The sequence below is a fragment of the Garra rufa genome, chromosome 5, assembly GCF_049309525.1.
Source record: "Garra rufa chromosome 5, GarRuf1.0, whole genome shotgun sequence".
Classification (NCBI taxonomy): Eukaryota; Metazoa; Chordata; class Actinopteri; order Cypriniformes; family Cyprinidae; genus Garra; species Garra rufa.
Genome location: NC_133365.1, coordinates 48,521,589 through 48,586,862, shown reverse-complemented (window position 1 = coordinate 48,586,862; position 65,274 = coordinate 48,521,589). Strand labels below are relative to the sequence as shown.

At 34.8% G+C, this 65,274-nt stretch overlaps 3 protein-coding genes across 5 annotated transcripts in view; 1 reads left to right on the top strand and 2 right to left on the bottom strand.

The window, feature by feature from the left end:
- Window positions 1-4,543: 4,543 nt before the first annotated feature.
- rnft2 (ring finger protein, transmembrane 2) lies at window positions 4,544-25,008 on the bottom strand. 3 transcript variants are annotated; one of them, XM_073840685.1, is made up of 11 exons: window positions 24,889-25,008; window positions 22,577-22,654; window positions 20,913-21,283; window positions 19,658-19,780; window positions 19,435-19,511; window positions 18,940-19,040; window positions 17,958-18,111; window positions 8,120-8,269; window positions 7,843-7,908; window positions 6,595-6,696; window positions 4,544-6,350 (listed from the first exon to the last, which is right to left on the bottom strand). In XM_073840685.1, exons 1-11 carry the CDS (start codon window positions 24,984-24,986, stop codon window positions 6,216-6,218), a joined length of 1,455 nt encoding a protein of 484 aa, XP_073696786.1. In that variant the 5' UTR covers window positions 24,987-25,008; the 3' UTR covers window positions 4,544-6,215. The 3 variants fall into 3 exon arrangements, with proteins under 3 accessions (XP_073696786.1, XP_073696789.1, XP_073696787.1); XM_073840688.1 differs by having other exon boundaries at window positions 24,689-24,913; XM_073840686.1 differs by lacking the exon at window positions 24,889-25,008 and adding an exon at window positions 24,239-24,390.
- A 1,627-nt stretch (window positions 25,009-26,635) lies between these two features.
- On the top strand, window positions 26,636-31,526 carry spring1 (SREBF pathway regulator in golgi 1). Its single transcript, XM_073840112.1, has 4 exons — window positions 26,636-26,807; window positions 27,873-28,024; window positions 31,249-31,362; window positions 31,443-31,526. Exons 1-4 carry the CDS (start codon window positions 26,636-26,638, stop codon window positions 31,524-31,526), a joined length of 522 nt encoding a protein of 173 aa, XP_073696213.1.
- Window positions 31,527-54,993: 23,467 nt separating this feature from the next.
- The window catches only part of castor1 (cytosolic arginine sensor for mTORC1 subunit 1), a 30,027-nt gene continuing 19,746 nt past the window's right edge, over window positions 54,994-65,274 (bottom strand). The window contains exons 8-9 of the mRNA XM_073839870.1: window positions 62,255-62,349; window positions 54,994-57,984 (exon numbers count right to left, since the gene is read on the bottom strand). Of these exons, the coding sequence (XP_073695971.1) occupies window positions 57,916-57,984; window positions 62,255-62,349 (164 nt within the window). The 3' untranslated portion in view covers window positions 54,994-57,915. The remainder of the gene's footprint in view (window positions 57,985-62,254; window positions 62,350-65,274) is intronic.

Sequence of the window (65,274 nt, the reverse complement as noted above, 5' to 3'; positions counted from 1 at the left end):
GAATGTAATTTATTTCTTGCCCATTTTGGCACGTAATGCAATCTCAGCCTAATTCCCATTTTTCCCTTCCACTAGATGAATCTTCAGATTCTCCTGGGACGATCCGCTCCAGATTTACCGGAGAGGAGAAGGTACCAGTGACGTCTGCACTCTGTAGAAACTTGCCATGCAAACAGTGGGTCAATGTTTTCTCATCCATGTATATCACACAACATTTGCAGTAGTGTTGTAATGGAAACACGCACACACCAGACGCATCCGTGCTGTACATTACGAGCGAGCTGATCACTTTTCATAACAACCAATGCTTCATCCCGAAGCCTTCTCGATTACCGAAGCACCACGAGCCGACGTCATTTGGTACACGTTTGTTTGGTTCGAAGTCTTAAGGTCAGTGCAGTCAAACCCAGCAGTCAGTGTGTCTCCTGGGGAACCTTTCAAAATAAAAGGCTGATGTCATTGTCCCTTGGCGTTTGCAAGGAAATTTTTCTACCACTATGGCAATAGGAGCCTTGCCTCAACTTGGATGAGCTTGGAAGTTTTTCTTGTTGGGGGTAAAAGCTGAGAGGGTGCTTTGGATATGCAAAAGCTGTAAATGATTCAAACACGATCAATCAAGGTGAATCTTCAGAGGAGAGCTACCAAAAACACTGCTACCAAAACCTCTCCTCTGCATAATGCACTGTTAACATTTAGTTATAAGCTACTGTAAGTGACTATGCCATTCAATATCTGAGCTGTGATTTGGTTTCTTTGTTGTTTTTATGAGATATTTATGCCTTTTCTTTGTCCTTTACACTGTACTCTACTCAATGGAAAGCATATTTATACTGTAGAATGATTTTAAGTGTATTTGAACTTGATGTTTACATAAATGAAGACAAATCTTTTTTTAGACTTTTTATAAAGGGCTTCTGGCTTGATTGTTTGTGTCAGTGAAATATAGAAATGTGAAATGAATGAGATCTTATGCGAAATGTGAATCAAAGGGCATGCTACTGATGTTTACATAAGCTACAATCTTTTATAGTTTACGTTACTACCACGTGTTTTAAACATGTTTTACCTCTGCTATTTTGATATTGTGAATTTTGTCATTTATGAAAATAAAAAGGCTTTAAATATATACAGAAAAGTCTTTTAAATGTCATTATGAAACAAATAGCCCTACAAATGGGATTGAAAAAAACTTATTTTGTGTTGTGTAATCATTTATTCAGCAATGTTTTGAACATATTACTTGTCATGATTTTATAAAAGCAATAATCCAAAGAGACGATTGTAGTGATTTTACCACAGTTAACTGGGCTTACCTTATCCATAGTAAATTTGCCGTAAAGCTCGTCTCATCTGGTTATGTCTTTTTACATCAGATTAAAGGAATAGTTCATCCAAAAATGACAATTTGCTCAAAATGTACTCACCCTCAGGCCATTCAAGATCTAAAGGAGTTTGTTTCTTCCTCAGAACAGATTTGGAGAAATTTAGCATTACATCACTTGCTCACCAATGGATCCTCTGGAGTGAATGGGTGCCGTCAGAATTAGAGTACAAACAGCTGATAAAAACATTACAATAATCCATACAAAGCTAAAACATTCTCTTTTTTTTGAACATTCAGCTTTTTACTTCACAAGATGTTAATTAATGGACTGGAATGGTGTGGATTATAGTGAAGGGGATCCTACACATTTTTTTATGTCAAAATTCCATACCTTTCCAGACCCAAACCTCTTTCCAAAGCTCTCAGTAGATTTACAGACCATATTTAACACAACTGGTTCATCAAGCATTATTTTTAACTTTATATTTGGTATACAGCACAGTCATCTGTAAATATTTTTTCCAAGGTTTTTCCATTGATTTTATCAAAGTGACAACATATATATCCCCTAAAATAAAAATAAATAAATAAATAAATAGAGATTTTACATGCACACAAGAAACTTTTTTTCTGCCCTCGAGAAACTATTCACATGCGCATGGGATTTTTTTTTTTTTTTTTGCATGCCTAATAGAGCTTAATATAGATATGCTTGCTCAAAATTTAGCTTTTAGCTTTTAATCAAACCAATATTAAGGCATAATGTCCAATGTAGCACATCCTCCGTGGCGGTGGAGAAACCATGACACAAAATGGGCTGATGGCATAAAATAAGCCAAGTTCAAGGGTCTATTAAAAAAAAAAAGTGTTTAAAACTTGGCTTTCGTTAGGGCTGTACATCATTTTCCAAGGATTTAGGTCTCCTTAATCTTAATGCAAACTTTGTGGTGGCCAAGAAACCACTCCACAAAATGGGCTGATGATACAATGGCTCAGTGTCTTGCATGCCTATATGCTAAGTTTAATGTTTTTTTGTGTGTATGCACATAAAAGTATGTTGTTTATTTTTGCAAAGATCCTGGAGGCTATGTAATACGGTGCTAAGCACAGAATGAGAAGAGACCCAAAGCACTTATAACTTGCATTTTGCATAATGAAAAAGTGCACCTTAAGTTAACTAAGTCAAATCACTAAAGAATCAGAAAACTCACTTCTTGTGTGATAAATTTAATTCCATTAAATTCCTAATTTTCTTTTTTCTTTTTTTTTTTTACTAAATAGGGCACAAATATTTTTTCATACTCTTCTTTCTTTTTTCCATACCTGGAAAATACTATCAGATGCCCATTCCACAAGTTGATATGATTCTTTAGGGTATTTATTTTTACCTTGTCAAAATCAGCCCTTTTTAGAGTGAGCTATTCTATTGCATGTTCCTTTAAATGCTAATGAGCTCTGCTCGCCCCGCCCCTCTCTGCCGTGGGATGATGAGTCATAATGTTTACTTTAGCTGCATTTAGCGGCAAAACTTGGCAATAAGCACATTATTTGGAAAGGCCATTTGCAAAGATGCAAAGAAAAAACTTATCCTCACTTCTGCTGTGGGTGAAGCTGCATCACAAATAATTCGCACAAACATAGACACGTGTAGATCGGGATCGGCACTTTCCTTTTAAAAACGAAAGTAATGTAAATCCTCTGCATCTTCAGTGGTTTAGATGTCGGGAGTAAATGACGACTGCTATATTCGTTATTACATTCAACAACAGAACACCTCAATCGTTCAGTCGGACACATTCTTGTCTTCTCCTGCACCTGAGTCACACAATGGCGATCGGAGTCGGACTGTTTCAGTTCGGTGAGGGCGGGTCTAAGGTAAGGCGCTCATGTCAATCAAATATTGTGGGAGCAGCCTCTGTCTATGTGCTGTCACACCGACAAGAAGCTGAGAATGACCTGATTTTAAAAGGGGATATTACTTTTAAAGATTAAAAAAATACCACTGAGTGGATTTTTATCATTTTAGGGTGGTTGTGTACACAAACTGCCAACACACATTAATGTTCAAACAAACAATGTAAAAGTGAGTTTTGCATCGACCCCTTTAAAGCAACACTAAGTAGTTTCTTTTACCTTAAAATAATGTTTCCGAACTCATGTCAGTGGTTCATCAACTCATAACAGGGTGAAACGGCACTTTCGTATTCGCTTTGCGACCCTCTATCAGCCATAACAGCACTATGTAAGTTTGGGTCGTCGGGTCGCGGTTTTGTAATTCAAATGAGACTACAAATGCGACTTGCTTTACGGCAGGCTTCACAAAAGCCGGTAGGTATAGCATCCTGCAAGGCTCTCTGGGTGGAGCATACTCGGCAGGTACATGTAAATGGAAGATACCTAGCAGCAGGTAGCTTGAACAATTTTAGTCATGACGGAGCCTGCAAAGAAAAGGAAGAGTGTGTCGGAGGAGGCGAAGAAAAGAAAACGGGAGCATGATAGAGAAAGAGCTCGAACTAGAATCAACATTGTACCGGCTTTCACTCGTTGGCGAGAGTTGAAGGAGGCTACAAGATGCGACACTGATGCTCACTTGGCATTGTTGCTGCTGGACTTAAGTAATAATCTTTTTTCACCCCAACAGTGTGCATAGATCTGTGTACAATGCATTGTAGATTGTTTTATATCGATTGGCTCATGTTAGCTAAGGCGTTAGGTATTGTGCTAATATTTTGCTAAACATGTAAGTTTGTGTTTATACGGCATTTTCTACCACTGATGTTCTGAGTTGAATGCAGTGAAGGATGAGAATAACTGCCAAAATCACCCCAAATGTTCGATCGTTTCCAAAGTTGTTCATTCTTAGTTTGTGTTTAGCGTTTTTGATTGCTAGCATGCTTGAGTTAGTGAAGTTGATTTTTGGTGATGGAGGACATTTGACTGGGAAGCTAAATTACGAACGTATTACGGTAACTGTATGAAGGTCAAATACTTGTAGGCATGAATCGTAATTTAGAACTTTAGTCGTGCAAAAAACAAGACAATAACATTCTACAATAACATTTTACAATAACATTCTCAAGATTTTCCCAGACAATGCAAATGGCTATTACATACTAAACTGTTAGGCAATACTTTTTTTCCTTGTGTAAACCTATCTGGCTATTGCTAGACCGTTTCAAAATTATGTCAGTTTCACACAAAAATAAATAGCAAACAATGTCATTATTATGTTTTATTTCGTTTTTATACTTTCATAAAGCCATACAACATATCTACCTTGTCACTGGACATCGTTATTTCCAAAGCCGGTCCTGGATAGCCTCCAAACAAATAACGTGCATGTGACACTACGGTAGGCTAAATTATTTAAGACAGCGGTAATGGACAATTCCGCTTCCAACCTGTAGAGGGAGCGTTGAGGGAAAAGTTACTTAGTGTTGCTTTAAAACAAATTCCACACTTTTCCAAACCGCTTAGGAACTCCGTTGTGATGTTTATCAGCTATTTAGACTCTTATTGTGACGGCACCCATTCACTTCAGAGGATCTATTGATGAGCAAGTACTGTAATGCTAAATTCCAAATCTGTTCTGATGAAGAAACAAACTCATCAACACCTTGTACGTCCTTAAGTTGAGTATTTTCAGCAAATTTTTATTTTTAGGTGAACTACTTCTTTAAGTTTAGCTTAAATGACAAAAAAAGTGTTACAAAACAGTTGATTATCATGCCTAATGATAATAATATTAAAGGGTTGATGAAATGAGAAACCAAAATTGCCTTGATATTTTGGCATATAAAGTTTCATTACTCAAGACTTTGTCGTTAGTCTAAAACAGCTTTTATTGAAGGCAGTCTGCCAGAACGACATCTGTTGGAATGTTCTACTCTATGATGTAATAGTGTAGATAAGCACCGCTTCAACAGAAGAAGATTGACATTGCTGCCTGTTTAGCCCCGCCTACTGATTTACACTTATAATTTACCAGAGGGGCAACGCAAAAAACAACTGATAAAGACGGCTCTGAATACAACAGGATGCTCTGCACTGCCAATTTATGGGAAAAAGTCTTTGCATTGCCTTCCTTCTGATCCCAACGTTTGGAAACAGTGGATGAACTTTATTTTTAATGAAGTTCCAGACCTCGTCAGTAAGAACTCAGTCCTCTGTTACTTCACTTTTAACACAAATTAATTTGCAATTACCCATAGCGTCAGCGATGCAATACTCGCTCCCTTATCACAGGAAACGAGGTTACGTCAGTAACCAGAGCGACACAATTCAACGTTGGATTTTCAAAAGGATTGAAACTAAAAGACGATGCTGTACAACAAAAGTGTTAGTAACTGTTTTCATTATGTGGTCACTATTGCTTTGTCTGTTACATAGGTTATTTGATGTGTATTGAGTTATTTATGTCTTTAAATCTAAATAACAGAGGCGTCAATCTATGAGGAATGATTGTACGCTGTTAGCCAATCATAGCAGTGGGCGTTTACTTTTGAGTCAACAATCTGCCACGCCCATTCAAACAGAGCGTTCTGCTGAGGGGGATAAAAACATGACAGAAAATAGCCTATTACTTATAAATTATGTTTTTTGATGTAAAAATTTTGACGACATTCTAAGTGGACCAAAATAAAAAACCAAAGGTAGTTCATGACCCCTTTAAAAACCTAAGCTTTACATGTTGAAAAGCAGGTATACGAAGACAACCCCCCCCCCCACTTATCTCTGTTATCAGACATAATGCAATGGTGCAATATTACATTACATTCAACGACTTAACAAATTGTCAAACTTCCCATTATGCAACATTACTAACAGGAATGGTTTACGCATTGGTAAACATGTTTTATCTGATTCAAGTGGATCTAAAAACCTTCATCATTCAGTAGATTTGAAAGTGTGCTGATGTTGTGCCATCCTTCCAGTTGCGTGGAGTTTCAACCACCGATGACCGACACAACGGACACGTTCTCTCACGGTCAAACCACAGGCATAAACACTCCTCACAGAACACATGCTGCAGAAAGACAACACAATAAGACAACGCATGGGCACAACTTCAATACTGTTTAAATAGCATCCCAGGATGCCACTTCTGAAATTGGGAGTGTTCTTAATAGTTTTGAATGACTTTCTACTTTCAGTGGAATCGAATTAAAAGTGTCAGCTAAATGACTACTGTCATCATTAAAATCTGGGTCACTGTGGTCTGGTGTGGTGAATCACGTCCTGTTTTATTTTAAAGTTTAAATGTGTTTTACCTGACAGAGCAGTGCGATTGGCTCTCTGAACTCAGCCTGGCAGATTGCGCACACATCCCCGGCCTCACTGCACTGCTGAGCACTGGCTCTCGTACCGTAACTCTGTGAAACACATGCATATATCATCAAGGATCCATTTATTTGCTCAAAAATACAGTTAAAACGGTAATATTGTGAATATTTTTACTATTTAAAATAACTTCTATTTAAATATACTTTAAAATATAATTCTGTGCATTACGCCAGTCTTTAGTGTCACATGATCCTTCACAAATCATTTTTCAAAATTATTTTTTTCTGGATATTTTAACAGTTAAACTACCTGCTGTTCTTCAGAAAAATCCTTTAGGTCCCACAAATTCAGTTTTTTAGCTTTTTTATGTGTATTTGAAACCTTTCCAACAATGACTGTATGATTTTGAGATCCATCTTTTCACACCGAGGACAACTGACTTGTATGCAACTATTACAGAAGGTTCAAACACTCACTGATGTGTCAGAAGGAAACCCAATTTTAAATTGTAAAATTTGAAGAACAGGGTAAATTTAACTTATGTTGCCTTCGGGGAAACATGTAAGTATCTTTAGTAGTGTCTGAAAGGAAGTGCTAAATGAAAAAATATGATATTTAGGCAAAATAAGAAAAAATGTACACATCTTCATTCTGTTCAAAAGTTTACACCCCCAGCTCTTAATGCATTGTTTTTTCTTCTGAAGCATTGGTGGGCATTTGAACCTTCTGTAATAGTTGCGTATGAGTCCCTCATTTGTTTTCTCAGTGTGACAAGATGGATCTCAAAATCATGCAGTCATTGTTGGAAAGGGTTCAAATGCACAATAATGCTAAAAAACCAAATAATCTGTGGGACCTGAAGGATTTTTCTGAAGAACAGCAGGCAGTTAAATGTTCAGGACAAGGGACTCATGAACAACTATCACTAAACAAAAAAACAGCTGTGGATAATTCAGGTAACAACAACTCAGTATTAAGAATCAAGTGTATGTAAACTTTTGAACAGGGTCATTTTTTATAAATTCAACTTTTTTTTTTTTCTTGTGGAATATATGTAAACGTCCTTTTTGTGAAATAATTAATTCAAATAAAAAATAACATGCATTTTGTATGATCCCTCTTATTTTGCTAAAATAATTCACATTTTGCAGATTCTGCAAGGTGTTTGTAAACTTTTGACTGTAATAATGCCTAGGCAGTGAACATACTTCATACATACATACATACATACTTACCTGTGAGCTACAGAGAATGACGAATGCTTTCCGAATGCCAGAAATTCTTCCACACAAATCAAATGACTGGAAGAGAACAAAATAGCAAATTGAACAGCACACAAACACAGACAACACAACAGAAAAGATTACCTGAATAATCAGCTCTAAAAAGACATTTTGACAGCCTCTGAAGTGAAACGCCACATGAAATTTCTCTCATGCTCATAAAGGCCAATTTTGAAAAAGTGTGAGAAAAACTCATCATTAATAGATAAGGTACAATCAGATAGACTACCTTACAAAGGCTGTAGATGATAATCAGCGTTGCCCCAAGGAAGTAGCTGCTGGATGGATCTTCACCCATGATGTACTTGTACCACAACTGGATGGGAACCAAAGCTCTGAAGAGTTGACTCAGCTCCTCTATGAGCAGATAAAATTTCCCCTGCAAAGTCAAACACAGATACAGATCAACATCCAAACCTCTCAACTGTTGATCAAGGCTCATAGTCTCCAGTCTGATATAGAAGAATTCTTCTGCAGCAAAGAGCAGCTCAGATATCAAACATTCTCCACAAAGGTTAAAAAGATTCAAATCAACCATAAGACATCTCTAATCATTATGCTGTGAGATGCTATACTGTGCATTTTAGCAAACCGGAAACATTGTTTTAAACAACCAACATGCAGAACAAGAACTATCTGTTCAATAATTAAAATTATTTTCATGCTAGCTGTGTTATCTGATAAACAATAAAAAATAATAAAAAGAACAAGAAGAAAACATCAATTATTATTATCATTATTGTTGTCAGTAGTAGTAGTAGTATTAAGTCCACTGAATGTTTATCAGATAAAACAGCTAGCATTATCATAATGTTTTATATATATTAAATCTAGGGATGTCCCGATCAGGTTTTTTTGCCCTTGAGTCCGAGTCATTTGATTTTGAGTATCTCCCGATACCGAGTCCCGATCCGATACTTCTATAATACATTAAAAAAAAAAGAATAAAGAAGAGCGAAGAAACAGATCCAGGATGTTCCTTATTTTTTATTTATTTTTAACATTCAATAACTCTGTTAACAAAGGGAGGTAGCTTGAACAGTCAAGTAATAAATTACATAAATGTTTCACTTCTGGACATTAGTGCCACAGCAAATATAAAAAAGTCTAATATTAAAACAATAGCACCTCAACTTAAAATACCCGGCAGGCATGTAAACAAAAATAAAAAAATAAATAAAAGTGCCAGAGTGCTTGCTGTGTTTCTGTGTGGAGTCAAGAGGTCTAACTCTGTGCCACCGCAAAACTATAGATGTGTTAAAAAATAATGAGAATATATATACATATATATCCGAGTCCTGATCGAGAGGTAACGTCCGATTCCAAACGAGTCTGAAACCACGCGATCGGATCGGGACATCCCTAATTAAATCTATATTTTACAGAACATTTTAAATCATACAGTCTCATCATAATTAAAAATGAATGATCTGAAACAAAATACCTGTTATAAAACACCATATTCATGAAGATGAATAAATTCATGGGATAAATTTATGTTTTGACCATTGGATAAAACAGCTAGCATAATATAATAAAAATAATACTAATTATAATATTCATTATTATTATTATTATTTTTATTATATTCCAGAAAATGTTTATTAAATCATACAGACTAATCATTATTAAGAATCAATCATCTGAAACAATACACTTGTTATAAAATCAATCATATTCATAAACTTGTGGGATGAATACGTATTCTGACCACTGGATAAAACAGCTAGCATAATAATACAATACAAATGATAACAATTATAATTATAATATTCATTATTATTATTATTATTATTATCCAGAAAATGTTTATTATAATATGGTAAACATTTTTACTAATAGTTATTACCTTACTTACCCAGTTGATTGATTACTTTGATAATTGCAAACATTTTTTGTATTACAACTTTTCTAAAATGTTAGGTTTAAATATGCAAATGAGCCATTATTTAATGAAATATGCATTAATTTGCATACATTTCTAAAACAAAAATGTTAACACTGGTTGAAGTCCGTTTCAAAATTCTTGTTAAATTTTTTCGACATATTAAGAGTCAAAAGTTGTTACATAGGGGATTTTGGGTATCTCATTTCGTCATGCCATAATTCAGAAAAAAATTTGAACAGGCAGTAAACACTATATCTTTTACCATTTGGGGAATAAAATCAAGCAAATCATATATGAAATCCATGTAAAAACCTTCATAAGATAGACAGGAATAAAATGTAAAGTTTGGTGTGTGTAAGTGTTGCTGAAGTGGAGATTTATGGCTCAGTGTAGGAAAAAAAAACTCATTTCGAGAAAACGGCCTTTAGAAATATGTATTGTAATTGAAATCTATCATGACACAAATAGATAAAGTGCTATAAAAGAAACACCTAAACACCTGTTTTATTTCCACTAGTCTGAAAAAACACTATGAAAAACCAAAAAGGCCAAAATCTCAAACTTGATAGGTTCATGAAAAACTGCGTTTTTGCCTGCAGTGTTTCCCCTTAATATAAGTAAGGGATAATGTACAGGCAGCCGGTGGTTATCGCAGAAATAAGCCCCGACAGTGTGATCAGGACCCGACGCGAAGCGGTTATTACACGGCTACTTGCCACATAAGGAAAAAAACTGGACATGAATATGAATTTGAAACCTTTTATTGGCATATTTGTTTTAAATTAACATTTTTATCCTTCCGCGAAACGATATAGTACCACGTGACTAACATTCAAACTATGTACGTTAGTAAGACAATTTAAATAGATTAATGTCGAAATTTTCCATTGTTAATTGTGGTTGTCCAGTGTTTGTCACAAGATGGCGCCAAACGGTAATCTTTGTTGGCTCGTAGGGATTTTAAACATACAAGTAGTACTGGCTATGCGTTATTACTTTGGAGCGGTGATTATTTGAAAAGAACGAACCTGCAAATGTCTCAACTGACCAATCAGAATCAAGCATTCCAAAGAGCCGTGTAATAATAAGAAATAACACTAATTATAATTGTAATATTATTATTATTATTAACTACATGTTTATAAAATCAACTCAAATCTGCTCATTTCACTATGATGCTTGAAAGACTTCCAGCTATGGCGGCCAACTGTTTAACAATATCTTTACAAACTGAGCGACACTCGAGCAGCGGCATGAGATGACAGCATTGAAACAATCCACACATCCTTCCTCTAGCTGAATTTGAACAAGATCCCAGTCTCATCTCATCTGTTCGTTCATTAACTGTGAACATCTTACCCTCAAGCTTTAAAGATGCTGTGACATGGAGGGGGGTGTTCTTCTACCGAAATATGGCCACAGTCCAGCGCTCTGCGCTCTCCTGGCAATTTCACCACGTAGCAAACAAAACTGGCAGAAACGCAGTACACCTGCTACCCACATAAAATGCAACAAGCCCACCCTTCCCAAACCCTAATCAGAACATTAGAAAAGTAGCGGGATAAATGTAAAACTCATCTAATTTCAGTGTCAAAGGGCAACGCTCAACGCTTCCAAGCTTAGCGGCCTCTGCAACAACACAACAAAACTAGAATGCTTCAAATACAACCAACAAAGCTTTTATTCTTAAAGCATAGACAAAACAGCCCTGAAAATGTACCAGATATTTAAAATGCATGCTCCTTTTATTTTCCTTTTTATCAGTTGTCTAAAATTCATTATATTTCATTCTATTCTATTCTATTCTATTCTATTCTATTCTATTCTATTCTATTCTATTCTAGGCTTTTTAGTTGGGTTTAACTCCTCTGTAGACCCCACAGTGACCTGTAGCTGTCAGATTATGTTTTTGCTGTCTCCGAGTCGAGTGTGGATAAATGTGTGGCTCTTATAAAGTGGCTTTTGATCAAAAAGCTTCAATTCAGCTCTGAAAACACTGAACAGGAAAGAACCAACAACTTTGAAATGTGAAATAGTGATTACACCAAAATCTGCTGTGATGGTAGACAGTAAAGCGCGATATTTATAGCTATTTTTCTAATAGACTGGAAATAAAAACAATAAGGGATGTTAAATATTAAATTAAAATCAAATCATGGATGTTAATTATAAATTATTATTTATAAGAATATTAGCAGGGTTAAAGCGCTTTAAGGCATTTAAGTTAATTTTGAGTTTTTCTTTAGGCCTTACAGGATTTGGGGTAAATTTGGACAGGCCCCTTTTCTAAACGACCCCATTATAGCCTCCCAAAGGGTCATTTTTTATTTCTTTTTTTTATCATTACAGAGCTAGAGAGTGCAGAGAATTGTAATCCAGTGTTTGTTTGGTTTTCAAACGGAGCAAAAAATCTATATGGCTGGTCTGCAAAAGTAGGTTTTTGACATCTTCTCAAACATTTAACAAATGATTTGATTGACAGCTCTGGTTCTAGAGTAGTGAGGAGTTCTATTGTGTGATACAAATATTGTGTTCTATTGTATGATATGAATATGTGCAGAAAAAAAACTAAACAAAACACAAAACATACAAACGTTTATGCCCTTGAAAAATGTGGCATTGCCCCCAGTGCCCGATTTCTTTAAAAGTTCTCTTACATATGTGCTCTGTGTTTGGCAAAGATATCTCATTCCATTCAAGAGTAATAGGCATTTTACTAAAGGTGGCCCTACCCCTTTTGAACGTTCTGGCGTCGCTTTGCAACAGTGAGTGAAACTTTTTTTGATAATTATTGATATTCAGCCTCTAGAGAATCTTTCAGCACTGGTTTGGTACCGATTGGTTGAAAAACCTAGGACTAGTTCGCAAAAATAAAAAATAAAAAATAAAACGAAATACCCAAAAAATTGAGAGTTGAAGTGCTTTCAGGCATTTAAGCACATATAAAAAAGACATTATTTGACAAGCCTGTAACGACCTAAATCAATAATTTAAAAAAAAAAAGCTTTTTTTTATTTTGGAAAATACAAGTAATTTACCACAGAAATATTATGATTTTTTTAACGTTTATGCCTGTTACATACTGGTCCGATCTCCTTAATCGTTGCACGCTTGTTTAGAATTACCTTTCGCATGTGCTCACCAGGTTTTGTGAAGTTTTGAGTTTTCCTTTAGGCTTTATAGAATTTTGGGTAAATTTGGACAGGCCTCTTTTCTTAACGAGGGTACATTTATCAATCTTTTTGATAATTATAGAGATAGAGAGTCCAAAGAATTGTAATCCAGAGGGGAGGGGTTCAGACTAGTTCACACTTTTTTTTTTTTACATAAGTGTTCTGAATTTTAGGATTTTGGGTAAATTTGGACATGCCCCTTTTCTTAATGATGGGGGGGGGCACCTTTCGAACGTTTTGGTATCCCTTTGCGACAGTAAGTCTAAAGTGCAACTTTTTTTTGCGAATTATTAATATTTACTCTCCAGAGAATCTTTCTGCACTGGTTTGATTCCGATTGGGAGAAAAACGTAGGACTAGTTCACAAAAGTAGGTTTTTCAAAAAAATGCAAAATACCTGAAAATTTTGCTAGGCTTATGATCGTTTTGTCCGCCATGAGCCTAGGATTCTAACGACATCAGACACTTGAGTCTGCGCTGACTGTTTATGATGAGCGATTTCATACATTTGTTCGCTGTTGGATCGGGGTGATCCTTAGTCACATACTGTGTGAGTACTACCATATTCTAACAATTACAATTGGGTGTCACCTAATTATAAAATTAAATCAAGATCTATTATTGTTTACATTTATAGCTTTTTTGACACTCAGCTTTGCATCACAGGAATAAATTACATTTTAAAATATTAAAATATAAAACAGTTATTTAACATTGTAATAGATTTTTACAATATTTCTATTATTACTGTATTTTTGTCAAATCACTGCAGCCTTAATGAGCATAAGAGTCTTATTTTTAAAAACATTGCAAAATCTTGCAAAAGCTCAAACTATCAAACGGAAGTATGAATAATAAACACAATGCATGGTTATTATTATTCACAAAGGTCTGAGTATCTCAATCCTAGATCCACAATCATCTTGCTAAATAATTCCAGATGAATGTCTGAAGTCGTAATCACCCACATCAAGTGCTGACGGCCTGACACCAGTCAGTGCACAGGATGCGTAATGACTTGTTGGACTCCACCTGACAGCGATTAATCACCCTGTTGGGGAGCTTGCTAGCTGACTGACGGGGATCTGTAACCTCCGAACGCAAGCAATTCATCTTAGCCAGAGTCCCTGCAGCCCTGTACTCGCTCACACTTAGCGATTAGACAAACTGGAGCTGGAATCCATCCAACTACTGAAAAGTTGAGCCAAATGCATCATGGGGGAGTAGCACATTTCCTCTTAGTCTTAACAGCCATGTCTGTGATTTCAAAACAACAATGAAGAAAACAATTATCGAACACATGAGGAGGTCCTCAGGGTGGGAAACGGTTTAATTTATCAAAGGGCAACAGATTTTTTTTTTCTCAAAACTTTTTTGCATCTGTTACTCATATGGGAGAATTGGGTTTAAATTTGACCCACATTCCCTAGCTCTTATCTTCATCAGTTTCAATATGCAAAATGCTATCTAAAATTTTCTTTCAGTTTAGAATTTAAACATTAAACAGAATGGAGATGTGTACATGTTTCTTTAGTTGGCTAAATATCATATTTTTTAATTTACTACTGCCTTTCAGAGGCTAGAGAAGATAGTTACATGTTTCCCAGAAGACAAAATTAGTTCAATTTACCTTGATCTTCAAATTTGAAAAGTTTTCACACCCCAACTCTTAATGCATGGGTTTTCCTTCTGAAGCATCAGTGAGTGTTTGAACCTTCTGTAATAGTTGTATATGAGTCCCTCAGTTGTCCTCAGTGTGAAAAGATTGATCTCAAAATCATACAGTCATTGTCGGAAAGGGTTCAACTACACAAAAATGCTGGAAAAACGAAAGAATTTGTGGGACCTGAAGGATTTTTCTGAAAAACAGCAGGCACCTTAACTATCACAAAACAAAACAAACACACAAAAAAAAAAAACAGCTGTGAATCATTCAGGTAAGAACAAAAATTAAAAGGAATGCAAAGTTTTGAACAGGGTCATTTTTATAAATTCAGCTATTATTTTCTCTTGTGGATAATATGTAAACATTTTTGTGTAACATGTCTACACTTTTATGTAAAATTTTATGTCTACACTTTTATGTAAAATATCTCATTCAGGTCAGTACTAAATAAACAACAGCATTCTTTTTTTTGTGACCCCTCTTATTTTGGCAAAATAATTAACATTTTGCAGATTCTGAAAGGGGGATTTCAAATGTTGACCTCAACTGTAATATCCTAATGATTTTGGCATAAAAGAAAAATTTGTTGTCCAGGGTCACATATTTCTCTGGATAAGCTACAGAAATAAAGCACCACTTAATTTGCAAAATATAACTGAATAATTCTAATTCAACTTAATAAAAAAAGTTTAAATTAACATTATTAAAACTTAAAAAGATGCACGGACTACGAAAAAGAAAGGAAAAAAGTGATAAGTGATTTTTAAAAAAAGACAAAAAATGTGAATTGGTCTATTTGAATGTTTTACATCATCATGTATGACTTTTTAAATGATTTTTAACACTAACAAAAAAGTCTGTGTTTATTGATTAAAAAATACAGTAAAACAGCAATATTTTGAAATATAATTACAATTTAAAAAGAACTGTTTTCTACTATAATATATTTTAAAATGTAATTTATTCCTGTGATGGAAAGTTAAATTTTGAGCATCATTACTCTAGTCTTCAGTGTCACATTAACCTTCGGAAATCATTGTAATATGCAGATTTAATGCTTAAAAAACAAATACAAATCTTACCATTATCAATGTTGAAAACAGTTGGGTTGCTTAACAGTTTTGTGAAAACCATAATACTCTTTTTTCAGGATTGATTTTTATTTGTAAAAAAATTTCAAATTTTGTAATTTGATACATTTTAATTAATATTTTTTATTTAATATTTTAAATTATTTTTTATTTGTAAATTTTGATCAATTTAATGAATAAAGGCATTCATTTCTTACTAACCCTAAACATTTGAATGACAGTATATCAACAAATATTCTCGAATATCAAGTATAAGCATCACTTTAATAAAACTAGATTTACAGATGGACTATTTTGCAAATAGCAAGTTAAATAAAATATCCAAATTGGTAGACAAAAGGGCAGCTCACTAGGCTTCTTGGTCCTCATCTCCAAGTGCACTGAAGTGTTATGGACAGTGTGAGTTCATACTGACATGCGCTGGCTTGCTGCTGCGATTATGCAAGAGCTTATACCGACATGTATGGATGCACGTGTATGTGTTGTGTCTTTGTAGCTGTGGTGATGCTGGGCATGGAAAGTCAGCGGAAAGCCTGACACATTGACCATGACATCATTGCCTGAAAGTGTGCCACCTGGGCATGATACAGGAGGTGGAAAGTGTGTGTTTGGTTTCAGGGGGTGGGTATGGAGATGACTGGGGGTAAGTTCCTGGAACAGAGCTTCAACGGAACAGAAACTGTGCGCAAGTCAGATTATCCTGGCAGATGCGGACACAAAGTGTGTGTCTTAGTCAAACAAATGGTTTGGAGCGGGTTGCATATGTTTGATTCTTTGATTTTACACAGCGTGATGTGTTTACAGAGCAGCTCCTGCTGTAATAGACCCATACTGTCACTCCAATGAATGTGTGATTGTGTAAGAGCGTGTGTGTGTGTGTGTGTGTGTGTGTGTGTGTGTGTGTGTGTTCCTCAGAGAGGTGACCTCATCCTAGCCCCAGTGGGCCAATGAGCTCACATACTGCCTTCCAAGCAGCCAACCACGCAAGGCAGGGTGACATGACACACTATTTTGTTTATTTTTTTCCCCCTTATTAGGTTTAACTTGCCAGTTGCACCCAGTTTGAACTGGTGCTTTGGAACTGACTGAAACTACCCGAGATTTCCTTGCTAATCCAAATCGCGCATCATGCTAAAACAGCGGGGATTCAATATAGTTAGATTGAACCTGCATGTTTTAGGTAGTTTTATTTGCTTCAGGATTGATTTAAAGCATATTAGACTATAAAATATAATGCATTACAAATACACAGAAGAATCAAACAATTATCAAACAGAACTGACATGAATATGTTCCACAAAACCAAAGGTTTTCTTTTTTGAAGTAGTCTATCTGTCTATACTATACTTATTTATGCATTTTACCGTAAGACTATTGTGGAAAAAAATTATATGAGCCATTTTCTATGGAAATATCGTTATGAGCATCAGATATTACAATTGTACAATATTGTCTCTTTTGCTAAAGTCTCACCAAGCCTGCATTTATTTGATCTCGAGTACAGCAACAACAGTACAATTCTGAAATATTTTTACTATTTTAAACAGCTGATTTCTATTTAAATATATTTTAAAATGCAATTTATTCCTGTGATTTTAAAGCTTTATTTTTAGCATCATTACTGACATGATCCTTCAGAAATCAATCTAATATTTTGATTTGCTGCTCAAAAAACATGCATCATTATTATTATTATGTTGAAAACAGCCGAGTAGAATTTTTCAGGTTTCTTCTTTGATGAATAGAATGTTCAGAAGAACAGCATTTATCAGTAATAAAAATCTTTTGTAACATTAAAAATGACTTGATCATCACCTTTGATCAATTTAAAGCATCCTCACTAAATAAAATTATTAATTTTTATCATTTCTTTCCAAAAAATTGTCTTACTGACTTTTAAATGGTGCAATGTAATTTAATGCTTTTTTAATATAAAAAAAAAAAAGCTTATTTTGGATAAATGCTGATCTTTGGATCTTTCTTTTCATCAAATATTCCTGAAAAAATTACTTAACTGTTTTAAATATTGATAATTTATTAATAAAATATATTTTTACCAATTTCTGAGTGAAATTTATTTCACGGAAAATCCTACAGAATTTAAATTCCTTTTTATTCCTATACAGTATAAAAATAACATCTCATTTGACCAATATGCAAGTGATATTTACTGTAGGACTGTACTTTCAGACATGGACATGGTACACTGAAGCAGTAGTAATGTAAAACATGCAAATTTGTTGTCTTACCCTGGACTTGAAAGCGAGGATCATTTTAGGCAGGAACAGTATGAGGCATTTGAGCTCGATGGTGAAATATTTCAGCACAAAATCTGTTATTCCAACAGCCCAGATCAGGTCAAAGAAATCAAAACTGTTGATGTTTGGCTTTGCAAACATAAGGCTGGAAGAAAAATATCCATGTTTTTTAAATAATAGAAATGATAGAATTTTATAAAATACATTTAGAATATTTACTTAGGATGCATTACTGTTTAAATGATTCTTTTAAAAGAAATTAATACACTTATTAATCAAGGATGCATTAAATTGATCAAAAGTGACAGTAAAGACATTTGTAATGTTACAAAGGATTTCTATTTTAAATAAGTGCTGTTCTTTTGAACCTTCTATTCATGAAAGTAAAAAAAGTCAAATTACAGTTTCTACAAAAATGTTTCTTTTGTTCAAAATGTTCAAAACAAATCACCAACTGTTTACAACATTGATAATCCTTTTGAAATATTTCCTAAGCAAAAAATCAGCATATTAGAATGATTTCTGAAGGCTCATGTGACACTGAAGACTGGAGTAACAATGCTTAAATTCAGCTTTTTTAAATGGCATTTTAAAGCATATTGAAATAAAAAAAACAGTTATTTTTAATTGTAATAATATTCCACAATGTTACTGTTTTACTGTATATTGATCAAATAAATGCAGCCTTGTTGAGCATGTTGAAATGTGTTTCTACTAAAATGAAAACCAGTGAATGCTTCCATTTGAGAGATGATTCAAATATGAATAATGAAAAATGATGGGGAACTAAATACTCACAAATGCTGATAAATGCAAACATAAAATGAGAGATCACTCTGCAAAATGACAACATGGAGTAAAGGAAATTTTTTAAATGAATAAAGGAAAAAAGATTCAAGATAACAAAAACAGATGAATGTTTGAAACATGTAATCAGTTATGATGGAGACTCAAACAAATGAATAGACTGTACCTGTTCTGAAGTTTCTCTGCACTGAACGTATAAAACACATACACAATGTTGCCAGCGAGAAAGATCATAATCCAGATTGTGGTAAACACAGACCTCTTCTCCTAAAAATGTACATCCATGCACATTGAGACACATACAGCATGTACTAAAAAGAGCAATCACTACTTATGAATTTATACCTCAGTATCAGGTCAGTAAGTAAAAAAAAAAAAAAAAAAAGGAAAGAAATTAATACTTTTATTCAGCAAGGAACAAATTACATTTACAAAAGAAAACAATTGCATTAAATTGTAAAGGTATTTCACAATATTAAAGTTTTTACTATATTTTTATATAAAAGAAACATACGCTCTGAATCGTTCAAACGGTAATATGCATGTCTTGCTTGAAGTCAATTTCAAATGTCCCCTTGTGCTTAAGAGTAAATGCAGGAATCAAAAGAGTCTATAATTTAAATAACTATAGTATAAAACAATTCACTGAACAGAGTCTCACCCGTAATGCCACCTGATGCTTCAACGTTGAGTTAGCAAAGGCAAATGTGCTGATCATTCCAATGCAAACAGCAATTCCTGAGAAATACAAAGAGAATCTGCACTGGCTATTAAGATTAATATTTGTATAATACCTATCACTGAGACAGGAAAAAGCATAATTTCAGTGTCAACAGCTGTGATTTTGACAACAACAAAAGCAACTCATAATATATTGAACCTACCAAGCTTGTGCTGAAAGCAGACTTTAGCAAGGAGAATGAGGATAAAAGGGAATCCTCTCTGAAGCCATGTGACCATGGCCTTGAGCTCAGAGAGTGCAGGAGCTGGTGTAGAGGCATCATCACCTGGAAACAAGCAGTTATTAGGAGGGTTTCAGGCTTTGTCAAACTACTGAGATATATCGCTGCATTTAGGACAAATTTAACTGTCAACATAAAGTCTGATCCACATTGTAGCTTATTAACACTTTTTATTTTATTTAAACATTTTTCTGACAGTATAGCGGTGTTACTATAGTTGACTAAAACTAAAATTATAACAAACCAACATAAAAAAAGTTAGTTCAAATAAATATACATTAACTGAAATCAAATCAATTTTAAACACTTTTTAATTTTTACTAGTTGCCTGTGAAACATTTTTTAATTTTAATTTAGTTTAACAAGAATGACTAAAATAACTAAAAGTAAAAACGAAATAAAAAAGCTATAAAATCAATAGACACAAATAAAAATTAAAACTACCAAAAGTTTTTTTTAAATAAAATACTGAAGGAGTGCAAATAAGTGCTGGACATAAATAAAATATAAATAAACAAATATAAAAATATTGTAAAATATAAAAATATATATATGCTTTTATATACAGAATATATACTATGTGTTAAAAAAATATATATAAAAGAACAATATATATTTATTAACTTTTAACTTTTTTTTAATAATATTTTATTTAGCAAGAATGCCTTAAATCTATCAAAAGTGACAGTAAAGACATTTATAACATTACGAAAGACACAAAAGGTCTATTTCAAATTACTGATGTACTTTCAAAATTTTGAAAAAAGAAAAAACTGAAAAATATTTATCACGGTGTCCACCAAAAAAATTAAACAGCACAATATTTTTTTTTAAGACTGATAATAAAAAGCAGCAAATCATCATATTAGAATGATTTCTATAGGATCATGTGACACTGAAGACTAGAGTAATGGTGCTAAAAATTCAGCTATGTATCACAGGAATAAATTACATTTTAAAACATATTCAATAGAATACAGCTATTTTAAATTGTAATAATATTTCAAAATATTACTGTTTTACTTTTTTTTAATAAAATAAAAGCAGCCCCAGTTAGCTTAAGAGAGTTCTTTCAAAAACATTAAAAACCACTAATGTTTCAATGGTAGTGTATGTTTCATACTATATTTGATCATGTGGGTCACTGGTTTTGTAAACACAGAAATTCTTACTGTACCTCCATCATCTCTGCTCCCGTGTCTCTCAGAAGAGGTGGCCGCATGCAGAAGAGAAGAGCGGTGCTGGCCGGAGTGATGATGATGGTGGTGATGATGATGGTGCTGAGGAGGCCGAGGAAGATAAGGTGGGTTCTCTGTCCGGTGAGAGCCTTCGTCTCTCGATGAGGATGCCATCTGGATGAAGACGTCCGGTGGAGAACCCAGAACCAGCCCCGCGGCCTGGAAGGGAGCCGAGGACACGTTCCCAGCTGAGACGCCCACCAGACCAGAGAAAAGCTGCTGGGGCGATGTTGGAGAGTCTGGCTTCAGACAGTCAAACACTCCTCCTTCATCAAGACTGCTCTCTGAACCGAGAGTTTGACTCCTGTTCCTGCAAAATGAACACTGATCTGATATTCTGACACATTTGATGGAACAGCAGCACAGTTTTTTTTAGTGCTGGGCTTCCAATACAACTCGTAACTACACTACCAGTCAAAAGTTTTTGGACAGTAAATTTTTTTTATGTTTTTTATGAAGTCTCTTCTGCTCACAAAGCCTGCATTTATTTGATCCAAAAATAGAGCAAATATGGTGAAATACAGTTATATTGTGAAATATTTTGAACATATTAATATTTTATTGTAAAATAACTGTTTTCTATTTGAATCTATTTTAAAATGCTAAATTCTCAGCATCATTACTCAAGGCTTCAGTGTCACATGATCCTTCATAAATCATTCTAATATGCTGATTTGCTGTACAAGAAACTTATTTTCTTCTTATTATTATTACCATCAATATTTAAAACAGTTGAGTACATTTTTTCAGGATTCTTTGATTAATAGGAATTAATCCAAAGATCAGCATTTATCTGAAATAAAGCGTTTTTGTAACATTATACACAAAAATTAACACTTTTATTCGGCAAGGATGCTTTAAATTGACAAGTATAATGTCAAAAAAGATTTCTATTTAAGATAAATGCTGTTCTTCTGAACTTTATTATGTTCTTCAACATTATAATAACAATAAATGTTTTTTGAGTAGCAAATCATGTGACTCGAGTAATGATGCTAAAAAATTTAGCTTTGAAATCACAGGAACAAATTACATTTTAAAATACATTTAAACAGAAAACAGCTATTTTAAATAGTAAAAATATTTAAAAATGTTACTGTTTTTGCTGTACTCTGGATTAAATAAATGCAGGCTTGGTGAGCAGAGGAGACTTAACATGGAGTAAAAAAACAGTTCCTTTAAAGTGTAATATTATTTCACGGTATTAATGTTTTAACTCTTTTTTTCGATCAAACAAATGCAGCTTTGTTTAGCATGAAATATGCCTTTCAAAAATATTGCCAAATCATAATTATTTCGAATGCTTAAGTAACTAAGTTAACATAACATTAATCACTCTCAATCTAATTTTTAACTTGCCATGTTTACTTGCTTAGTGATTGAAATGCAGGTATTCCCATACATTCAATAACTTTACTCAAGTCTGTTTGTCATGTTCCAGTGACTTAACTGGTGAAGCTGGTTAACTAAAGATAGAAAGCCTGGTGGGGCCATCAACATCAAAACGATGCTGGAGATCAAACAAATCATTCTTTTCAGTAGGATAAGACTAAATTAGTCTTGAAAAGGTAAACGTGTTTAGACTAGATGAGTAAAATCTAACCTTTCTGGCGGCATGCCCTCAGTGTTGCTGCTGTGGCGTCTCTGCATGGCACCCACTTTATCACCAGGAGCTCCAAAACTGCAGAGAAAGAAAAAGAAACAGATTTATGAAAACTGTTGTAAAGCATCAGTAAGTATATGCATGAAACAATTTAAATTAAAGTGTGTGAAAAAACACTGTATGGAATTACACAGCACAACAGGCTACTGTGACACATTGTTTGTTTAGATTATGAAATTGTAGGAGAGATAAATAAGGGATAATTCATACGACTTCATCTCTTCTGTGGAACACAAAAAAAAAGAAGTCTACCAGCAGCCACAATAATTTGTTACTTTCTTTCATATAATGAAACTGTGACAAGGGGCTTTCATACTCCATAAACAATATTTATAAAAAGGATCATACTGCTTTGTGGGTGTATTCCTAGTCTTCTGACGCCACGTTATATCTTGCTTGATAGTCAAAGTGACCTTTCTCTTTCACTTAAGCAGCTTAGACATACAACTATGAATGACTTCTATTATGTCCCACAGAAGAAAGTAAGTCATAAGTGAAAGAAAGATAACTCATGACATGGACAAAGTTATCTATGTATGAACGCAAGTATACATTTTTACTACCAGTCAAAAGTTTTCGGTTTTTCAGAATTCTGCTCACTAAGTCTGCATTTATTTGATCCAAAATACAGCAAAAGCGGTAATATTGTGAAATATTTTTACTATTTAAAATAACGTCTTCCTATTGTAATATATTTTAGGATGTAATTTATTGCTGTGATTGAAGCTACATTTTCAGCATTATTACTCCAGTCTTCAGTGTCACATAAAATGCTGATTTGCAGCTCAAGAAACATTTTTATTTTTTAATCAATATTTAAGTTTTTTTTTTTTTTGTAACATTATATACTATACCTACTATATCTTTTTTTTTTTTTTTTGAGGAAGGAATTATAGAAATGAATACTTTTATTAGGCGAGGATGCTTTAAATTGATCAAGTGATAATAACGACTTACAGATTTATGTTACAAAAGATTTCTATTTTCCAGGTCCAAGAAACTTGAAAAAAATTCTACTTAGCCATTATTTAACATCATAAATAATAAATGTTTTTGAGCAGCAAATCAGAATATTAGAATGATTTCTGAGGGATCATGTGACTAGAGCTTCAAATTTAGCTTTGAAATCACAGAAATAAATTACATTTTAAAATATATTACAATAGAAATCAGTTCTTATAAATATAAAAAAAACATTTCACAATATTACTGTGTTTGGATCAATTAAATGCAGGACTGTTGAGCAGAAGAGACTTCTTTAAATAAAAAACATTAAAAATCTTACTGTTTAAAAACTTCTGACTGGTAGATATTTAGACAGACAGACAGACAGACAGACAGACAGACAGATAGACAGATAGATAGATAGATAGATAGATAGATAGATAGATAGATAGATAGATAGATTTTCTATGGTGGTAATTGCTTATGACAGTGATGTAGCAATAATAGCTACAGTAACTATATTATTTTTGATTAAAAAAATAACATTTCTACATTGTTGGAAGTCATGAATGAACATGAGCCTTTGAATGTTGAATAGTGCTTTTTAACGATTTAAATGGCCATCTAAAATCTTAAAAACGATCAGAATTATCTTACCTTCATCTTAGCTTACGGTAGTCACGCACAAATGAATCTGTAACCGCTGTTTTCGTGTTATTGTTTAACATAAACCTCAGAAATATGAAAGCATCACTCAAAGATGCAGGTTGTAGAGAGGATGTGAATCGGTTTGTTTCCGGAAGTACACACGGTGGGCAGCCAATCACGACGCGTCGTTGCTCCGCATTTCCGCATGGAGAGAGCTGTTGTTGTGCAGCTAGATTTTGGCAACTCTTGTTTTTTAAACGATTTACGATTAATCTAATAATACACATGTGATCGCGAACTTTAGAAACGATTATTTAGATTAACGCCGCGCACGTTTGAATCGAATTGATAACAGTCTGGTTTTCTTTGTTTTTGCAGCTCCATCTGTCAGTATGAGACATGTCAAAGTGTAATCTGAATATTTCATGCATAAAATGGGTTAAATGTTTATAAACTCACTGTTTGACAACTAACGACGGCAATCGATCTCTGTTGGCGGCCTGTGTCGGATAACGGTGTCATATAACACGGATTCTCCAGCCGATCGCTGCCAGTGACAGTGAGTGTTGGTGATGCAAGAGATGCTGTGTTAAGTGAATCAGCTGGATCTCTCTGTCTGAGATCCACCAGTGGTGTTTATTTCGCTCCATCGCATCTACCTGGACCTGGTGCACATCCAGAAGAACGCCTCCATGGTGTTCCGCCGGCTCTTGCGCAAGCGTTGGGTCCTGGGGGTCGTGTTCGGATTGTCGCTCATCTACTTTCTCACCAGCACCCTCAAACAGGTATGCATGTAGTGGTGTTGACGCTGTTGTGTCCCCCCTAGGGAGGAACCAAGATTAAAAAAAAAAAATTACAATTTCTTATGAACACCAAGGCTGCATTTATTTAATAAAATGCATTAAATTTGTGAAATATTATTACAATTGAAAACGGCTGTTTTCTATTGCTATATCTTGTACAATGTAATTTATTCCTGTGATGCAATGCTGAATTTTCAGCAGTCTTAAGTGTCACGTGATCCTTCAGAAATCGTTCTAGTATGCTGATTGGTTGCTCAATTGTTATTGATATACAATTATCCAAAACGGTTCTTATAATTATCAATGTTAAAAACATTGCTGCCTCCTTTTTTTTTTCCTTTCCAAAATCTATTTTTATTTATTTCCATTTTCCAGGATTCTTTGGTGAATATAAGGTTTAGAAAAACAATCTTTTGTAATGTTATAAATGTCTTTACTGTCATTTTACATCAATTTAACACACCCTTGCTGAATAAAAGTATTAATTTCTTTAAAAGTACTTTGAATGTTCAGTAGAGCATCATGGTTTCCATAAAAAATATTAAGCAGTAAATAATACAATAATTCAACACTGAAAATAATAATAATATGTTTATTGAGCACAAATCAGCATATTAGAATGATTTCTTAAGCATTATGTGACACTGAACACTGGGGTAATGATGCTGAAAATTCAGCTTTTCCATCACAGGAAATTAATTACGTTTGTTGATATTAAATGTTTTTTTAATTTAAGATTTTTAACTTCTGCTCATCAAGCCTAGATTTATGTCATCCAAAGTAAAAAACAGTAACATTTTGACATTTTTACTAAACAAAATACCTGTTTTCTATTTGAATATATTTTAAAATGTAACTTGTTCTTGTGATTTCGAAGCTGTGTCACATGATTCTACAAAAATTTGTCTAGTATTTTGATTTCCGGCTCAAAAAAAAAAAAAAGTTGAAAACAGCTGAGTAGAATTTTTCATGTTTCTTTGATGAACAGAAAGTTCAGAGGAACAGCATTTATCTGAAATAGTAATATTTGTAATATTACAAATGTATTTATCATCACTTTTAATATTTACAGCATCCTTGCTAATAAAAGTATTAATTTCTTAACCAAAATAAACACACACACACACACACACACACACACACACATATATATATATATATATATATATATATATATATATATATATATATATATATATATATATGTATATATGTATGTATGAATGGTATAGTGTATAATATTACAAAAGCTTTTTATTTCAGATAAATGTTTTAAATATTGATAATAATAATAATAATAATAATAATAAACAGCAAATCAGCATATTAGTGTAATTAGAGTAATGATGCTGAAAATTTAGCTTTGATCACACAGGAATAAATTACATTTTAAAATAGAAAGCAGTTATATTAAATAGTAAAAATGTTTGCTGTAAATACTTGCTGTATTCTGGATCAAATAAATGCAGGCTTGGTGAGAAGATAATTCTTTAAAAAAAAAACATTAAAAATCTTACTGTTCAAAAACTTCAGCTCAACATCACTCCAGAGAGGCAACAAAGCATATACCTGCAAAGAAAAAAAATGATGTTTTGTATGTGACATGTACTGTGTAAAGGAGGAGCGAACCATCCATGATCGGACCCTCCTGGAGGTGAGGGACTCAGATCATCACATTCAGTGGAAGGTCAAGTTCATCCTGGGCAACAGCAGTAGGCAAATCTCACAGTGCCGAAACTCCATTCAGGGAAAGAGCCTTCTCACAGATGAATTGGGTAAGTGATAGGCATAAAATGTTCAATATATATCAGATAAATTATATGGTAAACTTTAAGAATATAGATATGAATCAAATAAAGTCTGGTGTATGTAAGTGCTGCTGAAGGGTTCCTTTCTGGCACAGTGGATGAGAGAAAATGCCCTTTAAAGATTTCTATTGTAATCAAAATCTACAGATTAAGACGAGACACTGCAAGTGAATAGGGTAAAAAAAAACAACTAATAATTATCGCCTTGCTTACTCAGTTGATTGATTACACTGATAATTGCAAAAAACAAAAAAATTGTATTACAAGCTTTCTGAAATGCTAGGTTTAAATATTCAAATGAGTCATTATTTAAAGAAATATGCACTAATTTGCATACATTTCTAGTACTAAAATTTAAACACTGGATGAAGCCAGTTTAAAAATTCTTGTTTATTTATTTATTTTTGGGTATCTCTTTTTTGTCACTCCATAATTCAGAAAACACTTAGAACAGATAGAAAAGACTATATTTTCACAATTTTGGGGGGAATAAATATAAATATATAATCAAGTAATAAATTATATATGAACAAATCCCTCGGTAAAAACCTTCAGGATATAGACAGACAGGAATAAAAATGTAAAAATTGGTGTGTAAGTGCTACTGAAGTGAAAATTTTGGCTCAGTGTAGGAGGAAAAAACTCATTTTGAGAAAACGGGGTTAAAAAATATTCATTTTAATTGAAATCTATTGACAAATAGATAAAGTGCTATAAAAGAAACTCTTAACACTGTCTTTGGATGTTTTCTTTCCACTAGTCTGAAAAAACACTTTATGAAAAACCCAAAAGCCCAAAATCTCAAATTTGACAGAAGCCTGAAATAACCGTGTTTTTGCCTGCAGTGTCTACCCTTAAATAAAAAACGTTAATGTGTATTTTAGCTGTTTTCTTTCCCATATTTTTTTTTTCAAAAGACAAGTTGTGGAAGCAAAATAGCCTAAAATCTCAAAATTGACACACAATTACTAACCACACAATGCTATAATGCAGAACTCAATGGGCCTTTAATAGAATTTTCTTTCTTTTCAGGTTATGTATGTGATAGGAAGGATTTACTGGTGAATGGGTGTTGTAACGTTAATGCTCCCAGTTCAAGCCAGTATGTCTGTAAAAGCTGTCTGGCGAATGGCTGTTGTAACATCTATGAGTACTGTGTTTCCTGCTGCCTCCAACCGGATAAGGTACTTCAAAGAACATATTATCTTTTTGTTATGACACAAATCATTCAGAAACCTTGAAGTCCAGCAATCTGCACCGCTCTGCATATTTTGCATGTTTCTCATAGTTAACACACCAGATTCAGATAACCAGCTCATTAGAAGTGAGCTGTGTGCATGAACTGTGTTCCGATTGACATGGTCCCTACACAGTGGGGTGTGAGAACTGGAATTGAGAAGTGCTGCTGTAAACCCAAATGAGTTTACAGCAGCACTTCTCAATTCCAGTTCTATATTAGTGGTGTGTGGTATATATATTAGTGGTGGCCATAGATTATTTTTTTTAATCTAGATTAATCTCACTGTAATCTTGGAATTAATCTATATTAATCTAGATTAAAATGGCTAATTTGAATTCTGCCTAAGGCATTCAGAATATGTGTGCTACCCAAATAATGACTAAAAGTAAGTCTTTGAGGACGGGTTTCTCAAGCCAGGTGGCGCATTAGACCAGGGGCTCATCTCCTGTTTCCAAAATGCATCACAACAAACTGCTTGACAATTGCATTTACAACACAATTAACTATACAAACACTTGTGTAACCAACTACTCCTATACTGCATGTACTTGCATAGTTAAACTGCGTTGCTTTTAGAAGCGTCAATTCAGTTGTTGCATATAGTTTAATGTCTTCATTTCGGGATTATCAAAGTAAATTATAACTCAAATTTGAGATTTTACTGGGGCACAGCAGATTTTCACTGGGGCATGTGCCCCAGTAAAAAGGGTCTAGCAACGCCCCTGCCCTGAAGCAAACCCGGCGGCTTCATAGCTGCATCCATGTTAGCACGTCACGTTTGATGTGGTAATTTCACAGTAGGCATACACACAGATTCGAAGACCCCCTACAGTGCAATTCGGCTAGGTATACATCTGCGCTAAAATATCAAGGTGAAAGTCATCATAGCTTGCGTAGTATAGACCCAGCTCCCAACCCAACTTTGAGAATAGATTAACGGCGATATTTTTTTTATCACCCGATAACGGCCCACCACTAATATATACATATATATATATATATATATATATATGATTTTTTTATATATACAGTCGTGGCCAAAAGTTGAGAGAATGACACAAATATTAGTTTTCACAAAGTTTGCTGCTAAACTGCTTTTAGATCTTTGTTTCAGTTGTTTCTGTGATGTACTGAAATATAATTACAAGCACTTCATATGTTTCAAAGGTTTTTATCGACAATTACATGACATTTATGCAAAGAGTCAGTATTTGCGGTGTTGGCCCTTCTTTTTCAGGACCTCTGCAATTCGACTGGGCATGCTCTCAATCAACTTCTGGGCCAAATCCTGACTGACAGCAACCCATTCTTTTATAATCACTTCTTGGAGTTTGTCAGAATTAGTGGGTTTTTGTTTGTCCACCCACCTCTTGAGGATTGACCACAAGTTCTCAATGGGATTAAGATCTGGGGAGTTTCCAGGCCATGGACCCAAAATTTCAACGTTTTGGTCCCCGAGCCACTTAGTTATCACTTTTGCCTTATGGCACGGTGCTCCATCGTGCTGGAAAATGCATTGTTCTTCACCAAACTGTTGTTGGATTGTTGGAAGAAGTTGCTGTTGGAGGGTGTTTTGGTACCATTCTTTATTCATGGCTGTGTTTTTGGGCAAAATTGTGAGTGAGCCCACTCCCTTGGATGAGAAGCAACCCCACACATGAATGGTCTCAGGATGCTTTACTGTTGGCATGACACAGGACTGATGGTAGCGCTCACCTTTTCTTCTCCGGACAAGCCTTTTTCCAGATGCCCCAAACAATCGGAAAGAGGCTTCATCGGAGAATATGACTTTGCCCCAGTCCTCAGCAGTCCATTCGCCATACTTTTTGCAGAAGATCAATCTGTCCCTGATGTTTTTTTTGGAGAGAAGTGGCTTCTTGACACCAGGCCATCTTCCAAAAGTCTTGGCCTCACTGTGCGTGCAGATGCGCTCACACCTGCCTGCTGCCATTCCTGAGCAAGCTCTGCACTGGTGGCACTTCGATCCCGCAGCTGAATCCTCTTTAGGAGACGATCCTGGCGTTTGCTGGACTTTCTTGGACGCCCTGAAGCCTTCTTAACAAGAATTGAACCTCTTTCCTTGAAGTTCTTGATGATCCTATTGTTGATTTAGGTGCAATCTTAGTAGCCACAATATCCTTGCCTGTGAAGCCTTTTTTATGCAACGCAATGATGGCTGCATGCGTTTCTTTGCAGGTCACCATGGTTAACAATGGAAGAACAATGATTTCAAGCAGATTTTTAACATGTCAAGTCTGCCATTCTAACCCAATCAGCCTGACATAATAATCTCCAGCCTTGTGCTCATCAACATTCTCACCTGAGTTAACAAGACGATTACTGAAATGATCTCAGCAGGTCCTTCAATGACAGCAATGAAATGCAGTGGAAAGTTTTTTTCGGGATTAAGTTAATTTTCATGGCAAAGAAGGACTATGCAATTCATCTGATCACTCTTCATAACATTCTGGAGTATATGCAAATTCCTATTATAAAAACTTAAGCAGCAACTTTTCCAATTTCCAATATTTATGTAATTCTCAACTTTTGGCCACGACTGTATATAGTTTTTTTACAGGAACTATATATATATATATATATAAGTTCTTGTGACAATGGAATTATTTATCATTTTTTTCCATCTTACACTTGTGTCAAATGGCACTAGGTCACTTGGAGTGTCATGCAGTATCCAGTCTTTCTGTAAAATGCCACTCAAAAATATTGAGACTCATTGTGGTTTGTATTTTCCGTTTAGTGAGCACAGCAACAGAAATGTGTTGCAACATGTTCTGGAGTTGCAACAATTATTATGCAATTTCTAGGAAAAAGGTTATATATATAAAAGGTTAAATTTGTATGTGTATATGTATGGATGGATGTATACACACACACACACACACACACGCACGCATGTACACATTTTATTATTTTATGTGGATCCACAAGGCAAGCAACAAAAACGGAATCCAAATACCTTGGGAATTCATATATATATTTGCCGTCTGTGATTTACACCGCTGCTACAAATCAATGTTGCAGTTATATTGATGACACTATTCTGGCCAAAAAAAAAAGTGTGTCACCTAACTAGACTACAAAATTAGGCCACTTTCTTTGGAAACTCCCCTCCAGCATAAACTCACTCTCTTGCTTTCTTCCTATCAGCAACCTCTGTTGGAGCGTTTTCTAAACAGAGCAGCAGAAGGCTTCCAGAACCTCTTCACCGCTGTGGAAGATCATTTTGAGTTATGTCTCGCCAAGTGTCGCACTTCCTCACAGGTGAGCATCAATCAGAGCTTTTCACCATGTCATGTTTTAGCAAGCAGAAGTAAATCACACTTGCTGTTGTCTTGTTTCAGAGCGTCCAACATGAAAACACTTACAGGAACCCGCAGGCGAAGTACTGCTACGGCGAGAGTCCACCAGAACTGCTGCCTATATGACTTTGACTAATGAAGGAGATTTCTTGCAGGTCTTCTCAGGGGCCCGGATGGGCCAAATAAATGAACTATAATCTGAGTGCACAATCAAAAAGACTTGAACAAAGACGTTACACTGCGTAAGTGCATAGTATCCGTTTTTACCTCATCAGTGGCGAATATCTTGTCGAAAACTCCGCCCGTTTTTTTTCTTCTGCTTGTCATGTTAAGATTAGGCCACTTTTTTTAGTAACCTGGCTAATTTTATCTTTGGGTGGGATTCCAGAAGAAGTCATTGCGTTGTTGCTTCATGCGAAAAACACTCATGGAAACACCATGGAAAGCACCTCAGACGGTTTGACAGCACCCCACACACCAGGGGTCTGTGTGTCAGCTCAGATTTACGTGTATGACCTGCATGTCAACTACTATATGTTAATTTAATAAAGGAAATGTGATTTTCTGTAGCCTTACAATTGAGAATGTTTCTGTTATTCCAGACCTCTCGAATTTAAAGGGTTAGTTCACCCAAAAATTACAATTCTGGAATTAATTAGTCATGTCGTTCCAAACTGGAGGGTCAAAAGGCTCTCAGATTTCATCAAAAATATCTTAAATTGTGTTCAGATGATCAACAAAGATCTTATGGGTTTGGAATGAGATGAGGGTGAGTAATTAATGACTTTTCATTTCTGGGTGAACTTTACCTTTATCACAACATCTTGGGTTTAATACTAGCTAATTTGTGCCATAATAGATTACACAGTAAATGTTAAAATACACATGAGTCTTAAACAGTGTTGATTTGCTATTCCACAGATTAAGGCTTTAAAGTATCTTACATTGGGGCAGAAAGTCTTAAATTCATAAAGCCAATGTATTGCATGAACTGCAAAAAAAAATGGGTATTTGTATTTTAGTCTTGTTTTCCAATACAAAAACAAACATCCTTAAATCAAGATTATTATTTGAGATGCAAAAAAATGTGTTGTTTTTGAGAGTTTTTGCTTAAATCAAGAACAAATATCTGTCAATGGAGTATGAAAACTTGTTTAAAAACAAGAATTCTTATGTAATTTTTGCATCTATATTGCATTATTAGATATTTGCAATGGAAAAGTAAGACTTTGCTTTGTAAACCCATTCAATTTATTTATTCATTCATTTATTTTTTGTTATAGGACATTTTGCATAAAGAAAATCCAAATGCAGATATACTGGTGACATAACTACATGTTGATTCATTTAAAACAGTAGTCCTACCACAAAATTCATATATTAAAATTACATACGATTTAGATTTTACAAATATAATTTGTTTATTCTTTCTCAAATTTACTTAGGCTTAAAGGAGAACTCCGGTGTGATTTTGACCTAAAGTGTATTGAATCATGATACCGAGTGTGAACGTACCTTGCATATCTCATCTCGGTTTGTGTCCTGCAGTCCGAAATCTGGGGTCAGATAGCCGATGCTCACAACAGGTTGTCAACAGACCGGTCGCCGCCATCTTGAATTTAGTCACGATAAGTCGAGTGTCGAGCACCAAGGAATTTATCAGGTTATCAACTTGTCAGGTTGTAGTTTCCTTCGTGCTCGACACTCGACTTATCGTGACTAAATTCAAGATGGCGGCGACCGGTCTGTTTCTGGTGGAAAATGTCTGTATAAATCTTCTTGTAAATAAACTACCGGTGCTTTTTCTGAGTTCTCAATGTCTCGTTTTAAATGTCAGGGCCCTTGGAAGTCTACCAATGAAGTGTGGAGCTACTTTGTGCCTCGTAAATGGCGTAAAACTGAAGCGTTCAGCTTCCTCGCGTGAAGACCGACGAGAGTAAAGACTGCGACTTTTCCTGCGCGACTTCTCCGAGCAACGACACCGACAACGCACTTAAGTACTCCTCTCCTTTATTTCACTCTTCTTTCTGTCCTCCTCTATCATGTGTTTCCAACTCATTCCGGTGGTCTCTTCACACCGCACTAATATCACACGCACACGTCGACGCAATATTTCTAACCTGCGTCCTATCGACACTTCTTCCACTGAACCTTTCTCTTTCACGGTTGGACTCTGGAACTGTCAATCAGCTGTCAACAAATCTGACTTCATTTCAGCATTTTCTGTGCAATCTGGTTTGAGCATTCTAGGCTTGACTGAGACCTGGATTCGTCCAGAAGACTCTGCAACCCCAGCTGCTCTTTCTAATAACTTTTCCTTCTCTCACACCCCTCGTCAGACTGGAAGGGGTGGGGGGACGGGACTTCTTATTTCTAACAACTGGAAATACTCAACCCATTCTCCTCTATGCAATTATAGTTCATTTGAATCTCATACAATCACTGTAACATCTCCTATCGAACTCCACATTGTGGTAATCTACCGCCCTCCTACTCAACTTGGCATCTTCTTAGAAGAGCTGGATGGGCTGCTGTCCTCGTTTCCAGAGGATGGCAGCCCACTTCTAGTCTTTGGGGACCTCAACATTCACCTTGACAAACCCTATGCTGCTGACTTCAATTCACTTCTAGCTTCATTTGATCTACAACGTGTTATCACTACATGCACTCATAAATCTGGCAACCAACTTGATCTCATTTACATGCGAAATTGTATTTCAGACAATATTGTGGTCAAACCCCTACACATCTCTGACCACTTCTTCATTACATTTGACCTACATCTTGCTACTTGTGCACTCCCAACCCCTCTACCTGTTACTTTTAGAAGAAACCTACGCTCTCTCTCACACTCCCATCTTTCTTCTTTAGTATCCTCCTCCCTTCCCTCTCCTACTCACTTCTCATCCCTGGACACTAATGCAGCAACTGACACCTTATGCTCCACTATTACCTCCTGTCTAGATGCTATATGCCCTCTCTCCTCCAGGCCAGCACGATCTGCTCCGACAACCCCTTGGTTATCCGATGTTCTTCGTGAGCATCGTTCCAAACTTAGGGCAGCTGAGAGAAAATGGCACAAATCTAAGGATCCATCCGACCTCAGTATGTATCGGTCTATGCTCTCATCTTTCGCTACCCAAGTACATACAGCCAAATCTTCATACTTCCACAACAGGATCAACAATTCCCCGGACGCACGCAACCTTTTCAAAACATTTAATACACTGCTTTGTCCCCCTCCACCACCTCCCACAACTTCTATAACAGCTGATGATTTCGCCACATTTTTTACAGACAAAACTACATCGATCAATAATAAGTTCTCAGCTCCACACATACAGGAACTAAAATTGACCACAATCACGGCTGGAACCCCCCACTTCTCCTTCTGTCCTTGCTCGGAGGCAGAAGTAACCAAACTTTTCCTCTCCAGCCATCCGACGACATGTCCTTTAGATCCTATCCCCTCACACCTTCTCCAAGCAATCTCCCCTACAATCCTACCGGCGCTCACACACATCATCAACACATCTCTTCTCACAGGCACTTTTCCCACTACATTTAAGCAGGCCCGGGTAACCCCACTGCTCAAAAAACCTACACTTAACTCCTCACTCATAGACAACTACAGACCTGTCTCCCTCCTTCCATTCATAGCAAAAACACTGGAACGGGCTGTTTTCAACCAGCTATCCTTATTCCTCTCACAGAACAATCTACTGGACTCTAACCAATCAGGGTTCAGAAGCGGCCATTCAACTGAGACTGCGCTACTGTCTGTCACTGAAGCCTTGCGGACGGCAAAAGCTGAGTCCAAATCATCGGTACTCATCTTGCTGGACCTATCTGCAGCTTTTGACACTGTGAATCACCAGATCCTCCTGTCCACCCTCTCAATGCTGGGTATTACAGGGACTTCACTTCGCTGGTTCAAATCCTACCTCTCTGGTAGGTCTTTCAGAGTGGCCTGGGGAGGCGAGGTATCCAAAACTCATCAACTGGTCACTGGGGTTCCTCAGGGTTCAGTTCTTGGACCTCTCCTCTTCTCCATATACACTACATCTCTGGGCCCCATCATACAGGCACATGGCTTCTCCTACCATTGCTATGCTGATGACACACAGCTCTATCTTTCTTTCAAACCAGACGATCCATCGGTAGCTGCACGGATCTCAGGTTGCCTAGCGGATATCTCTGCATGGATGAAGGAACACCATCTACAGCTCAATCTAGCAAAGACGGAACTCCTTATCTTTCCTGCCACTCCATCTCTACAGCATGACTTCTCCATCCAGTTAGGTTCATCAACAATTACCCCATCAACTTCAGCCAGAAATCTGGGTGTTATCTTTGACAACCAACTGACTTTTAAAGACCACATAGCTAAGACCGCTCGATCTTGCAGGTTTGCATTGTACAACATCAGAAAGATCAGGCCCTTCCTAACAGAGCATGCTACACAACTCCTCGTCCAGGCCCTGGTCATTTCCAGGCTGGACTACTGCAATGCTCTTTTAGCTGGTCTTCCAGCATGTACAATCAAGCCTCTACAAATGATTCAGAATGCAGCAGCACGACTGGTCTTCAACGAGCCCAAAAAGGCCCATGTTACACCTCTCTTCATATCCCTGCACTGGCTACCGGTTACAGCACGCATCAAATTCAAGACACTGATGCTGGCCTATAGGACAGCCACCGGATCATCACCTGCCTACCTCCATTCACTACTACACATCTACACTCCTTCCAGAAGACTGAGATCCTCTAGTGAAAGACGCCTCATTGTACCACCACAGAGAGGCATGAAATCACTGTCCAGAACATTCTCGTTCAACGTTCCTGCCTGGTGGAATGATCTTCCCACCCCTATCCGGAATGCAGACTCCTTAACAGCTTTCAAACGACTGCTGAAAACCCATCTTTTTCGACACTATCTGACTCAATAAAAAAAAAAAAAAAAAATATCCTCCCTTCTAGCCTGTTTTTCCTCTCTTTCTTGATCTTCTCCTTCTAGCCTGCACTCTTCTAACAACGCCTGATATATGGTATTTTTGAACACTTCCTATGTTGATCTGCCTCCTTAGGATGAATCACTTGTTGTATTCCCAATTGTAAGTCGCTTTGGATAAAAGCGTCGGCTAAATGAATAAATGTAAATGTAAATGTAAATGTAATGTAAAACAGTGATTTATTTACATGGCTTCTCCGATGCCCGATTCACCCTCATTGACAACCTGCTGTGAGCATCGGCTAACTAACCCCAGATTTGGGACTGCAGTGGACAAACCGAGATGAGATATGCAAGGTACGTTCACACTCGGTATCATGATTCAATACACTTTAGGTCAATATCACACCGGAGTTCTCCTTTAAGGTCACTTGTGCTCTTTCTTGAAATTACAGGCATTTTATTTCATTCTGAAAGTGAAATGTTCATTATTAGAACATTGAAACGGTCTATTTCTCACGTATATTTATCAAGTTTCAGTTCTAATTTTAAAGATGACCCCATGACTCTTGGGGGGAGGGAGTCTTTTTGGCACATCTTACAATATGAGCATAGAAATAAGGAAATGCATCATAATTTGGCTTACATTACATCAGAATGAACACTGCCATATTTAGCTTTACGCCTAAAGTCTTTTTTAATTAGATGATTAGATGCCTACTGAATTTCTGTCATAGCAAGAATAAGCACTGTTAAGGTTTCTTTTACTTTTTCCAAAAAGTCATTAATGCCAATGACAACGTCAATAAATCGTATGAGTATATATTTACGTCCAAACACTGGTGTACTGTTCGGTAAACATAGATTTCACAAATTTTTATACAAACTGGCAACAGCCAAATAAAGAAGTCACTTGGGGATACATGCCTACTATTAACCAATTAATCATCCTGATTATTTCAAAAGGAAAAAAAACAACATCTGCATTGAAATTAGAAAATTAACAAGCTTTTCATGGCCACATATGACAGTTTGATTAATGACGGTCACTAGAGACTATAGTATTACACTGCAGACTTAGCAATAAGATTGAATCGACCACCTGCTTCATGCTTGTACATTTAACAAGTCTGAGGATTTATACAGGATTTATAACAACTTTTTTATTGTTGTATTTTATTGACAATATGTATTAAGCAACATTAATATGAATACTATTTTAATGTTAAATACCTCCTAATAGTCTACTAACCGTTAGTCAACAAGAAGATGCTTGGTCGACCAAAATTTTATTAGTCGCAGAAAAAAAAAATCCACAAAAAGTGAGGAAGTCACACAGTCTGTGAAGGACAGATCATTAAAGACTGGTCTATGTGGTAATATAGTACATCAGGCAGGACATCCAAATGCTCACCTATCATTCACTGACCTCAAATATGGCTTTTCATCTGAAAGATGTATGTAGTAGCAACAGAGTTCATACAGACAGTGTGAAATACAATTCCAGGACTTTCAAGGACTTTTTAAGCACTGCTTTTTTTTTTAATTTTCAAGGACATCAATGAGAGATCTCACTTTGATGTTTTTCACTGTTTAAGAAAAAAAAAAACTGAAAAAAGATTTGGGAAACCACTCCGAAGTCCCAATCTGAATGATGATTCACAAAACGCAATTTTCTGATCCAAGTTAAATGATTCATGGACCCACTCTGAGGTCCCGATCTAAATCAAATAATTTGCGATATGCGCTCCGAAAGTTCCAGTCTGAATCAAATGATTCACAATACACAAAGTTACAATCTGACTCAAATGATTCACGATACGTGCTCTGAAGTCCCGGCCTGATTCAAATGAATCAAAATATGCAAATTTCCAATCTAAATCAAATGATTTAAATCATTCACAATACGAAAATTTTCGATCTAAGTCAAATGATTTGCCATACATGCTCTGAAGTCCCAGTCTGAATCAAATGATGCACAATATGCAAATTTCCAATCTAAATCAAATGATTTGCGATACGCTCTCCGAAGTCCCAATCAGAATCAAATCATTCACAATACGCAAACTTCCGATCCAAGTCAAATGATTTTTGAACCCACTCACAATCTAAATCAAACTAATCACACCTACGTGCTCCTAAGTCCCAATCTGAATCAAATAATTTAAAATATACAAATTTCCGATCTACAGTTGCAATCAAAATTATTCAACCCCCTTGACATGCAAGACATTTTGTTCCAGATAATTTGTTTTTCTAAAAACAAATCTACAAAGGCATTAGTACACTATTAGATAAAGTATTTTAATACACATTTGAGTAATTCTGAGAAAATAAATTGATAAATAATGGGAAAAAAAATCAAATTGGCTCTAAACGTTCATGTTCAAAATTATTCAACCCCCAAAAGTAAAATTTGGTGCAGAATCTTTTATTATTTAAAACCACCAATAAACGCTGTTTGAAAGTGTTTAGAAGCGTTGATCACCTCTCTACTGCAATCTTGGACCATTCCTCGGCTGAAAAAGCTTTTAGATCACGGATAATCTTTGGTTTTCACTTTGCCACTGCTTTCTTCAAATTTAACCAAATATTTTCAAAGAGAATTAAATCTGGAGACTGAACAGGCCACTCAAGAACATTCTGTGACTGATCCCTGAACCAAGCTTAAGTAGATTTGGATGTATACTTTGGGATGATTGTCCTGCAGGAAAGTCCATTGATCATCATCCTTTGTCTTTGCACCAAAGGCATCACAATTCCTGGCAAAATGGCCTGATACTTCAATGAATCCATGGTTTCCTTCATACGGTCATGTTTTCCACTTCATGCTACAGTAAAACAACCCCATAATTGGATCAGCCCACCTCCATGTTTGACCATGGAGATAGTGCTCTGCTCATTAGTTTTCCCTTTTTTTGCGCCAGACATACCACTGATCTATACGTCCAAAAAGTTCTAGTTTGGTCACATCGCTCCATAAAACATTCTTCCAGAACTCCACAGGTCTATCCAAATAATTTTTAGCATATTCAAGCTGACCTTTTTGTTCTTCTTGGTCAAGAATGCTATTCGCCAATATGCCCCAACATGAAAGCCATGCTTGTCTTATGTTCATCTTCTACTCTTGAATGAAATATTTTTCCTCCTTTCATCGGGTCATCTCGCAAGTCTTTGGCTGTACATTGCAGGTTTTTCTCAGTTGCTCTGATCAAACATTTTATGAAATTGTGCATTTTTCATTCAACACCCTCAAAGGTTTTCTGGTACAGCACACTTTAAACTAGGGATTGGGAATAAGGCTTTTAATGTCTTAGAAATCATCACGTAGCCTTAGACTTTCTAATACAATTAAACTATTTCTTCTCTATAGCTTTTGTGAAAGCTCTGTTGACTTTACCATATTTGTTAACTCAATTTCAGCACATGCATGGGATAAATGTATAGATGTGTAACATCTCAAGCTGATTCAGTTTTTTTTTATTTTTTATATAGTTTCTAAAGGCTTAATTGTGTTTTAGGACAATTTTGTTCCCTACCACAAAAATAAATTACTTAAACGGCAATGTTGAATAGGGGTTGAATAATTATGACAGCTGTATTATTAAAAAAATCCTAGAACTCAAACACATTACATTATATATTGACATTGTCACTTTTAATATGCCAGTACACTGTTGTAGATGCAATTTTTATAAAGTCCTGAAACTTCAGACAAGCTTTTATTTGTAAAGTACTGCAGTCTCTGGGGGGTTGAATAATTTTGATTGCAACTGTAAGTCAAATGATTTGTGAACCCACTCCAAAGTTGCAATCTAAATCAAACTAATCGCACTACACACTCCAAAGTCCCAATCTGAATCAAATGATTCTCGAAACGCAATCTGATTGGAGCGCTTCGAAAGTAAATTATTTTGAGACACAATGGTAAACTGATTGGGATAGTTTTATGACATTAACTGAAAAAGGCAAAAAAAAAAAAAAAAAAAAAAGTATGATTAATTTAACTGCGTGAAAAGATTTGGGCTTTTCAAAAAAAAAAAATTGTCAGTTATTTTATAGATACATATAAAACTTAATAATTCTTATTAATTCAAGCACCTTTCGAGTACCTGTTCAGGAATATTGCTATTTTCAAGGGTTTTCCAGGCCTTAAATTTCAAAGTCAAATAAGTCAATAAGGCAAATTTAAGTACTTTAAGCACTTTAAGCATCTTGTACAAACCCTGTAGCAACTTTACATGGCAGCTCAATCTATGTTAACCTAGAAAAATGTGCACTATTCAGGTGTGAAAGCTGCATAGTAGCGCGCTCATTCCATGACAAATTGGAGGTGCCGGTGCGGTCACTTGCTCTTAAAATACTCTGTCATTTTTGATAATACAGATAAGAATGATGCATCTTTAGAATTTGTAACGACTCTACGTTTATTTGTGTGCACTCAGAATAAAAACAAAGTGTTGCCATTTTGTAAAATAATTAAAGCAAACATGATGCACTTTCTGCTGTCTCGGTCTCTGTGAACTTGAGCACGAAACTTTGAAACTCTGTGTATTCTTGTCTTATAGACATGAAAAATATAACTATAGAGAGTGAAATGTCTACTTTTAGATAGAGAACAAATATTCTCAGATCATGTAATCAGTATAAAACATTCATACAGGTGCATCACTACTTCACAGATGACGAGTCATTGTCACCGACCTTATCTCTTAAGCCGAAAAACAAAGAAAGCACTCGTTTATCAATAAATGATTAAAATGTTAGTGCAGTGCAGTTTTTCCCCTGACACAGTCATAATTATTAGATCTGCCAGTGCGCTGAGGCAAGCTTTTTTTGATAGTGCTTAAGCGCTTATTAGGCAATTAAATGCTCATTCGTATGATTTATATGGTTTATTAATAAACTTGCGACTAATAGTTGACAAATGCTTAATATAAATGACTACTAGTAAAGGGCAGAACTAAAATATATAAATATTTTATTGTTGTTTTAAATATGATGCAAAACAATACAAATTATAATACATATTTTATGCTAAATAGTGACAATATTTTTTCCTCAAAATACAAAAGAATGAAAAGTGCAAAAAATGATAAATAACACACATTTAATTGTATTAAATTATGATCCAGAACAATATAGCTGAAGTAACAATTATATAAATATTTTATAAATATATAAATATTAAAAATATAACACTGCAAAAATGGGTAACAACAGGATCACTTCAAACAGGAAATGACTACATCTTTCATAAATTAATAAGTGCAGCTGACAAATAATGACTAGCTATAACTGAAATGCATGATTTCTTTGATCTCAAGCCTGTTTTTTGCTTTAGGGATTAATACAATTTACCATTTTCACCAGCTCATCCAGGAAGTGTATAGAGGTCTCAAGAACACTGCGGCCCCACCGTTTTCTACCATAAGTCAGTTTTTCCTGAAAGTTAGGCTCCGTCATGTTTGTGCATTCACCGATAGCATGTCTAACTTGGCCCTTGGTATGCTCTAACTCATGATTTGTTTTGTTTATTTTATCAAATATGTCTTTGGGGGGATCATACAGCTCTCTTTCGTGTTGATTTATCAGCTTAAGAGCCTTCTGCATGAAGTCAAGTCCACACTGAGCTTTCTGCATTTTCTCTTCGCTGGGCAAATTCGTCAAGGTAAGTTCTGAGATTGGTTCCCGCCATTTTCTAATTTTAGTTGAGTTAGTTGATCCGTTGAGCTTAAGAGAAAGAAAGAGATGGTTCACACATTAAAACAAAAGCCTTTAAATGATCATGAGTTTGAAATTAAATGGCATGCAATGATTGAGAAATAATTATGAACTAATTATGAATAATTATGAATTTTGTTCTAAACAGTATACTGATCTCAGAATACTTTAAACAAAACTAGTGTTACAATTGTATGTTCTTTGCATTTATGCATTTGGCAGACACAGTATCCATTCAAGGTCCAAGTTTTCGGTTCTTGCTTTCCATGGGAATCCAACCCATGATTTTGATGATACCTGAGCTACAGGAAAGCTGTAATTAGTTTTTAATTATTACTTCTAAGACACGTGATAGCACTGTTCATTAACTAGAACAAATACATTCATGATTCTGCTCAGATAATAAATACAGTTTTGTTAGACAAATGCTCCTGACTAAATTTAAAATGTTTTAAATATTGTATTTTATTATACTCTTTAATTTATTAATCAGAATTATTAAACATGAAAGCTCAAATGTGCGTTGATAAGCATACATTAAGCCTAAATTAAATCTTTCTAAACTTTGATTTTTGTATGACACATGATACATATTATTGCATTTTGTATTATGATATATTGTGCCACAGCCACTACACAAATTTTGGTGTTCATCATCATGTAGATGAAATGTAAAAGCATGTTATTAAAGCATGTTTATAAAAATAAATGTCTTATCACTTATATATGTTATCACTAATCACCTCAAATTTCAAAAAAGTCCATATTATAATTATTTATTCATAATACACTGTAAAAATATTTTTGAAGTTGTAAATATACCAAAAAATACAAAACAAATGTACTAGCAATTTAAAACCTACACCAACAACACTAAACAGACAAAAGCGCATCTAAATCATAATAGTGGCGCCATAAGCTTTTGGACACAAATCCAACTTAAAATGAAAGTCACTTCATTAGACGACTAAATATGAAACCGAGTGACAAACTCTGCATATCTATTTTCAAATCACTTTGAGAACAGTTGGTAAAATGTCACTGAGCAAATATTGAGCATTGTTTGTTGGTTTCGATATTACTGTACATGTGATGCAGCAACAGTCACAGATTGCTAAGCGTGGCTTAAGTAAACCGAAAACTACTGTTGCATGTAAATTTCACAAAAGAACTATTTGTAATGCTGGTAAAGCCTGAGAATCATTTTAAACTATTTTTTACAACCAATAACTAATTAAAATCTATTTACAGTGTATAGTGATTTAATATAATGTATCTCTTGAGCTCATCAGCATCTCTTTTTTTCATCAAATACAGAAACAGACTGATACTTACAAATGTTTCCAATAGACCTTCCATTTGGCGCTTTGTATAATCTATGCGCTTTGTAACAATACATGACGGTCTGCATGTCATTGACTGGATCATCATTAAAATCCACAGAATCAGAAGTCCTACAAAGAAAAGTACAATAATAAATAGTGGGCACAAAATGACACAGTTAAGCTTAGAAAGTTAAACTAGTTCTTCCTAAAAAAAAAAAAAATGACTTAGGTTTAACTCACCTGTTTTTACCTCCATGGTGAAAATTCACAGTATTTTGTTTACTCTGTGTGCTGGAGAAAACTCTAGAGCGTATGATACGTTTTCATGGTCAAATCTGTCAACTTTCCATCTTTTATACGCCTGTGACTGCTTAGTCACAAGAAAGGAAATGTCTAAGGATGTTATCTCACACACAAGCACTTTCAATTAAACTCAATACGTAAAAAAGTGCTTATCGTCTTTGCGGATGGTTTTGCGCTGATAAGCTTGAGATGTCATACTGGGATGTTTCCCTCAGTTCCAATGAACATGCGATACACGCTTAGACTCCTGTCATTGGCTGTAGGTAAATCTGAAGGGTTCAGGATGCCTGTCCTCATAATCACTGTTTATGACAATGCATGTCATGCAATGTTTTGATCATGTGATGTGTGATTAAATGCTGTAAAATCCCTGATTTTACTTTTAGTTAAGAGATGACAGCTCAAGTGTAATGTTGCGCCTTGGAGGACATGATAAAGTTTAGTTTTAAGTTTCATCAGCTCATGCATAAGGACACGTATTAAAAAACATGTATACGTAAAGTCACTGCTCACATGCTTTCTGTTGAATTTTTGTGACTGTGTTTGTCATAACCTAGATGTTATGTCACATATGAATTTCTGTGAATATAGTGGGAGATACAGTATGTATTTTAATCCTCATAAGTCACTTCCTATTCAAAGTAACATGTTCAGTTGGAAACTTCCATCCATACTGCTTAAAAGAGACTTAGTACATTAGGATATACAGAGGAGTTGTTTTGCTTTCTAAGTATTGTGGCCTAGTGGTTACAGACTGTTAGCCTAAAGTTTGTAGGTTCAAACCACAGATTAACCCTAGACCTAGTGACAAACATATCATATGTTACTTTGAATTATTTGCTTTGTAATGTCTGGTCAACTACTTACACTAAGCAAGAAAAACAATGCTGACCAAGGCTGCATTTATTTGATCAAAATACATTAAAAACAGTAAAACTGTTAAATTGTTAAAGTTTTAATAGATTAAAAATGTTACTTATTACTGCTATGGCAAAGATGAATTTTCAGCGTCATTACTCCAGTCTTCAGTATAACATGATCCTTCAGAAATCATTCTTATATGATTATATGTTGCTTAGCCTAATTATTATCAAGTATTTGTGCTCAGTTATTAATTACAGTTTTTAAAAACACTGTTTGCTTGTTTTTTATATACAAAACCTATCTTTTCCGTTTTTACTACAGCAGCTGTCGCCATCGCATCGTGTTTTGAACGCTTCAAAACAGTGAATCAGTGGAAAAGTTTCTGTTTTACAAGGTCTGTTATGTACAATAAGTAAATAAACAAAAATGAACAAACAAAAGTATTGTGCCTACCTTACAGGACTTGAAATTAGGTGTAGAGCCGCGCCAGTGTCTCACACCTGTGTGCAAGGGTTGCCAGGTTTTCACAACAAAACTCCCTCAAATGCTACTCAAAACTAGCCCAGAAGGAGCGAAGAGGTCCCCCAGTAAAGATCTCGTTCCGGAGGGTAAATTGGCGTTTTTTGGCGGGATTCATCTGGTAAAATTAGAGTTTTACGTTACTGGGGTCGCTTCAACCCGCGAACATGAAAAACAGCCTGGGCAACAGTGTTAAAGTAGCCCAATTCTGTGGGAAAACCGCGGACTTGGCAACAGTGTTATGTGCGACAACTGAGATTCAAAAGGAAAGCTATGATTGGCCAATCCGGGTTCGGGAACGAAAACATCTGATTTGATCATTTTTAACTCTTACTTAAAAATAACTCGTTTATATCTAATTTTAAATGCAAATATTTACATTTATACATGAAGAAATAATAAAAAAAAAAAACTCTAAATGAACGTTGCCTTGCATTTACAATCCTATAAAACAGCACCACAGTTTCCTGCTGTCCTCTCTCGGCCACTCCAGCCAACCCGATCTCATGAGAAAATGTAAGTATAATTTACTAATTGAAAATGTTATGCAAATACAAATACAATTTTATATAAATTGTATAACGCATTAAGTATAAAAGCTTGAAAAGATTGTACACACGAATTCGCCAAACCTTAAAAGCGATATATCAGCCAAAAAAGAAAATTCTGTCATTAAAGGACATTAGTTTACTTCCAGAACAAAATTTTACAGATAATTTACTCACCCCCTTGTCATCCAAGATGTTCATGTCTTACCTTTTTCAGTCGTAAAAAATTATTGTTTTTCGAGGAAAACATTTTATAAATTTATTATTTATTATTATTATTTACTATTTTTTAATTAAACGAAAAAAAAGAAGGAAGTCATATACACTTAGGATGCCTTGAGGGTAAATAATGGACTAATTTTCATTTCAACCCTTTAAATATGGCACTGTATTGATTAAGGTCTGCTTACGGTATTGTAATTCACTTCAGATTAAAGTGCTACAACACTTACTAAATTAATAGATTACAAAACTATACATTTTTGCAAAACTGCAACAGTAACAGGAAAGGGATAAAACATTTAATTCCACAAATGTTTTTGACTCATGTCGGATTCCTCGATCTATATGAAACTGCACGTCACCGTTTTGCAAGGGAAAATCAAAAACGCTGTGTGGAAATGTAAACGCATGTTTTTTTTGTTTTTTTTTACCACTTCCCCTTTTCTGTGTTCCATAAGAACATGAAAAGCATTCGAGGTAACATTGCACATAGATTATCAGCATGATATCGATTCTTATCTGATAATTGTTCAAAGCTATTGGCATCTGTATCCCACAGTCAAGATTCAAATGAAATGGTTATTGCCAGATCAATTTAAATTTTGCCAAGTCACTTTCTCTGTTTTGGTGCCAAGAAGTATTTTGACTCTCAAGCCACACATTAAGTCATCAGGACGCATAACATCAAAGCAAATGGCTTTTGCAAATGAGGCCTTTCTCAAGAACTTGCTTCACTTTTATGTGACATTTGTGCAATGACTTGAGGTGACCTCCCACCTTAATTTTTATCTTTTAACCATAGATGGCTCAAAATATCACCTTAACACTTTTAATGAATGCTTACTAAATATCAACATTTGTTTGATTTAGTCAGTTTTGAAGTTAATTGACCTAAGTTTGAATCTTTGGAAAAAATAGTGATTAATGACATTGTGTTATGTTAAAATGTGGCTGGGATTTGTGGACACTTTTTTAAAGATTTGTGGAGTAAAAATGTTTTATTGTTATGTAAAATGTTAATAATTGGCAAAGGCCAATTCTTTTCGTTTTTATGTGTTATTATTTTTTTATTTAATACTTATTGTAATTAAAGTGGCTATTATACAATATGTGACCCTGGACCACAAAATCTCTTAAGTAGCATGGGTATATTTGTAGCAATTGCCAGAAACACATTGTATGGGTCAAAATGATCAATTTTTCTTTTATGCCAAAAATCATTAGGATATTAAGTAAAGATTATATTCATTTTGAAAATTTCAAAAACATATCAAAACGTATTGTTCACTGGTAATATGCATTGCTAAGAATTAACTTCATTTGGACAACTTTAAAGGCGATGTTCTTGATATTTAGATTTTTTTGCACCCTCAGATTCCAGATGGCAGTATCTTGGCCAAATGTTGTCCTATCCTAACAAACCAGACACAAATAGAAAGCTTATTATATATGCCTTATGACTGGTTTTGTGGTCCAGGGTGACATATTTCCATAAATTAAATGTGTAGTTTAGACAGTTTTTTGTTTTAAATATCATATAGGCTACTTGAGCGAAATCATTCGATTTGAATTCATAATGTTGCTATTATGACATATCTCCAATTAAAATATGAGCACATAAATATGTAAATATTCATACACCTCTGTATAAGTCATAGAATAAATGTACCTTCTAAATTAATCTCTTTTACTGGGATTTATAATGAATTATATCGAAACGCACGTTCTGTAAAAGCTTTACCCACCTCTTATGGCTTTTATTTTAATATCTAATCCAAGTGGGACTAAAATTTTCGTATGCATTTTTTCATATCTTTTCCTATCAAAATGAAAATCTAATCTGATCAGATTTTTTAATGATGGATGAAGATTTTGTGTTTTTGTGTTATTATTTCCTAATTTAAAACTGTAAAGTGGCTATTATACAATATGTGACCCTGGACCACAAAACCAGTCTTAAGTAGCATTGGTATATTTGTAGTAATAGCCAAAAACACAGTGTATGGGTCAGAATTATCCCCAAAAAATGTATGCCAAAAATCATTAGGATATTAAATAAAGATCATGTTCCATGAAGCTATTTTGAGAATTTCCTACCAAAAATATATCAAAACTGAATTTTTGTTTAATAATATGCATTGCTAAGAATTAACTTCGATTTTCTCAATATTTAGATTTTTTGCATCCTCAGATTCCAGATTGCAGTATCTTGGCAAACAAACCATATATAAATGGAAACTTTTTATATATCAGCTTCTAGATGATGCATAAATCTTTGACCCTCATGACTGGTTTTGTGGTCCAGGGTCACATATTTCTATAAATTAGTTTTGGTTTTAAATAACATATAGGCTAATTGAGCAAAACCATTCAATTTGAATTCATAATGTTGCTATTATGACATATCTCCAATTAAAATATGAGCACATAAATATGTAAATATTCATACACCTCTGTATAAGTCATAGAATTTTTTAACCTTCTAAATGAATCTCTTTTACTACACTGTAAAAAGTTTCCACCAGTTTCAACTTAAAAACTTAAGTTTAGCAGCTGCTTTAAGATTGCAAGTTAAATCAATTTAAGTCATTTAAACTCACAAGTTATATCAACTCATTTTTATTGTAATAAGTTAAAATGACTTGTAGTTTTAAGATGATTCAACTTAAAAACTTAAGGCAGCTGCTGAACTTAGGTTTTTAAGCTGAATCTGGTGAAAACTTTTTACAGTGTAGGGATTATAATGAATTATATCAAAAAGTCATGTACACATTCTGTTTACCCATCTCTTATGGCTTGTATTTTAATATCTAATCCTATTGCACGCAGACAATTTGAAGTGGGACTATTTAAGTGGGTCATTGCACACCTTTTTGTCTAAATGGTTTCATAAATAACCTTTAACATCTGAAGAAGCTTTCTGTTTCACAAAAGGTTCTTTGTGGCAAATAAGGTTCGATTATAAAAAGGTAAGCAAGAAATGTTTTTTAAACAACCTTTGACTGAATGGTTCTTTGTGAAACCAAAAATGGTTCTTCTTTGGCATTGCTATGAAGAACCTTTTGGAGCACCTTTATTTTTAAGAGTGTAAGTCCGGAATATTCGTATGCATTTTTTTCATATTCATCATCTTTTCCTATCAAAATGCTTGCTACATATGCGAAAACGCAGAAAATCAAACCTGATCCATTTTTTATGACAGACAAAAGTTTCGGAGGCAGTGTGTAAACGTGAGGTCGTTGTTTTGTTTTTTTTTGTTTTGTTTTTTAAAATTTCAGACTAGATCTGTATCAATATTGAATGATTGATTTGTTTCTTACAAACAGATTTTCGCTTCACAATAGATGAACTGGAGTGGTGTGGATTATCGTGATGTTTTTATCAGCTGTTTGGACTCTCGTTCTGACGGCACCCATTCACTGCAGAGGATCCATTGGTGAGCAAGTGACATGATGCAAAATTTCTACAAATCTGTTTAGATGAAGAAACAAAGTCATCTTCATCTTGGAATGGCTTGTATAATGGTAGGTTTTTTTTTTTTTTTGTTTTTTTTACCACAGAAACTGAATCTGAAGGCAGATTTTGCAGAAGTTCTGCAAGAAAAATCTAATTCCCCTAATATTCTGATATTCCTGTTACTCGGCTTGATATAATCACAGTTTTCCTTCCTTCATAGCTGTCTTCGCTCAGTATCATTTTTAAATAATCGAGAAAACCTGTTCCTTTCTGCATTAGGGAACACTTTTGAGTAAGTACTCCCTTGTGTGGTAGGAACAGGTAATCCACAAGCGAATATCTGATGGTCGATCTGTGGATACATAATGATGATACCGCAGTGGCATCATCACTGCACAGCATCAAACTCCCCTTTGATGAAATTGGCATCGCTAATCATGGCACAGGAAAGTGTGAAACTGCCCACAACGTTGTCTTACTGTCATATCCTGCCCACAACCGCTTCACGCTCAGACTATAGACATTTTCTATGCAACTCTGTCAGATGGAGACGTATGGCTTTGTGACTCGTACAAGTTGTGATGAAAATGGACAGATAAAGCAGTTAGTTGGAGATGGGTACTTTTCAATGACCAGAATAAAAAATGTTCCTTTTGCATCATAAACATTGCTTACGTGCAAACGATTGCTTACGTGCACCTTTATCTTCAACTAGATAGATATAATAAAAGAAAACAAAAGAACGAGCAGTTTTACTTACAATTTTTGGTTGCAAAAATCTATATATTTTTGTATGTTCTCTGTTTTCCCTCCGGATGGGTGCCGTCAGAATGAGAGTCCAAACTGCAGATAAAACCATCACAATAATCTAGAAGTAATTCATACTACTCCAGTCCATCTAGTGATTAAATATGAGTCCGCTATCTATAATACTGCATTCTCCAGTGAAAAAGTCATCTCATCTGAATCAGGAGAGAATTATGCAATTGCGAAATTGATAATTGTGGAAGGGCAGTGCTTTCTACATGAACATATGATGTAAATGTGTTTAGAGTTGTGTGAAAACAAACACATTTATTGACATAAATAATATTTACGTAATATTTAGTCAACCAAAATTTATTCAGACACCTTCAACATTTCTCACATTATCACAGATTATTCTGCATAGTTTAGAATATGATAATAAAATATGACAAGAACTCTGTGTCTGAGCAAATTCATCTTGATAATGTCAGATAACTTTGATAGAAAGGTATGTAATGGATTACAATCAGGGATTGAAATGTACTTTTTCACCATCAGCCAATTTGGCTACTACATTTTTAAGTTACCAGCCATTCATAACTTCTACTAGCCCCAAAATTAGTGGTGTCAGTTCTAGGGGTGTGTGATATTGACAAAAAATTATATTTTTTATATTTTCTGGGATTTTATCGATAATGCTATTGATAAAGATAATTTGACAATATTATGCGTGATGTGTTACTGTGCATGGACAACTGACTCCTGAATATTTTGATATTTTTTATATTATGTGTGGCCAGTTCACCGCAGTGATAGAAATGAATCTTTTCCAGTCAAATATATTTTTACCTTTATAAAGACTTTTTTTTTAAAGTGTGCATCAACCTTTAAGTGAAATTCATACATTTAATCAGTTACAAGTATAATAATAATATATTTAGGCTGTTACCAAACAAATGTAATCAGTATTAATAAAATTCATCTTTGCAGAAGTTGCATTTAAGGTAGCATTTAGATGTATTTAAACACTGTTTAATAAAGCTCAGAGGGACACGGAATGCTTTAACTTGCAGTTACAAAGGCATAAATAATGTTTTGATATTTTAAACTGATACACTGATATTTAAAATGAAAAAAAAAAAAAAAAAAAAAATGAAAAGATACTTTAAAGGGATAGTTCACCCAAAAATGAAAATTTGATATTTATCTGCTTACCCCCAGGGCATCCAAGAATATTTGTGTATAATATGTCACAATTTACTTTATTTTGCTATCCTCACTTACAGAAATAAACTATAGTGTCCTGCACCCACTAGTAAAATTATATCTGGTGTCTAAATAATTTTTTGGTTTGACTGTAGCTTCTGTTGAAAGTGAGATGATAGTACCCTCTCAATGAGCTCTCTGATATAGTAAAGGATTTTTAGGAGAAACAAAATGCTTGATTTAACCCTTATGTGTTGTTAGGGATGTTTTCGTCCACTGAGGGGTGCTGTTGAGTCTTAATTTGGCCACAACTTTTTCTCTGTTAAAGCAAATGGAATGATTTTTGGTGACTAATCTTATTTTGATACATATTTTGGGAAAATGCTTTGAAATTTTTCAAAAACTCAACAGTGCACTTTGGGCAAATTTACTACCCTTTCGTTATGTTTCGTGGCTGAAAACAGCCACTACTTTAAACTGCTGTAAAAATGTATCAGATAAATATTTTTTCAATTTTTTTGTCATAAATCTATTAATCAACCTCAGTCCTGCTCAAAAATACTAAATGTTTAAAAAAAATTCAGGATTTTATCTCATTAATTGCCAAATTCCTAAATGATGTCACTAATTTGGGGAAAAAACCCCCACAAAATTACTAATTTTAAATATAAAAGGTAATTGTGGCCTGGATTTTTTTTTTTACCTTTTTAACAGTCTTGGACATGTGAAAGATTAGTAAGAAGATTGGCTTTCATGCATTGTTAGTTTTGGCGCAGCATCTGATTTTCTTTTTTTCTCCCTGCAACAAAAAGCTTAGTTTTACATAGAGTTCTATGGAGTATAACGACATATTAGTGCGTATGTGTGTGTGAGCGTGTGTGAGTGTGTGAAAGTGAATGAAAGTGTGTGAAAGTGTGAGAGAGACCTTTGTGCACCTTGATACCCCTGAGAAAATCTAAATAAGCACCTCAGCTCTCAGAACGACATGGAGTAAACAAAAATAAAGAAAGCATATTTATGTATTTGTTTACCATATAGTTCTGAGAGCTGAGGTGCTTTTTTTGATTTTCTGAGGTGTATCAAGGTGCACAGAGGTCTCTCTCACACTCACAGACACTCACACACACTCTCATACACTCGCACACACTTTCACACACTCACACACGCTCACACACATACATACACGCACACTATAATATGTCGTTATACTCCATAGAACTCTATGTAAAACTACCCTTTTTTTTGCAAAGGCCTATCTAAAGGGTTAATGGGGCCAACTGATAATCAACAGTACAATTTACAAATTTGACCCCTTCCCAACAGGAAAAACCACAAAAAATCAAGAATTCAGCATTATATGGTGTCATGGCTTTGCAATCAAAAAATGTGGTTATAATGGAAGTCAATGGGGCAAAAACAGCCACAAACAATAAATGAGGGAGAAAAAATGAAAATCTGATGCTGCGCCAAAACTAACAATGCATGAAAGCCAATGTTCTCACTAATCTTTCACATGTCCAAGACTGTTAAAAAGGTAAAAAAAAATCCAGGCCACAATTACCTTTTATATTGAAAATGAGTAATTTTGTGTTTTTTTTTTTCCCAAAATCAGTGACATCATTTAGGAATTTGGCAATTAAAGAGTTAAAATCCTGAATTTTTTTTAAACATTTAGTATTTTTGAGCAGGACTGAGATTGATTAATAGATTTATGCAAAAAAAATTGAAAAAAATATTTATCTGATACATTTTTACAGCAGTTTAAAGTAGTGGCTGTTTTCAGCCACGAAACATAACGAAAGGTTGTAAATTGAAACAATGCACAAGGGTTAATTGATGTTTGCCTTTTTATTTTGTTATTATACAGCTAACCATAAGATGCCTCTTGAGAAATATATCCTAATAATAATTGTCTAATGTCACACGCTGCTTATAGAAATACTGTCTGTGGATTTCAATCACAATCTGACTCAAATTAATAACAGTGGCTATGGAATCTGAAATGATGGGAGTTGGATGATTTTTTAACAATGATTTTAATACGTCACATTTTTTTGTTATCAGGGTGTCAACTCATGTGAGTGGATGCCATTGTCTTTCTTCACTCCCAGATCTTTTTTTTTTTTACAGCATTCCTCTTACAGTAAAAGAGACCAAAATATTTATGACTTATCACTATTTTCTATTAATACTGTATGGAATGAAAGGAATGTCCCTTTCAATCACCTGCAACGACTAAATTTAAAATGCAACGTCATTTTCTCTAAATGACTTACAGTATGACTTTATGTATACACACACACACACATTCATATATCAAAACATTTTGATTAGTAAAATGCATTGCTAAGAACTTCATTTGGACAACTTTCTAAGATATTCTCAATATTTAATTTTTTTTGCACCCCCAGATTCCAGATTTTTAATTAGTTGTATCTTTGCCAAATATTGCTTATTGTTTATTCAGCATTTGTATAAATCTCAATTTAAATACTAGTTAGATTATTATTATTTTTTTAACATATGCATGCAAATTTTGTAGACAAATGCATACATGTGTGTGAATATCTTAAAATAAGTTTTCATTAAACATTTATTATTATTCCAATTGTCTTATTATAATTTCATTATTCAAAATAACAATAATAAAGAGTAGGTTTAATAACTAACTTTTGCTGTGCACTAAACATAATGTGTTAAATATACATGTTTTAAAATAAAGTTGCCTCTTTTTTTCAGTAGCTAGAATACAAAAAAATTATGCTTCATGCTTTAAGCATTAAGTTATTGTACAATTAAAGAAGCATTTTTTAAATTATTTTTTTATTACATTTTGGATAAAATCATCTACACTGCAAAAAATGATTTTCTTTTTTAGTATTTTTGTCTCATTTTCTAGAATAAATATATCTAAATATTTTTGAATCAAGATGCATTTACCTGACAAGTAAAATCACTTAAAATAGTAATGTCTCGTTTTCTGAACAAATAATCTAAATTTGGTTATTTTTTGCTCAAAACAACAAAAATATCTGCCAATGGGGTAAGAAAAATAATCTTGTTTAGCCTTTGAAATGAATTAAGGTTATTTTTCCTAGCCCATTGCAGATATTTTTGCTTGTTTTAAGCAAAAACTAACAAAAATAAAGAGTAGGTTTATTAACTAACTTTTGCTGTGTACTATAAATAATGTGTTAAATATACATGTTTCAAAAAATAAGTTGCCTCTTATTTAAAAAAAAGGTTATTTTTCAGTAGCTAGAAAAAATAAAAATGACTTCATGCTTTACTAATTTTTATGCATTAAGTTATTGTAGTTTTCTAGTATAAAAATTAAAAAAATCTTGAATTAAGATGCATTTACCTGACAAGTAAAATCTCTTAAGACAGAAATGTATAAAAATATAGTAATGTAAAAATATTTTTTAGCCTTTGAATTATGATTATTTTTCTTACCCCATTGGCAAATATTTTTGCTTGCTTTAAGCAAAAATGAAAAAATATATATTTTCAGAAAACAAGACATCTTAAGTCATTTTACTTGTCTAAAAGTTCTTGGATCAGGATGCATTTACGTGACATTTATACTAGAAAACAAAAATACCAAGTAACCAATATTAAAGTGTTACTAAACAGGTATATTAAAATTATAATTTTTCTAAAGTGTTGTGACTACTCGCACGACCATTTAAACACATTTTAATAAAACCCAGAAAAAAAAAAAACAGTATTTATATAGACGTTTATTGAACAAGCAGCACAGTTACAAACAAGGTATGTAATTCCTTTGACACTGTATAAAATGTACCAAAAATGACTTCAGATAAATGCATCTAGTCTACAAAAAGCAAGAACAAATGCTTAGAATCATTACTGACCTTTACAAACACATCTTATGCATACCAGTAACCTTGGTCTTTGTAGATATTGATAGAAATGAGATAAACATATGAAAATAGCTCTTTAATGGCACTGGAATTGCATGAACCAATATTATTTACAATTTTTGATACCATGATCAACTGTGCTGCACTGGTGCCCTGAAAAATAGACTGACTATATAACGAAAAAAAAAAATGTTAATAATAATAAAAAAAAAAAAGCGTTAGGAGGTCACACATAAAGTAACCCTAATTATTAATCTAATATACTATATGTTGATAGTGTTTCAGCAGCTCTTCCTAAAGCATTGAGCTTATTTGTAACAAAGATATATTTCTCTCTAAGAGTTGAGTTCTGGATTTATTAGTGATTGTGCCAACAAAATACAATCAATAAGTGCATTTCTCCTTGAGCGAATCTGGAAAAAGTTTTCCCATGCATTTTTGGGCTTGTCAATAATCGAAAGTAGCTGAGGTTAAGCACACGATTGTTCCAAAACAAGTTCTTTCATTGAATTACTACTCGTGTAAAGATTTGTGCTCAGTTCACCAGTAGTGAATCAATACAGGTCGCAAAAAAGCAGCCTGTTCTAGCATTAAACAAATATTAAAAGTGAGTGTAAGGCCACACCGGAGCTGGGCTTGTTTGAGCATTAGCAAAGGCAGAAATGTCACAAGAGTCGTCAGACCTAACAATGTCATTAGGCAGACAGTGGTTGTGCAAGAGGCATTTCCTTGATCACACGGTAGATCAGTTGACGAAGCAATGCTAGAACCTAAACTCACTGAACCTCAGAATTCTTATCAATTTTGTGGGTCGAAATCAAAAGATCCTAATAAACTTTTCATGATGTGTGACTCAAACGTTGGCTACCTGTCAAAACTTTCTCAGTAATGGCTGAATCTAAACAAATCTCACAAAAACAAATTACACATATTTCCTCTTAAATTCTCATTGTTGTGTGTCCATTTTACTTCTAAGTACTTTGAAGTTTGGGTGAGAATTCTTCTTTCTTCTTGTTCTCACTGCTGTAGGCCTAATACAGTAATTTTGTACTGTAAAAAAAAAACACTGATATGCAATTACTCATTTTAAACTAGCAGTAAAGAAAGCAGAACAGGATGTATAGATATGCATAGATTTCCTATGTATTGATAAGAATTGAAGGCAGGTGTGCACTTCATTTCTATGAAAACGCAAATAATCTTGATTGGTATAAATATGAATTATTTCTTTTGAAGGAATAGTTCACCTAAAAATGGAAATTTGCTGAAAGTGTACTCACCCTTAGGCCATACAAGATGTAGATGTGTTTGTTTCTTCATTAGAACAGATTTAGAGAAATTTAGCATTCCATCACTTGCTCACTAATGGACCCTCTGCAGTGAATGGGTGCCGTCTGAATGAGACTCCCAACAGCTGATAAAAACAGTAATACGCAAGTGATCCACACAACTACAAGCCATCAGTTATTGTCTAGTAAAAATGCTGTGTGTTTGTAAGAAACAAATCCACCGAGATGATTTAACTCTCGTTTCAGTCACTTAAAATATGGTCCTCTATCCACAATATTATTTTCTGCAGTGAAAAAGTTGTCGTGTCTGATTCAGGAGAGAAATATGCACAGATCAAGCACGGTTTACAAGCAACGACGGTCTAAAACAGTTCTAAACAAATATGTTGGTGGATTTCGATGTGAGAGGATGACATGAGAACTTTTTCACTGGAGGAAGCGTTATTATGGATTACGGACTGGTATTTTGGTCTGAAGAAACTATTTATAAATTTAAAAACACAATGATGGATTAATTTCTTAGGAATATGTAGCTTTTTGCTTCACAAGAGGTCAATTGATGGATTGGTTTGCGTAGATTACTTGTGGATTATTGTGATGTTTTTATCAGCTGTTTAGACACTCTTTCTGACGGCACCCATTCACTGCAGAGGATCCTTTGGTGAGCAACTGCTGTAATGCTAAATGTCTCCCAATCTGTTCTGATGAAGAAACAACTCATCTACATCTTGGATGCCTTGAGAGGGAAGTAAATATCAATCAAATGTTCATTTTTGTGTGAGCTATTCCTTCAAAAAATGATTTGTATAATATAATATTTCACCCAACTACATGTAAATGTGGTTTGAAACAAAAGAATCGCTTCTAACTGGTGTTTGCGAAATATGCTTCAAATGCTCATTCAAATATGATCAAAATATTGACTGCTTCTAAGTGCAATGTTTCAATGATGCCAAAAGTTGCTACAATAATAAAAATTCTTTTGTTTGACCTCAAACAGTGTTACTTAAGAAAAAAAAAACCTGATTCTGACAATACTGGAAGACATCTGTATGCAATACTTAAAGTAATAATTATTTATGTTGAACATGGCAGCAGGTAAACCAAACAGGGAATTTCCTGTTTTGCATTACAGGATTGTATTATCATTAACACTGAAATAAATCAATAACCTCCTCTCATCTTCTAACTCAAAAAGGTGCTTCAAATAATCGAGCATTAACATATCACAAAAATGTCCTTAATACCTTGATTCTCAGTAATGGTATATAATCAGCACTACCGTTTCTGTGGAAGCAAAATGCCACGGATTTCTGAGTTTAGGCCTGGTTTACTGTAAGCCCAAGCTCTCAAATGCTGTGACTGAAACACCTTTGGTTATGGTAAGACAGTCTTGTGGAGTAATACTGTGTGTTAGTGGCTCAAATGCCCCTTTTCTACCCTTTTCAAGCTGAAGATGCATTCAAGCGCAGCCTCAACTGGATATGTCCTTCCTCTGAGCTTGAAGCATCTCGGTCACGCTCACTATGTCTTCTTCTGGCACCTAAGACAAGAGAGAGTTAGGTTCAGATGACACAAAAACACAAGGATGATTAGGTCCCATCCAAATATGCAATATATGTTAGGAATGTCACATGCTGTCAGCTGAACAACACACACTGGTATGAAGAGTTTTGTAGGATGGGTGAAAACAGAGTGGATCATCTCATTCTCACATGGAGCGTGGATTCAAGTAGAGATGGATACATGCATGGATGTACAGAGGTGCTTATAGATAGATACATAGATGCATGCATGGAACTACATATTTTCATATTTAAAGATGTTTTTCATGAAAAACCCTTCTAAAACAGTAATTCTAAAAAATATTTTAAAAGTGTATTTTATAGATAGACGGATGGATAGATAGACAGATGGATGGACAGATAAGACGGATGGATGGACAGATAAGACGGACGGATGGACGGACAGATAGATAGATAGACTGATGGATGGACAGATAGATGGATGGATAGAAAGACGGATGGATGGATAGAAAGACAGATGGATGGACAGATAGACAGGTGGATGGATGGACAGATGAATGGATGGACAGATAGATGGATGGATAGATAGATGGACGGATGGATGGATGGATGATAGATAGATAGACAGATGGGTGGACAGATAGACAGAAGGATGGATGGATGGACAGTTAGACGGATGGATGGATGATGAATGGACAGATAGACGGATGATAGACGGATGGATAGACGGATAGACGGATGGATAGATAGATAGAAAGACTGATGGATGGATGGACGGACAGATAGATGGATGGATAGATAGTGTATTTTTATAATTTATTTTAAAGATAGACGGATGGATAGATAGACAGATGGATGGACAGATAAGACGGACGGATGGATGGACAGATAGACGGATGGATGATAGACGGATGGATGGACAGATAAGACGGACGGATGGATGGAAAGATAGACGGATGGATGGACAGATAAGACGGACGGATGGACGGACAGATGGATAGATAGACGGATGGATGGATAGATAGACGGATGGATGGACAGATAAGACGGAAGGATGGATGGACAGATAGACGGATGGATGATAGATAGACGGATGGATGGATAGATAGACGGATAGATGGACAGATAGACAGATGGATGATAGATAGACGGATGGATGGACAGATAAGACGGACGGATGGATGATAGATAGACGGATGGATGATAGATAGACGGATGGATGGACAGATAGACGGATGGATGATAGACGGATGGATGGACAGATAAGACGGACGGAGGACAGATAGACGGATGGATGGACAGATAGACGGATGGATGGACAGATAAGACGGACGGATGGATGATAGATAGACGGATGGATGAACAGATAGACGGATGGATGATAGACGGATGGATGGACAGATAAGACGGACGGAGGACAGATAGACGGATGGATGGACAGATAGACGGATGGATGGACAGATAGACGGATGGATGGACAGATAAGACGGACGGATGATGATAGATAGACGGATGGATGATAGATAGACGGATGGATGGACAGATAGACGGATGGATGATAGACGGATGGATGGATAGATAGACGGATGGATGGATAGATAGACGGACAGATAGACGGATGGATGGACAGACGGATGGATAGACGGACGGATAGATGGACGGACGGACAGACGGCTGGATGGAGGGTTAGACGGATGGATGGACAGATAAGACGGATGGGTGGACGGACGGATGGATGGATGGACGGACAGACGGATGGATGGACGGATGGATAGATGGACAGATGGATGGATGGACGGACAGACGGATGGATGGACAGATAAGACCGATTGATGGACGGATGGACGGACGGACAGATAGATGGATGGATAGAAAGACGGATGGATGATAGATAGAAAGACTGATGGATGGACAGATAGATGGATGGATAGAAAGACGGATGGATGGATAGAAAGACGGATGGATGGACAGACAGGTGGATGGATGGACAGATGAATGGATGGACAGATAGATGGATGGATAGATAGATGGATGGATAGATAGATGGACGGATGGATGGATGGATGGATGATAGATAGACGGATGGGTGGACAGATAGACAGAAGGATGGATGGACGGACAGTTAGACGGATGGATGGATGATGAATAGACAGATAGACGGATGGATAGACGGATGGATAGATAGATAGAAAGACTGATGGATGGATGGACGGACAGATAGATGGATGGATAGATAGATGGACGGATGGATGGATGGATGATAGATAGATAGACAGATGGGTGGACAGATAGACAGACGGATGGATGGACGGACAGTTAGACGGATGGATGGATGGATGGATGATGAATGGACAGATAGACGGATGGATAGATAGATAGAAAGACTGATGGATGGATGGACAGATAGATGGATGGATAGAAAGACAGATGGATGGACAGATAGACGGATGGATAGAAAGACAGATGGATGGACAGATAGACGGATGGATGGACAGATAGATGAATGGACAGGTAGATGGATGGACAGATAGATGGATGGATAGATAGATGGACGGATGGATGGATGGATGATAGATAGATAGACAGATGGGTGGACAGATAGACAGACGGATGGATGGACGGACAGTTAGACGGATGGATGGATGGATGGATGATGAATGGACAGATAGACGGATGGATAGATAGATAGAAAGACTGATGGATGGATGGACAGATAGATGGATGGATAGAAAGACAGATGGATGGACAGATAGACGGATGGATAGAAAGACAGATGGATGGACAGATAGACGGATGGATGGACAGATAGATGAATGGACAGGTAGATGGATGGACAGATAGATGGATGGATAGATAGACAGACGGATGGATGGATGGATGGATGGATAGATAGACGGAGAAGAAAAAGAAAAATAATCTCAGAAGAATCTTTTTCTCAGAAAAAAAGAAAAATAATAAAAAGTTTAAATAGCATTTCAGCAAGTTGGCTTTCTCAAGCCAGCTTAATAATAGTAAAAATCGTTTTGATAAAAACAACAAAAACAAAATACACTTATATAACACAACAACAATACAAATAACAACAATTATTATTATAACAATAAATTAAAAATGACAATAATAATAAAAAAAAAGTGTATAAGTATAAATTGTTTGTGAAGCAATACAAAAAAAACTAGATAAACAGAAGCAGATGAAGGTCATGACCAAGTTGCGCAAGTTTGAATACCAACAGGTATGAACCATTCCTAATTCTTCCTCTTTTACTATTAGGTCATGGGAACACACGATTCTGGTGGCGGGGACTTCACTGGCTTGCACTGAAGGGTTACATCATTAACATGGCCCATATATAGCTATTTTGTGAATGGTTGCTTAGCGTTTTACAAAGATTTTCCATACAAACTCTGACTAAATCATATCTTTCTGATTTGAATGAATCATCAAGGGTGCTTCTTTTTTATGTGCCTACACACTACTGTAAGACAGGGGTCTGCCAAAAAATATGCTGATAATTCAATAATTGGAACAATACCATGTTTAGGTTTTTCTGATGTTGGTTAAAGTTAACATGACCTGCAAGCAAGCATATAAATAATACGTTTATTGTGTATAGTCTATATAGGGCTGCACGACTTAGCCAAAAAAGTCTTGTGATCATTTTTTTTATATGTTGTGATTGCGATTCGAACTGTGATATTCTACAAAAGTCCAGAAAAAATTTTGACTTTCCATGCACAATGTTGTGCTTCACCAATCAGAAGCCAATATTCCAGAGAGTCTTGCAAGACAGTAAATTTTAATATTAAATGATAATGATGATGTAATGATGAGTAAGAGTGATCCCCTGACCAATAGGGAACCAGATGGTTTCTGCTAAAATACTTGATGGTTTCCAGGAAAATGAAATTTGTCTGTTTACAGGTTACTATGCAATCATCCGCCTATCTATCCTCCTGTTGACCAGCATAACACAAATGATTCAACATGTACTAAATATAAATGCTGTAGGCCAGACAAATAACCTCTATAGACTGAATGACAGCAGATTGTTATTACACACACACACACACACACACACACACACACACACACACACACACACACACACACACACACACACACACACACACACACACACACACACACACACAATGATCTGGATCATGCATCACCCTGAAAGGATGTATTAATTGTATTTTTGAATTAATAATGCAAAAAGCACATCAGTCAACTAAAGAGCTAAAATTTTATGTGTGGAAAAAAAAGAAGAGCAAAACGACTTACCAGAGCATGATCAAAGCTGAAGGTGCTAATGTAATACGCTGATATATCACTGTCTGCAAGAGGCTGAGAGATTTGAGCTACTATACCACATTCATCTGAAAAAGGAGACAGAGAGTAAGATAACAGCAAATAATTGGCATAAATGTGACTTCCTGATTCAATCTGCTGTTTGTTCATCTAATAACCAAGCTAAACAGATTCTGCTGTTGTATATATGTGTGTGTGTATATATATATATATATATGATTTTTAATGTTTTTTTTTAAAGACAATGTCTTATGCTCATAAATGTTGCATTTATTTGATCAAAAATACAGAAAAAAAAATAATATTACAAATTTAAAATAACTGTTTTCTATGTGAATATATTTCTGAAATGTAATTTACTCCTGTGATACAAAGCTACATTTTCAGCATCATTGTTCCAGTCTTTAGCATCACATGATTCTTCAGAAATCATTCTGATATGCTGATTTATTATCAATGTGCTGCTTTATATTTTTTTGGAACCTGTGACACTTTCAGGAAAAATCTGATCAAATTTGATTAATAAAAGGTTAAAAAGAACAGCATTTATTTAAAATAGAAAATTTTTCTAACAATGTCACTACTGTTAGAAGATTTGGGGTCAGTCAATTTGTATTTTTTTTTTTTTCTTTTTTTTTAATTAATACTTTTATTCACCAAGTAGGTGTTCAATTTAAAAAAAGTGATAGCATGGATTTACACTGTTAATTTTGAATAAATGCTGTTCTTTTTAACTTGTTATTCATCAAAGAATACTGAAAAAAAAAAAATCACCACAGCTTCCAAAAAAATTATTTGGCAGCACAACTGTTTTCAACATTGATAATTCTAATAATAAATCAGCATATTAGAATGATTTCTGAAAGATCGTGTGACACTTAAGCCTGGAGTAACCGCTGATGAAAATTCAGCTTTGCATCACAGGAATATATTATATTTCAAAGTATATTCAAATAAAAACCATCATTTTATATTTTAATAACATTTTGCAATATTACTGTTTTTTCTGTATTTTTGATCAAATAAATACAGCCTTGATGAGCTAAAAAAAAAGTCCATAACAGTGGTGTTCTGAAATGAGGGAAGTCCTCAGTTTTTTTCTTTTCGTCCCATTTTCTTGATTAAATAAACCAATACTTACATTATGAGAAAAGGAAAGAAAGAAAAAAATAATCATAAATAATTATATACAGTGAGGTCAATAAGTATTTGATCACCCTGTGATTTTGCAAGTTCTCTTACTTAGAAATCATGGAGGGGTCTACAATTTTCAGCATAGGTGCATTTCCACTGTGAGAGACAGAATCTAAAAATAAAAATCCGGAAATCACATTGTTTGATTTTTTAACAATTTATTTGTGAATTACTGTGTCATATAAGCTGATTGTGGGGTGCACAGGTGTCTTTATGACAGCTAACGACCTCAAACAGCTGCTACTAATTTAGAATAATGAGCAGAGTGAACTTGAGAACTTGCAAAATCACAGGGTGATCAAATACTTATTGACCTCACTGTATATATTGATATTTGACAGTGCGTGGACCAGCAACTGTTTTGTCACCCACATTATTCAAAATACGTGTTTTTTTATTTTTTATTTAAATAAAAGTAAATAATGACAGAATTGTAATTTTTGGGTGATGGTACGCTAATAAAACAAAACACAAAGGGGGGGGGGGGGAATCACTTGCTGCAATTGACTAAAGAACTTTAATACAACTGCCTTGTTTTTTATTTGTATATTATGTGTATTTATAACATGTAGCCTATCTTTGTTCTTATTTTTTAATAAAAATATAATAAATGGCAGAGATTTTTTATCTTCACCCACTTTGGCATAAATATCTGCCATTCATTCTGCCTCGTAAGGTTTTGTTTTTAAAATAGGGAAATTAGTTTGGCTGTACTGCTCAGAAAACTTGCAAAATAGTAAAACCAACATGAAAAAGAACTGTGATAAAATCGTGAATCGCAATATTTCAGCAAAAAAATAAATAAATCGTGATATGATATTTTTGCCCCAAACTCAAGGCAGTAACAATTGAAACAATATATTTTATTTGAGAACTTATGTTCAGCTATACTTTTTAATAGTTAACTTTTAATAACTTTTGAATCTTTCAGATCATCAAAGCTCTGTAAATATTGGTCACAGAGATTAACTTTAAATTTCACCAAGCTGATTACTCACTAAAAACTCCCACAGATCATGTATTCATGCCATTTTTGGTCTTATTTTGACATTGTTTATTTCCATGTGTGGGTTGCACTTAAACCCCGCATCCCCTCTCAATTCGAGCCCTGATTGTTACAATCTAATTACATTAAGCACGGAGTAATATTAATTAATTACATGAACATACTGTAGGGTTAAGTTTAGGTCTAGCTGCTTTTAATTGGGCATTATTGACTGTTACTGCAATATGGTAGGTACACAGAGTGTAACTATATAACCTTAAAATACAGTGCCTTGCAAAAGTATTCATACCCCTTCATTTTTTTCACATTTAGTTTTGTTGCAGCATAATGTTAAACTGCTTTAAATTAGTTTTTCCCCACATCAATTTATACGCCATACACCATCATAATGACAAAGCAAAAAACAGATTTGCAAATTTATTAAAAATAAAACACTGAAATAAGTACATTGCATAAGTATTCATACCCTTAACTCAGTACATAGTTGAAGCACCTTTACAGCCTCAAGTCTTTTTGGGTATGATGTGACAAGCTTTGCACATCTGCATTTGGCAATTATCTGCCATTCTTTGCCTCACCTTTTCACCTCTCAAGTTCTGTCAGCTTGGATGGGGGCTGGCAGACATTTTCTAGAGTCCTAGTTGTTCCAATCGTCTTCCATTATGGATAATGGAGGCTACATGCTTCTGTGAACCTTCAATGCAGCAGATTTTTTTCTGAACTCTTCCCTAGATCATTGCCTTAACGCAAGTCTGTCACTGAGCTCTACAGGCGGTTATCTTGACCTCAGGAC

Bases quoted from the DNA above. Each gene is read 5' to 3' on its own strand.
- rnft2 (XM_073840685.1), bottom strand. From the start codon at position 24,986: ATGAGCGACAATCCGAACACGACCCCCAGGACCCAACGCTTGCGCAAG. The intron at 19,041-19,434 runs GTGAGACTCTGT...GTACATTTTTAG, and splicing joins AGCATCAGGTGGCATTACGG to GAGAAGAGGTCTGTGTTTAC. The intron at 18,112-18,939 runs GTACAGTCTATT...TTTTTCTTCCAG, and splicing joins GCAGAGAAACTTCAGAACAG to CCTTATGTTTGCAAAGCCAA.
- spring1 (XM_073840112.1), top strand. From the start codon at position 26,636: ATGTACTGTGTAAAGGAGGAGCGAACCATCCATGATCGGACCCTCCTG. The intron at 26,808-27,872 runs GTAAGTGATAGG...CTTTCTTTTCAG, and splicing joins CCTTCTCACAGATGAATTGG to GTTATGTATGTGATAGGAAG. The intron at 28,025-31,248 runs GTACTTCAAAGA...TCTTCCTATCAG, and splicing joins GCTGCCTCCAACCGGATAAG to CAACCTCTGTTGGAGCGTTT.